At 43.1% G+C, this 72089-nt stretch overlaps 1 protein-coding gene across 21 annotated transcripts; it reads left to right on the top strand.

Moving 5' to 3' along the window:
• The first annotated feature begins 8890 nt into the window (after positions 1–8890).
• On the top strand, positions 8891–57142 carry LOC119062518 (uncharacterized). 21 transcript variants are annotated; one of them, XR_005084992.2, is made up of 6 exons: positions 8891–9686; positions 23322–23492; positions 37093–37196; positions 37283–37323; positions 38648–38739; positions 46360–46420. XR_005084992.2 is itself a non-coding variant. In XM_037163513.2 (6 exons), the coding sequence occupies exons 1-6, from the start codon at positions 9076–9078 to the stop codon at positions 40636–40638; spliced, it is 1077 nt and encodes a 358-aa protein (XP_037019408.2). In that variant the 5' UTR covers positions 8891–9075; the 3' UTR covers positions 40639–46351. The 21 variants fall into 21 exon arrangements, 11 of the variants coding, with proteins under 11 accessions (XP_037019408.2, XP_053528518.1, XP_037019410.2 ...); XR_008392870.1 differs by lacking the exons at positions 37283–37323; positions 46360–46420 and adding exons at positions 40591–41464; positions 41974–46351 and having other exon boundaries at positions 38638–38739; XR_005084991.2 differs by lacking the exon at positions 46360–46420 and adding an exon at positions 40591–40680.
• Positions 57143–72089: the final 14947 nt, after the last annotated feature.

Consider the following 72089-nt stretch of genomic DNA (forward strand, 5'->3'; position numbering starts at 1 on the left):
ACATTTTCCAGATCATTTTCCTGCATGTCAGGGGCAGATCAAGCCTCAGTAGCTTAGAGAGTTGATAGTTCTGACCTGAAGGAGCTTGAGCAGCCATTCAAAGTTTCTGTATTCTAGTCTCTATTCTTGCAGGCTCACTGGGACAATGCTCTTAACACATACTATTCATACAGGAAGGTCTTTTGTTCCTCACCTAACAAAATGCCGTGATGAAAATAATTATAATTTTTTCAAACCAGTAAACTTGAATTTTACATTTATACAATAGGTCAATACTTTTATCTTAGGACCTCTGTTCCTCCACCCATGTCCCTGAAAAGCTGAGAGTTCCTGGGTGATGTTCACACCTTGATCCTTTTGGTGGTTCTAAGGGATGTTGCCTATATTATATCTGTTATCTTTTTACTCAGTGTGAAGATGACGTCAGCTTTTCTAAGAATGAAACTTGTACCTTGAGGGCCCTCCAGGAGGCACAATAAGGGAGTGTCCAATGTATCTGTGGTACTAACCTTTCAATGTAGAACAACCATGTATATGATATCTAGCTGTTAAACTATCTGGAGTTTAATACCACAGAGTTTATTCTGGACCAGCTTTTCTCTAGGTGAGTACTGGCTTTTTTTTTTTTTTTTGGCATAAGATGACCTTGCCTATTTTCAGCTTGTTTTCAGAATATCTCTCATCTCTCTGAGCTTGTTTGCTTCTCTGAAAAGTGGGTGGTAGAAAATAAACTTTGGATAGTTTTTAGTGGGATTAACTGTATCAGCCATGGCTGGTACAAACCTGGTGATTTGTTTTGCATAATATACTGCTGGACTTGCTCTGGTGGTTCATATTTATAATTTTCCACTTTCTCATGAAAAGTTTTCTGCCTCCTCCCTCACTGGCTTGAAGTCATTCAGAGTTTGGAAAAGCACATGGGAAGGCAACATAATAAGAAGCTGAATATGCCATTTATCTGCTTGTGGTTGTTGTCCTTGGTGTGGCAAGATTAAGGATTTCTAGGGGATGCATAAATATTTTCAGCTCACTCATATATTTGGTACAATTTTGGATGGAGTGTATTTATTCAACAGCATATATATGATACCTCATGCTACTTGCAGGTACTTTCTGTGACACAGCATAACTTAGGGGCAAAAGTGCACACAATTTCAGAGTTTCAGGTTTAGGAAAAAATTTAGAGTCAAACTATACATCAATTGGTTCTCTTCTCCATGTCATAGATAGACCTTTAGAGCCTTCTGTGTACCTCAAGACATTTCCCCAACAATGTCCATATGATGGATCATTGGAACATTAAACAATTTGAATGATCTTTAACTTTAGAAAAAGGGTCTGATGTTTCTACAGAGCATGGGTTGGAAAGAAAAGCATGAGGCTGAGTGAGGATGTCCTAGCAGAAATCTGGATTCTGTCTAAGCCTATCTTATGGTGTGACCTCTTTTTCCTTTTTACTGCATCTTTTTTTTTAAAGATTTTATTTATTTATCTTTAGAGGGGAAGGGAAGGAGAGAGGGAGAGAAATATCAATGTATGGTTGCCTCTTGTGTGTCCCCTGCTGGGAACTGGTCTGCAACCCAGGCATGTGCCCTGACTGGGAATCGAACCGTGGTTGCTTTGTTCCCAGGCCCGCGCTCAATCCACTGAGCTACACCAGCCAGGGTTTTACTGCATCATTTGGGTTTGTCCTTGTGCCCTTCACCCGCACCTTCTTCATTACTGACCTGTGCTAATCAGAGTTCACAAAGACAGGCTCTTTGAAGTTCAGCTCCACAAAGACAGTTTTATAAAATCTAGTGAGAGACTCCTGAGAATGCCCCAATTTCTGCCCCCTTTTCTGCACACTCTTTTAATATTTACAATTTTAAAAGTTATGAAGGTATGGTGTGGCAGAAAGTTTCCGGGTTATATCTTGAAACTGCCATATTTAAGTGATGTCCCTGTAAAGTGCTGACCTTGCTTTTTGTGTTTCTTTTACCTAATAATGTTTTAAAGGCACTTGTTATAAAATGTCTTTCTGAGAGTCAAATGTGTTATGAAATTGTTAAATAACAATAGTTTTATTTTAAATTACTGTGTTTAAAAAATAATATAATAATCGCCGTGTTACATTAGATCAGTTTGACTTTATAGAAATAGAGAACTCCATCCAAGAGCTGCGCTTTATATACTTATTTCTAGTCAATATGGAGCACTTTTCAAAATAGATCATGTGCTTGACCAGAAACAAACCTCAATAAATTAACAAAATTTGAAATTGTACTAGGTACTTTTTTCTAACAAGTTGAGGAAAACTGGTCCCTCTATTTAAAAAAAAAAAGAACTTTCATTGCTATTACCACACACTGTATTTTCTGGGAAATCAAGAAGTGTAAACAAAATAGTTGAAGGAGAATAGCTTAAAAATTTCTCAGCTCTTTTTTATCAACTCATGCACTGATAGGCACTTGGGCTGCCTCCGAATCTTGACCATTGCAAATAATGTTGTGATAAACATAGGGGTACATATATTTTTTTGCAATCTAGTGTTTCAGATGTCTTCAGATACATTTTCAGAAGTAGAAATGCTGGATCATGAGGCAGTTTAAATTTTATTTTTGAAGAAACTACATAGTGTTTTCTATGGTTGCAGTAATTCACATTTTCAACAGAAAATGCACAAGGATGTTTAAAGAATTGATTAATCCTTGACCATAAAATAGAAGAAAATGTATCTTTTGTAACTGCATGGAAGGGTTTAGAGTATATTATATTAAGTGAAATAAGCCAAAGAAAAATACTATATGGGCTCACTTATATGTATAACATAATGAACAAAATAAACAAAATACAAAGAAAGTCATAGATATTGAAAACAGACTGACAGATGTCAAAAAAGTTGGGTTTGGAAAGTTGTCACAAACAATAAAAAAAATAAGCAGGAAAAAACCTCATAGACAAAGACAAATATATGGTCGCCAAAGAAGGGAAGTGGGGAGATGCCAGCCATGGAGGTATTGGTAGAAGTGCTTGGCTTCCTCACACAACTAAAAGAAGTATAACAACCAATTTAAAGAAAAACAACCAGACGTGCCAAAAAATGAAACTGCATAAAAGGCTGACAACCAAGGACTTAAAGAAACATTCATCCAGTTTGGTAGGAGGGACAGAAATGGGCAGCAAGGCAGAGCGGATGGCTGGCAAAGTAGAGGGCTGCACTGGCAAGGCAAGGGTTGGCTGACCAGAAGGTCTCACATTCATGCTTGGATAAGCTGGGAAGAACAACAGGAGAGCAAGATAGAATGCCAAACCCAGGGTTTCAGTATGGGAAACTAAAGACTCAAACCCCCTGGCTGTAAAAATCTGTGGAGATTGTGGCAGCAACAGAAACTTCCAGTCTCATAGGAGAGTCCCTTGGAGAGGCCGATGGAGTCCTAGAAGGTACACAAATCCACCCACCTGGGAATCAGCACCTGAAAGGGTACAGTCCACTTGTGGGAAGAAGGAGAAGTCACAGAAAGTGGGGCATGAGCCAAGCAAGCAGCATTGTTCCCTCTCTGACCCCTCCCCTGCAGATAGCACCACAATGCAGCAAAGAAGCGTTCCCCACCCTGGTGAATACCTAAGGCTCTGCCTTTTACAACATAACCAGTATCCTGAGACAAAGAAATATGGCCCAAATGAAAGAACAGATCAAAACTCCAGGAAAAGAACTAAGCAATGAGGAGATACCAAACCTATCAGATGCAGAGTTCAAAACACTGGTAATCAGGATGCTCACAGAAATGACTGGGCTTGCTCGGTCTCATAATGAAGGAAGAAATGAAGGCCACATGAAATGAAATAAAGGAAAATATACATGGAACCAACAGTGAAGGGAAGGAAACCTGGACTGAAATCAATGATTTGGAACAAAAGAAAGAAATAAACATCCAACTGGGACAGCCTGAGAAATAAGAATTAAAAAAATGAGGAGATGCTTAGGAACCTCTGGGACAACTTTAAACAATCCAACATCTGAATCATATGGGTGCCAGAGAAGAAGAGGAAGAGCAAGAAATTGAAGACTTATTTGAAAAAATAATGAAGGAAAACTTCCCCAATCTGGCAAAGGAAATAGACTTCTAGGAAGTCCAGGAAGCCCAGAGTCCCAAAGAAATTGGACCCAAGAAGGAACACACCAAGACACATCATAATTAAGTTACCCAGGATTGAAGATAAGGAGAAAATATTTTCAAAAATACTTTATTTATTTATTTATTTATTTATTTTTAAATTTTATTTATCTTTAGAGGGGAAGGGAAGGAGAGAGGGAGAGAAACATCAATGTATGGTTGCCTTTTGTGCGTCCCCTGCTGGGAACTGGCCTGCAGGGAACCAGCCTGCAACCCCTGTCTGTGCCCTGACTGGGATTCGAACCGCGATTGTCTGGTTCGCAGGCCCGCGCTCAATCCACTGAGCTACACCAGCCAGGGCTATTTATTTATTTTTAAAGAGAGGGAGAGAAATATCAATGTATGGTTGTCTCTCATGCACCCCCCACTAAGGACCCAGCCTGTAACCCAGGTTTGTGCCTTGAGTGGGAATCAAACCAGCAACACTTTGGTCAAGCCCATGCTCAATCTACTGAGCTACAACAGCCAGGACTAAGGAGAGACTCTTTAAAGCAGCAAGAAGAAAGGAGACAGTTACTTACATAGAAGTTCAAGCTATCAGCTGATTACTCAAAAGAAACCTTACAGGCAAGCAGGGTCTGGCAAGAAATATTCAAAGTCATAAAAGGGTAAAGAGCTACATTTAGAATGGAAGGACAGATAAAGCACTTCTCAGATAAAGTCAAGTTAAAGGAGTTCATCATCACCAAGCCCTTATTATGTGAAATGATAAAGGGGCTTATTTAAGAAAAAGAAGATCAAAACTATGAACAGCAAAATGACAACAAACTCAAAACTATCAACGACTGAATGTAAAGAGAAAAATGAAAACAAAAACTAAGCCAATGACTAGAACAAGAACAGAATCACAAAAATGGAGATCACATGTAGGATTATCAGTGGGGAGGAGGAAAGGGAGAATGGGGAAGAAGGTACAAGGAATAAGAAGCATAATAGGTAGGTACAACATAGGGGAAGATTAAGAATGGTATAGGACATGGAGAAGCCAAAGAATTTATATGTATGACCCATGGACATGAACTCAGGTGGGACGTGGAAAGCTGGAGAGTGGGGGTGTGCAGAGAGGAGGGGGATAAAGGGGAAAAAGTGAGACAATTGTACTAACAAAATCAATAAAATATACTTAAAAAAGAAGGGGAGGGTGTGTGTTGATATATAAAAGGCAAAGAAGTAATAAAAGCATAATAATGTAGACAGTATGTAATAATATTGTACATTTGAAACCTACATACATTTATTTCCCAGTGTCACTCCTATAAATTCATTACTAAATAAATAAATAAATAACTCCTCCACATGTTCTGGAATTCAAAAACAAAAGCCAGAGGTAAAATAGCTACCCCTGTCTAGGGTAAGTGGAGGCAGCCTGGCTTCCTCACCCAGGTGTCTGGGTACCTAAGGAAAGCAGTGTCCCCATAGCCTTGGAAGGGCCTGATAACCAGTGTTCTCAAAGCCTCGAGACTGGGTCTGACAAACTGTTCCCATAACACGAAGTGGGCTCGCATGGACAGAATTATGTTGTTATGTAATGTTCTGGCATCTTGCTGGCCTTGTTCCCTTCTAGTATTTAAACAGGTAGAGACTCCCTGCTGGGGGTGGATGATGATGAGAGACATGCAAAGGGATAGGTGCCATGATGGGTGCCACGTTGGGAAGCAGGAGCCACAACATGAGACATGCAGACAGACATGCAGCTTGCCGCATGTGTGGCTCACCCGCCCATGAATAAAGGCATGCCAGACATCCCAATGGCTCCGTGAAAATTTTTCTGTCTGCACAAATACCATGAACCTGCCTGGCCTTGAAGGGTGGCAACACACCCAGAAAATACTTTGTGTTTCCAAACAAAACTCTTTAACACTTGAGACATATTTTCTTCATTAGTGAAGTGAAGTCAGATCTCCCACAATTCTGCCGCCTTTGGGAAGGGGAGGCATTTCCCTTCCATCCCAAACTGGGATTTAAGGCTAATAATCAGTTCTGAACAGCCACAGCTGCCCCTAAGTGAGAGCAGCAGCCCCACCCACCCTCTTAAAAATCCTTCTCTATGAAAATGCATGGAGGTCTTCCAGTCCCCTGGGTGTTTATCTCCTCTTTTGTAAAATAGAGGAGATAAACATATTTATTTCTCTGGTGTGTGATAAGGGTGTCTGCCTATCTGTCATTGAACATAAAAGTCTGTGTTATACGGGCACTGTCCTCTGTTTGGGGGTGTGCTTCTCAACAAACTAGGACTCAGTTCCTTGGTCCAGTATAGACACTGCCCAGAACCCATCACTCCACTTCCTCCCTTGGGTTAAACTCTTCGTTTCAGATCTTTGGTTATATCCTGTGTTTGAGGTCACCTTAGGTTAAAAAGCTGTTTAGTGTTTATTTACATCATGCTTTCCTGTGTTTGTATTATAAAGTAATCTCATCGTTATATTAAGGTATTTTCTCTGGAGGATCTTCCTTTGAACCCCAAATCTGAACAGTACTTTATTTGCATGGTGAACTACTGTCATTGTTATCTGTGTTCCACATATGTGAGGAGCCATGTCAACTAGATCAAGAGAGCTCCTTTTCTATTTCAGGTTCAAATATAGAGGGCAAATTCTAATTCTAGGGATTTTTTATTTGTACTTCTTAAATCTCTATGAGTATAGCTTCCACCATGTGTGATAGGCTTTTAGGTAACTTAAGTAAACCTATAGAGTAAAGGAATGCATTTCATCAAATTTCTGAATTAGAAAGAGAATCTGAGCCACCCTAGTTACTGGTACATTTTTATTTAGATAACAAAAATCAGCAGACAGGGGAGAAGTTTGGGGAAATGTCTGTTATCAAAGTAAGTATTCAAAGTAGGGAAGAAGTATCTTTAATAATGTGCCATGAAATAAATAGAGGGGATGTCATTAAGACATCAATTATAAGGGAAGAACTGGGAAAGGGAGGTAATGAGGAGTATGGCTGGCTACTTTCATTCTAACTTAACAATGTTAAATCCTCTTGTAGTTCACTCTTCAATATTTGCTCTAAAATTTGTTGCCAGTTAAAAAAGACCATGTGCAAACTATATAGAGAACACTTCGGAGATAAAGCCTTAGAGATATTTGTAATACTCCTGAGATATGGCTTTCTTTGTCTGCCAGTAGGGAGGGGAATACATAAAGCTATAACATTTTATTTCTTTTTATGTTATTTTTTTTCTTTCTGGATCTGGTTTCAGAGCTGAAGTGCTCAGTACTCATAGCAGAGCAGGAATGGAAGGTTGTATTCTTGGCACAACTCCCTGATCCTAATGTCACTTTGTTTCTGTATCAAACTACACAACTAACAAAATTCCTTGAGGAAAATAACTATAGTTTTCCCTCATTCACTAAACTCAAATTTCATATTTAAAGCTTAGAATACTTTTAGATTGTGCATTCTATCCCTTCACATATATATTTGAAATGCTAGTTCTTAGATAAGATCAAGATATTGCTTCACTTGATGTTTTAATGGTGAATTGCTTACAATATCTCCCTGCTTGTTTACTTAGTATGAAGATGGCACCAGATGGTCCTTAAAGAAGGCTCTCATTTTGAGGGCTTTCCAGACATCATAATAATAAATTGCCCTACAATATTTGTGGTACTTATCTTCCCATGTGGCATTCAACAGTATCCAGCACATCCAGGCCTACCTTTGTGCCAGGTGAACATTGGCCACCTTCTTGACAAAATGTAGTCACATTTTCACATTGTGTCTTGAGAATATTGCCTCATCTCTATGAAAATAGAGTGTTAGTAAATAAACCTTGCTCAGAACTGTGAAAATAATTGTATCATTTATGACAGGTGCTTACCTGGTACCTGGTTCTGCAGAATATACTGCTGGACTGCTGTGGTTATTTAGGTTTAAGAGTTTCCACTTCCCACATGAAAAACCCTTTTCTCACCAGCCTATTGCCATTCTGAGTTTCAAAAAGCACACGGAATGAACCTGTTATGAAGTTTAAGGTCATCTCTCTTTATCCTGGTTATCGTCTATTCTGTGAGCAGGTTAGAGATCTCTGGAAGCAGCAGAGAAGCTCCAGAACAATTCAGATATTTGGGATGAATTTTAAAAAGATCCTTCATGCAACTATGTACAGACACCTTCTAAATGCAGAAACTTTCTGAGACATTTAGCATAACTCAGTGAAAGAAGTAGACACAATCCTAAGCTTTACCATTACTCAGAGAGTCAAGTCACATTAGACATCATTTGAAATTTCCCATGTCACAGATGTATTCAGTCTTCTATGCACCTGGAGAAAGGTCCCTAAAGTTAACTGGAATAACTGATGGCAGGACTATGTAAAAAATTTAGTTGCCTTTGAGTCTCAAAAAAGAGTATTATTATTTTTTTTACAGAGCATAGGTGGTAAGGTGACTTTGAGGTTGTGTGTTAGGAGGGCCTGGCATCACCCTGGATTCAGTTCAATCATGTCCTAACCCTAACCCTAGGGAAGGGTGTGGGGGGGTACCAAACGATTCACGGGCCATCTGATCGAACCCCTGCCCCCCAAATAGCCCCATACCAGCTGAGCTGAAGGAGGGCACACCAGAGCTTGAGGATCGGGGAGCACGTTCGCACCCGCCCGCTGCCCGCCCAGCAGGCGCTTCCGCCTCGGGACTTGCCAACTATTGCGCAAAGGCGCCCTGGAAGACCCAGTCTCCTCACCAGGGACCACCCCCGGCCCCGCCCCGTGCACCCGTTGGCCGGCTCAGCGGCGGTCCCCCACTAACTACGGGGGCTCGGGAGAAGAAAATGGCGGAGAGAAACCGAGTCGCGGGCGGCGACCACAGCCCAGGCGGGCACGTGTCCCGGCAGGGAAGACCCTGGGCCGCCATCCGGGCGGGGTCCAGTGGCCTCTGGACTTTGAAAAATTCCGCAGAGGCGCCGTGGAAGAATGGACCGACGCCAGGAGCCAGCGTGGAAGGCGTCCCTGGCATCCGGGCAGACCACCCCACACGGCCTGCCTCGGTCAACACCTCCGAAAGGGCCGCGAGCCACCCACCTCAGGCGTTTCCCCTCCACGGACCCTGTCGGTCATTTCGTGCGTCGGTTAGTCACGGCCACAGGACCTGGGGTGGGGGTGCGGGGTGGCGGCGCCGGCGTGTGCTGGTCGACCCGTGAGGGCGTCCGCGCCCGCGCCCGCTTAACAGCCCTGCAAGTACAATCTTTGGCCAAGAGGCCGGGCGCTGAAGCTCCGCCGCCACCGGCAGGATGGCGCCGGCGCCAACGGCCTGCTGGAAGTCCACCGCCTTTGAAGCAGCCAAATCGTCTCCCTCCGCCTCCAGAAGGGACAGAAGATACAAGGGCGGCCGCCAGGTGGCGCCCGACAACCGGCGCTACTGTGAGCGGAAAGAGCCGTTGGGGCCGGCCCCCTGCCGCCCTTCCGGGGGACGGATCTCGTCCGGGCGCTGCACGTCAGTTTCGGAGCTCACGGCCGCCGCGGCAGCAGACGAGGGGCTCGGAAAGAAGACTTTCGGCTTTTGGGACGCGGCAGCCAGGCGAACGGTAGGCGACCGCATCCCCGCGGAGTCGCCGGCGGGCGGGCGGGCGAGGGCGACCCGGCCGGACCCAGCTTCCCCCGCCCTTTGGGTGTGCCGACTCCCGGATAGGCCCAGAGAAAATCGCGGCGGCGTCCAACCTCCTGGAGGCCTCTAGGCGCGAGATAATGACGGACAAATGGTTTTCTTTTTTTATCTTTTCTCTCGTTTCACATTCATCACCTCTGTCGCGGGTGACGTCAGTTCACACAAGCACTTGGGGCTGAAAATCAAAGGAAATCAGGGAGACACTTTCGATGGTAGTCCTTTAAGAAAAAGAAGGAGGAAGAGGAGAGAGGAAGGGAGAAACCCACACGGCTTTTCTCTAAGCGTACCCCTCCACAAAACACCTGCATACCGCAACGAGCACTCCCTGCCCAAAGTATAAAGTCTCTGTTCGTCCCCGTTTACCCTCCCCCCTTCTTTCCCTTCTCTTTTCTTTCCTTTTGGGTCCCCCCTCCCAAATCTGTCACTACCAGTACTGGGAGTGGATGTACCCAAAACTGACAGTCTGGCAGCCGCACAGGCAATGAACAGTAACGGTGACCACAGTGAAGTTTCAGAGTAGAAACTGAGTAGACCACAACAAAGCCCAAGAGGAGAAGAGGGTGGGTGTGAGGAATATCGGTTCCCGCGTCGATAGTGGGTTCTGGATTCCAGCTCACATAACCTTAATAACGACATGGGAGAGGGGGAGTATGTGTGTTGGAAACAATGTAAAACAGGATGATGAACTGTTGGGGCATGCACACAAGCACTCATGCTTACACACAATCGACAAACCAACACCTCCATAGCTGGAAAAGCAATGGCAGTGGAGAGTGTACAAGGGGACTGAGTGGTAATAGGAAAAAAATACAAGAAATATTTTTCCCGTTCAAAATTATTTTATTGCTCAGTAAAATTTTATTGTTTAGTTGTGTCTTCTTGGAGTGGAGTCTTGTGAGTCTTTATATATTTTGGAGATCAAAGCTTTGTCCGAGATGTCACTGGCAAATATGTTTTCCCATATAGTTGGTTCTCTTTTCATTTTAATGCTGTTTTCTTTAGTCATGCAGAAGCTTTTTAATTTAATAAAGTCCCATTTGTTTATTCTTTCCTTTATGCCCCTTGCTTTAGGACACATATCAGTGAAGATGTTGCTGTGTGGCATGTCTGAGATTGTCCTGCTGATGTTTTCCTCTAGGACGTTTATGGTGTCACTACTTATATTTAAGTCTTTTATCCACCTTGAATTTATTTTTGTGTAGAGTGTAAGTTGGTGATTGGGTTTCATTTTTTTTGCATGTAGCTGTTCAGATCTCCCACCTGTTCTTGAAGAGGCTATTTTTACCCCATTTTATGCTTCTTCCTTCTTTGTCAAATATTAGTTGACCATAGAAACTTGGGTTTATTTCTGCGCACTCAATTCTGTTCTATTGGTCTATGTCTGTTCTCATGCCAGTACCAGGCTGTTTTGATTACAGTGGACTTGTAATACACTTTGACATCAAGTATTGTGATTCCTCCTACTTTGTTCTTCTTTCCCAAAATTGCTTCAGCTATTCGAGGTTGTTTAGTTTACATATACTCATGGTCATTTATACTTCCATATAAAATTCTGAAATGTTCGTTCTAGATCTGTGAAATATGTCATGGGTACTTTAATAGGGATTGCGTTGAATCTATAAATCACTTTGGGTAGTATGGACATTTTGGTGATGTTAATTCTTCCAATCCATAAGTCTGGTACATGCTTCCATTTGTTTGTGTCTTCCTTAATTTTTTCTTCAGTGTTGTATAGTGTTCTGAGTACAGGTCTTTTACCTCCTTGGTTAGCTTTATTCCTAGGTACTTTATTTTTCTTATTGCTATATCACATGGGATTTTTTTCCTGACTTCTGTTTCTGATATTTCATTGTTGGTGTACAAAAATTCCTTTGATTTCTGAGTATTGAGTTTGTATCCCACTGTTTTGCCAAATGTGCTTATTATGTTGGGTAGTTTTCTGGTGGAGTCTATAGGATTTTCTATGTACACTATCATGTCATCTGCAAACAATGACAGTTTTACTTTCTCTTTTCCAATTTAGGTGCCTTTTATTTCATTTTCTTGTCTGATTGCTGTGGCTAGGAATTCAAATACTGTGTTGAATCGGAGTGCTAAAAGTGGGCATCCTTGTCTTTTTTCTGATCTTAGCTGGAAAGCTCTAAGTTTTTGTCAATTGAGTATGATGTTAGTTGTAGGTCTGTCATATACAGCCTTAATTATGTTGAGGATTGCTCCCTGTATTCCCATTTTGCTGAGTGTTTTTATCATAAGTGAGTGCTGTATGTTATCAAATGCTTTTTCTGCATCTATTGGTATGATCATGTGATTTTTGTCTTTGTTTTTGTTTATGTGATATATGACATTTATTGATTTGCGAATATTGTACCATCCTTGCATCCCTGGAATGAATCTCACTTGGTCATGGTGTATGATTTTTTTTAACATATTGCTGGACACAGTTTGCCAACACATTGTGAGGATTTTAGCATCTATGTCCATCAGTGATATTGACCTGAAGTTTTCTTTCTTTGTTGTGTCTTTATCTGGTTTTGGGATTAGGATGATGCTGGTTTCATAAAAAGAGTTAGGGAGTCTTCCATCTTGTTGAATTTTTTGGAATAATCTGATAAGGTTGGGGTTAGCTCTTAAATGCTCTTTAAAATATCTTGTACAGGGCTGTCTTGTACAGGGCTTTTGTGTGTCAGAGCTTTTTGATTACTGCTTCAATTTCATCAGCTGTTATTGGTCTGTTCAGGCTTTCTGTTTCTTCTTCATTCAGTTTTAGAGGATTATATTTTTGTAGTAATTTGTCTTGGTTTTTTTAATTTCTTGGCATACAGTTTTTCATAGCAATTTCTTACAGTCCTTTGTATTTCTGTGGTATTAGTTGTAATCTTTCCTCTTCCATTTCTGATTGTGTTTATATGTGTCCTCTCTCTTTTTTTTCTGATGAGTCTGCTTAAAACTTGTCAATTTTGTTTATCTTTTCAAAGAACGAGCTCCTGGATTTATTGATCCTTAGAATTGTGCTTTTAGTCTGTATGTTGTTTAATTCTGCTCTGGTCTTGGTTATCTCCTTCCTTCTACTTGGTCTGGGCTGTCTTTGTTGTTGTTCCTGGAGTTCTTGCTGGTGTAGGGTTAGGTTGTCTATCTGAAATGTTTCTATTTTGGGTAGGTCTGTATTGCTATGAACTTCCCTCTTAGGACTGCCTTCACTGTGTCCCATAAGTTTTGGATTGTTCTGAGTTTATTTTCTTTTGTTTCCAGAAAGTTTTTGATTTCTTTCCTAATTACATTCTTGACTCATTCATTGTTTACTAGCATGCTATTTAATCTCCATGAGTTTGAATTTTTTTGTTTTTTTTCCTTGAGGTTGATTCTGGTTTCAGTCCCTTGTGGTCAGAGAAAGTTCTTGATATGAAATGAATTTTCTTGAATTTGTTGAGGCTTGTTTTGTCCTATTATGTGGTCTACCTTTGAAAATGTTCTATGTGAATTTGAAAAGAATGTGTCTTTTCCTTCTTGGGATGAAAGGCTCTCTAGAGAGAGCTCTAAAGACGCTCTAGAGAGAGAGAGAGAGAGAGAGAATCAATTAAATCCATTTAATCTAGGACATTGTTCAATGCTGCAATATCTTTATTGATATTTTGTTTGGGAGATCTATACCTTTTTGACAGTGGCGTGTTCAAATCCCCTACTATAATTGTGTTTCTGTCAGTATCTTTCTTTAAGTCCTCCAACAATTTCTTTCTTTATGTGGGTGCTCCTATGTTGGGTGCATATATATGTACAATGTTTATGTCTTCATGATGGATTGTTCCCATGAGTATTATGAAGTGACTTTGTGGTTCTCTCTTTATGGTCCTTTTTTTGAAGTCTATTTTGTCTGCTATGAATATTGCTACCCTGGCTTTTTTTTCCTGTACATTCTTAGAATATTTGTTTCCAGCCCTTCCCTTTCAGTCTGTGTAGGTCTTTTGTTCTGAGGTGGATCTCTTGTAAGCAGCATATGTGTGGATCATGTTTTCTTATCCATTCAGCTATTCTATGTCTTTTGATTGGGGCATTTAAACCATTTACATTTAATGTTATTATTGATAGGTACTTATTCATTGCCATTTTTTCATGCCCCTGTTCCCCCCTTTTTCACTGTTTTCCTTCCCGTTCTTAAAGCAAACCCTTTAGCATCTCTTGCAGAGCTGGTTTAGTGGATGTATATTCTTTGAGGCTTCTTTTGTCCTACATGCTCCTTATTTGGCCTTCCATTTTATTTGATAGCCTTGCTGGAAAAAGTAGTCTTGGTGGCAGTCCTTTAGTTCTCATTACTTGAAATGTTTATTGCCACTTCCTTCTGTCTTGGAGTGTTTCTATTGAGAAGTCCACTGCTAGTCTTATCGGGGCTCCCATGTGTGTTACTTCCTGTTTTTCCCTGGCTGCCTTTTAGATTCTCTCTTTGTCTTGGAATTTTTCCATTTTTTCATGATGTGTCTTGAAGTGGGCCTTTGAGTTCTTCTAGATTGGGACTCTGTGTTTCCTGGATTTGTTGACTTTTTCTCTCATCAAATTAGGGTAGTTTTTCATCATTACTTTTTCAAACAGGTTTTCTATACTTTGCTCTTCTCCTTCTTGTATCCCTATTATATGGTTATTATTACATTTCATGTTGTCCTGCATTTCCCTTAATCCCTCTTCATTCTTTCTGACCCTCTTTTTCTTTTCTTGCTCATTCTGTTTTTTCTACCTTGTCACTTTTCTACCTGATTCTCTGTTTCATCTAGCCTGCTTTTGATTCCTTCTTCTGTGTTCTTCAGTTCAGAAATTGTATTCTTCATTTTCTGTTGGCTCTTGTTGATAGTTTATATTTCCTTTTTCATGTTGATATAGTTTGCAGTGAGTTCACTATAGTTTCCCTGTAGATTTTGGTAATTCTCTGTGAGCTCATTGAGATATTTCTTTGAACACAATATCTGATAGTGGAGCTGCCTCTATTTCATTTAGCATTCTTTATGAGGCTTCCTATTTTCCTTTCATCTGGGGATTATTTCTTTGTCTTCCCATTGTTTGTAAGACTTTTTGTTAGTCTCTGCTTTTTGAATTGATCTGTTCTGACTCCTGTGTTCATGGTGTAAGCTTCTATGGTAGATTACCTGTGAGATTCGACTGTGCAAGTGTCCTTGATCTCTTGAGCTCACTGGTCTTGGGCCATCGTTTATGTTGGCTTTCTGTATGTCTTTGTTTTTTAACTGTTGTTGGGTCTTTCTTTGGTGGGTCCTTTCCTCCAGCTGGTTAACTGAGGGTCACTCCATTCACCACATCTTATATTCTTTTGTGCAGGTGTGGAAAGACTGTGTGGAAGCTGATTCTTCCATGTTGCAATGTTTTGAGGATTCTTTTTTGCTTATGTTCAGTTGTATGTTCTGAGTAATTTCTCCCTCATTTAGTTGTATTTCCAGATAGGTCCTGGGTTGAGTTAGTGTGGCTTTTACTCCCTCTTTTACATTCTTCTGTTGTTATCTGTTGGTGGTTCCTTTGTTGGTAGGTTTACTCTTCCAGCAGGTACCCTGGTATTCACAGCTTCCACCTACTCTTTTTTTGTTGTTGTTGTTATCATCATTTGAACGGGGAAGGCAAAATTGTTTAAGATAGCGAGAGTGTATTCTATGGTATTTAAAGTACCAACCTGTAGAAGAGATAGAAGAAGCTTTGGATATGTATAATGTTAACCATGATAGTTCACACAACTAGCCACTTTTTAGAAAGGGTGGAAAGAAGGTAAGACTCTTGTTGGGGGGGAAGGATTGTGAGTTGGATCTAGAAAGAAGTGAGCTTGCGGGAGGTCAGATTATGAGGTAAGTGAGTAAAGGATAGAAAATAGGTATAGTATGTGAGAGAACAGAGTTAACCACAACAGCAATAAAGTTTAGGAAACAGTGAAGTGAGCTAAGATCTGGGCAAGGTGCTGTGTAGTATTTACAATTGTATGGAACAGCACATATTTACAATAATAATGGAGCAACAATCATGTCACAGAATCTATGTGATCTGGATAACAAGAATAGGAAGTGTAGGACCTAGAGTAGTATGCTAATGGAACACTATGAAGTGGAAGACAGTAAATTAACAATATGCTATGAAAGAGAAGAAGGAAAACCAACCAAACAATGCAATTTAACAAGCCAAGCAAAGAAGACTAAAGAGAAAGAAGAGAAATACAAAAATACTAATAAAAGATGTAAGAATAATGAAAAAATAATAATACAAATATACGGTAACTTGCAAGTTCTCTGAAGTAGCAAAGTGAAATTCGTCTCACTGTCTCAGCTGATGGGATGACCCCTACTTTGTTCCAACTCTGCTCTTTTCACAGCTCCAGGTTTTATTGTCTCACTAGTGGGAATTAAAAGAAAAAGAAGGAAGAAAGAAGAGATATGAAGTGAAAGAAAGGAAGAAATGAAGGGGGAATTAAAAAAGAGCAAAGGAAAGAAAGGAATAAGGAGTTAAAAGAAAAAAAATTATTTTATTTATTTTTTATTTTTTTATTGATTATGCTGTTACAGTTGTTCTATTTCCCCCTTCATTCCCCTCCACCCTACCCCCCCATCCCCATCATTACCATCCCTTTAGTTTATGACCATGTGTCTCAAGTCCTTTAGATTCTATATTTCCCATACTATTCTTGCTCCCCCATCTATTTTCTATCTACTGTCTATGCTACTTATTTTCTGTACCTTCTCCCCCCATCTCCTCTTCCCACTCCCCTGTTGCTAACCCTCCTTGAGATCTTCATTTCTATGTTTCCACTCCTGATCTAGCTGTCCTTTTAGTTTGCTTTTGTTTTAGGTGTGGTTGTTAATAACTGTGAGTTTGCTGTCCTTTCACTGTTCATGTTTCTTTAACTTCTTTTTCTTAGATAAGTCCCTTTAACATTTCATATAATAAGGGCTTGGTGATGATGAACTTCTTGAATTTGATCTTATCTGAGAAGCACCTTATCTGTCCTTCCATTCTAAATGAAAGTTTTGCTGAATAGAGCAATCTTGGTTGTAGGTCTTTGGTTTTCATGACTTGGAATACCTCTTTCCAGCCCCTTCTTGCCTGTAAGGTCTCTTTTGAGAAATCCACTGACAGTCTGATGGGGACTCCTTTGTAGGTGACTGTCCCCTTAGCTCTTGATGCTTCTAGGATTCTCTCCTTCATTTTAATTTTGGCTAATGTAATGATGATGTGCCTTGGTGTGTTCCTTCTTGGGTGCAACTTCTTTGGGACTCTCTGAGCTTCCTGGATTTCCTGGAAGTCTATTTCCTTTGCCAGCTTGGGGAAATTCTCCTTTATTATTTGTTCAAATAAGTTCTCCACTGGTGGCTGTGCCTTTCCCCCTTCTGGTACCCCTATAATTCGGATGTTGGAGCGTTTAAAGATGTCCTCGAGGTTCCTAAGCCTCTCCTCATTTCTTTGAATTCTTGCTTCCTGACTCTTTTCTGTTTGGCCATTATTTGCTTTCTTCTGGTCCACTCCATTGATTTGAGTCCCAGTTTTCTTTTCATTGCTATTGGTGTCCTGTGCAATTCCATTAATTTCAATTAGTTTTGCCTTCATATGTTTGTCTAATTTGTGGCTATAATCAACCAGTTCTGTGAGGATCCTGATGACTAGTGTTTTAAACTGTGCGTCTGTGAGTTTTGCTATTTCTTCATTGCTTAGATCTATGGGCTCTGGAGCTTTGAGATCTTGCGACATTTTTGGTCTCTTCTGGCCCTTTAAGTGTGAGAAGTGGTGCCTTAGACTCCCAGGTCGCTGGGTTGTGATGCTGTATGTGGGGGCGTGGTCAGAGCGGGGAAATGGCGGCGCCCTCTACTGCCGCTTGCAGCGGGGACCCGCCGGCCAGGTCCAACCGCCCACTCCCTCGCCTGTCCGCTCCCGCACAAATGGGCGACCACAGTCAACACGCAGCACCGCTTCCCCGCTGTCTCCTCCGCGGTCGCTCGCCTGGTGGCTTGCTCAGTCGCTCACTAGGTCCAACCCTGCGCCTGGATTCTGGGCCTCAGTCCGTCTGACCGAGTCCTCCTGTGCAACCCCTCACCAGCCGCTGGTTTCGCCCCTTACCGGTCAGGCTGAAGAATTTGTTGTTAATGGACTTCCGAAAAGTTCAATTTTCCGTATTCTGGCTGTGTTTTCTGTTGCTAATATTTAGTTGTCTCTAAACTTGGTTGTGTGAGAAGGCACCGCACATCCACCTATGCCTCCATCTTGGCGGAAGTCCCCAAGAAAAAAAATATTTTAAAAATGCCTCCTGCCGGCTTCAAAGAGGCCAAACCAGTTCTTTTGGTCTTCCTGCCTTCAGCAGGCTGAAGAGGAATTGGTTTCACTTCTCTCCATTCCTGAGCTATACTCGCCCAGCCTCCAGTCCAGTTCCTCAGTTTGCTGCCGGACCTCCATTGCTCTTCTGCACCCAGCCTAGGTTTTCAGTCCATCGGTTGCTTTCTCTTTGAGGTGTACCAGTCAGGGGCAATTCATACACCACCTTCTTGCTCTTTACTGTCCTAGATGCTAGGGACTCACAGGCTAGTTCAGGCTAGTTCATTCCCCCCACTGTGTTAACTCTTTCTGAGGATTGTTGATTTCCTGAGCCCTGCAGGTCTCCTCTGCATGGGCATCTCCACCTTCCTCTTAGAGAGCTAGACAGCCTTGCAGGGCCCGGTGCACAGGGGCCAGGTGGGAGGTGCTTCTGTATGGCGGGGTCAGGTGCACTCCATCCAGGGGCTACAGATGTGAGCACTCAGCCTCCGATGCTAGGATGTGATGGGCAGCCACTGAGCTATAGGTTCGGGTGAGGACCATCACCAGGGCTTTGGGTGTGAGCATGTGGCTGGGCAGGGGTAGGGGTGCAGGAGGCAGGGGCGGCTGCTGTGTGGGGGTGACTTTGCCCACAAGTCCGCACAACCACCACAGATGAAAGTAACACTACCAAGACATTATCTGCTTGGGGAGGAGAGGTAGCCAATCTCTCAGAGGAAAAATGCCAGGAACCCCTTCCTCAACAGATTTTATTGGGTTGTAATACAGAGGAATACAGGTGGCAAGGATCAAACAGTAGATAACATATTAAAGAAATCTGAGGGCTTAGTCTGAGTCAGTGTCTGTCAGGAAAGGGGGTTTTGCAGAAACTTTGGGAGACATACTCATTTCCTGCTCGGACCCTTAACATATGAATGAAAGCACTCTTAGCAAAGCAGGTTTCACGGGGCTTTTAGGAATTCTTATGCCTGATTACCCTGGGTCCTGCTCTAGCTGGCAAGAAGCTGCACTATCTCCCCCATCACAGGTTTTCAGGCTTAAGTGGATTAGAGCCAGGAAGTGCTTCTCCCGGAGGACATGGGGACTCAGGGTATGTCAGAATACCCAAGGGGGTGAGGGTCCATCACTCCCTCTGTTGCAGCACCCCCCTCCCCCCCGCACCGAGTCCTTCCATGATGGTCTCCCAAATGATCATGTCTGGCTTAGGTTGCCCCTCCTCTGAGGAGTTGTACCTGTCTCTGACCATGCATTGGGGGCAGGGGAGGAAGCAGAGGCAGTGTTTGCTACCAGAGACCAGCTTTGTCTTCTTTGTGAGACACTCCTTTGAAGTGGCTTGCATTCTGGAGGTTGCTCACTCATCCTTAGCCACTGGAGGTGGTTACAACTCCTGAAACCAGGCAAAGGGGTTCCCAACACTGCTGCAGGGGAATTTCCCAAACAGCTGCTGAGTGTCTCTTTTTTCCTCTTTTTCTTTTGAAAAATCCCTCCATTCCAGCCTGCCACTCCAAACAGGTGCCTGCTTCTTGTACCACCCAACTCTCCACCCAGACCAGGGACTGTCCGAATCAGGGTACACCACTGGCCAAATCTTCCCAGCCAGCATCTATAGTCTCAGTGGGTGCACACACCCCTGTGTGTTTGCTACTTCATTCTTATCCCCCTCCTGCCCCACTGAGACTTCAAGCATCCAAGTCCCTCTTGGTGCTGCTCAAACCTTGTTTGGCAGAAGAGGGAGCCATTGACCTGGCTCTCTACCAAGAATCCTACACCAGACCCAGTAGGCACCAGGCCTGGGCCTGCAGCCATTCTGGTCCCTGTGCTGGTCCCAGAGACCTCATTTTCTTCAAGCACTCTCCTTACCTTCTGACAATTTTTGGTCTCCAATCTTCATATATGCTGGGATACCATTGGCTGTTCACTCTGTCCCTCAGAACATTGGCTAGGTGTTTCACCTGTGTGCAGAAGGAAGTGGGCTCCACTTCCACTCATCTCACTGCCATCCTAGAAATATTTTATTAAATCTCTCTCTCCCTTCCCCCCTCCTCCTCTTCCTCTCTCTCTCTCTGAATCAATCAATCAATCAATCAAATAACAAAGATAGCAACATAAGTGACTTGCTTAAAACAACAGAACAGTAAAATTCCACTGTTCCTGGGTCCCACCAAGCCTGGGGTGAAAAACTCCCCTCTGCTTTCTTGGACACCCCACTTTCTGTCACAGACTAGAACAGAGCATCTGTCCTTCTGGATGACGGCATCGTCACTGCTGATATGGGGGCAAAGCTGTGAGAAGGCACTAGGCCCACAGCTTCCTGGGATCCTCACAACACTCTGCTCTACCACTGTGTTCTGATCCCCAACCCCACCCAAAAGGAAAACAAAGGAAAAAGACATACAAAGGATGGGACTAATAGGGTAAAAGAGATCTTATATTTAGGGCCATGCACAATTGATGCAGAATGCAGATAATTCTTTATGTTGGACATTTGAAAATCTTATATGGGTTTTTGGTTTTGTTTTTGGGAGTTCCATACAATGATTCCAATGATGTTTGATTTTATTTCATGTATTTTATTTTAAAACCTGTATGAATTCATTGACCAATGTCACCCCAATAAATTCAATGTTAAACCAAAGGAGAAAAGATAAGGAAATAAGATAATCAGCCCTGGATGGTATGGCTCAGTGGATTGAGTACCTACCTGGGAAACAAGGGTCATAGGTTCCATTCTCAGTCAGGGAACAAGCCTGAGTTGTGAGCCAGGTCCCTAATGGGTAGCATGTGAGAGGCAACCACACACTGATATTTCTCCCCCTTTCTCCCACCCTTCTCCTCTGACCAACAATAGATAAATAAAATCTTAAAAAAAAAAAGAAAATCAGATAAACATATTCACCTGTTGTTTTCCTCAGGAAGTTTGCCTCCTTTAGGGTTTACACTCCTAGGCCCAGAAGTGTTTTTTAGGACACAGAACAACTCATGCCTCAGTGGGAAGCTTGGGCTACACATTGACGACTCCAAGAAATTCTTTCATGTCTGTGTCACCCAGCCAGTTTTGTGTTCCAGCCACTGCCCAAAAAGGATTTTCCAAGTCCCCCTTTCAGCTAGTCTATAGCCCCTTATTGGCGACACAGCTATGTACATATCAGTAGGCAGAATTTACCTGGAGACATTGTGGAGATGACCAAACATGTAAGCCCACATGAGGCACAATGTCTGATTCTAAGTAGAGCAGGACACCATGCAAGATTGTATGGCACCGATGATAATAACTTGAATTGAGAGAGAGAGATTTAAATAAAACTGGAGGAAAATTAAGAGAGCTCAAAGAAGTAGTAAACAAAAGGAAAGACTTATACGACTTGTATAAGTCGTATAAGTCTTTGTATCACAGAATCTGTATTTTGTTTTAGGGGGAACTAGTTGGTAACTAGGTAACTACTTAGTGTCAAAACAAAGATGTGTGTATCAGGAGGTGGGATCCACTGGAAGTCATGGTGCAGACTGCCCAGCTTGCAGACTTATGTGAGGCACATGGTATAAGTATAGCAGGAGCTATGGAAGGTGATATGGCATGTTTGCTAACACATTAATTTCCTGAATTTTTCCCTTAAAGGTGAAGACGTAAAAATGTGGCCTGAGTGGTGTGAATTTTCAAACACCACATTGCTGAAACCCAGACCTGTAATAGGTCGCATTTCAAACTACATCTCACTCTTTTCTTGTAACTTTGCAATGTCTGAGGTTTGTTATCAAACCTTTGCACACCAGCTTATAGGCGTTGTAAACTTTATATTGCATACACATGATGATGTCTCTGGAAATTAGTTTCTGGTACCAGCCTCACTATGGATATAGGGCTTCTAGTGAGACCTGGAGAGACACGGTGGCTTTTCCAGGACACTAAACTCATCAAAAAACAACAATCTAAACTGAGGTCTCCTTTATGAAAGCTTGAAAAACAGGTTACTTTTTTTTTCTTTTTTCTTTTTTTTTTTCCATAAAGCGGGCAGGGAGCCCCTGGTGAATGAACAACTTTGTACATTTATATAGGTGCTGTGGGTGAGAATCAACAGCCATGTGCAATTTTTAGGTAGGTCTGATTTTATAAAAGGCCCAGGTAATAGAACATTTATGGGGTTACCTTTCTTGATGACATAACAGTAGAGCAGTTGGAACTCTGGTTACCAGACATCAACGGTTCTGAGTGAGGTCCTTATCTAGCTCACACAACTGGAGACAGTGTAGAGAACAAGATGTGCTCCATGGTCTCTACACTTTCATAGGCTGTGCACTTTGAAGAGCCTGTCACAGGCCTGTTTTGCTCACTGTATGCTGTGGATGGCTCCAGCCTCCTGTCTAACAAAAGTGTGTAGCTGCAAGGAACTTAGGGCAGCAGCCCTGTGCAAGACCATGGAGGTAAGGTCACAAGTGTGATCTCACATTGGCACCATTTCAGCCCTTTTCTATTCTGTGGTGTGTTGGGGTGGATGGAGTGGCAAGAGGAAAGGGGAGCACTCCTGGACAGCAATAGGTTGATAACTATTAAAAGACTGCTGGGTCTGTCCAGTATGTATCCCCGTCATTTACAGGTTCTTTTGGATTGGCTTTCAGGGTTCTTAGGAGATAACCCCAGCAGTGGAATTGCCAGGTCAAAAGGCAGTTCCACCTTTACTTTTCTGAGGAAATTTCAAACTGTTTTCCACAGTGGCTGCACCAGTCTGCATTCCCACCAACAGTGCTCTAGGGTTTCCTTTTCTCTACATCTCATAGGGACCACTCTGTGTGGTTTTGGAGATTGTATCCCCATGAGAACAAACTGTGAAAGGGGCTGGTAAGTCTCCCTGGAAAACCAGGTTATAACACAGGGGGCAGGCATGACTCGATTTTAACACCGAGGGTCCTGTGAGAATCAGGCCTGAAATGTACATTTTTGTCCTTTGAAGCTGGCTCTGCTCAGTGATAAACCCTGTCTATGTAACCAAGATGTTTGAGTTCAGGCATGAGGAGTGACACTCCCTGCTTCATGGCATAGGCTTTTACAGCTATCTGGCATCAGCATGTCTCACAGACCCAAACCTGAAAAGATTTCTGTGTTTCTTCAATTGTTTTCTATAGATATTGTTAGTTTTTTATGACTGTAGCCTTGCTGGACATTGACTGATAAGCTATGCACATGTGCTGCGTGCCCTGCACTTCCCAATCCTAATAAAAGATGTATTGGGGAAGGGCTTGGGGCATTCCCCACTTGAAGGAATTACCACCCCTTTTCTTGCAAGAGCAACAAGATTGTGCCTGAGACCATTCTTTATTCTGATCTGCGGTGGCCTGGGGAACCTTGCTGGCCAAAGTTCCCCTTATCTGGCACTGGAACTGGGACAGAGGCTACAAGCCAATGCCATGGAGCACACATCTACCTAAGACAGGATTCAGCACCTTCATCCCACAGGTAAAGGGATGGTGGTGCTGGAGCTTTCTGCTTATACTGTGGGTGTGTGTAAGATAAGGGAAAAGGGATTTCTTCCAAGGCTGCATTCTTTGTGGCCATTTTGAATTCAGTTTCACCTTCTCTCCCCTGCACCCTTTTTAGTGAGTAGGAGTCTTGCTCTCAAGCATTTGCCATACCCCACGGGCACAGATCCAGCAGTTAAAAGCCACTGGGGCACTCACCACTGGACGACACCCATAAAAGGATAAGCTAGATACGTGGACCAGGACAGAACACATGGTTTCCCACATGCCACAAGCAAAGGTCCACGCAATGAGAGGCACACTGTAAAAGCACTCACAAGCCCATCCCCTTGGCATAACCCCCACCCCCACCTAGGTTTAGGCTTGGATAGAAAGAATAAAGACTTTCCCTTTAATCAGTTTCAAAAGCAGCAACTAGTCACAGGGTTATTTATGAGTTTCTCAGCTTCTTGCTGAGCACTGGAGACAAGAGGCATTCCTCCCTCCTGCTTGAATTCTCAGACATTCCTACATGAGTGGGGGATGCGTGGAGGTTTATAGGGTCATTTCCTGAGATGTGCAGGGGCCTCATAGGGAACTCCAATCACGGTAATTAAATTTTGGCTCATCCTGGGAAGTGCACATAAGGATTGTGCACTCCAAGCCCCTTTGGCTGGTTTTAGATCACCCGGAGAGAAACCGAGGAATTGAAGATAGGCAGAGATGACCAGGGGGTGACACCCTTGGAAGCCCTCCTCACAAGCAGCACATTGTAACCCACCCCATTTATTTCTCCCCCACCAATTAGAAGAGGCTTAGAGAACTAATCAGGCAGAGAGAGGGTGAGGAAGTATGAAACCGAAAGTAATGCTGTCCCTCCAGCTGCCAACATGAGTTCAGGACTTTGTAAGAAGCAGGACATGTATTCTCTGATGCTTCAGCAGCTACTTCATGCTGTGGAATGTCAGGTTAGAAAACAGAATTTAACTAATTTGTTGAAACAACAAAGAGCTACAGTCTGTGGTTTCCAGGTAAAGGCTCTCCAGATTTAAACGTGTGAGAAAATAGGAGGACAGACATTGAAGTGGTATCAGGAGAACAGGACACCAATAGAATATCAGAATTTAATGACCTGGTGCCTAGTAACAATGGCTCTCATCTCTATTCATACTAGCAAACCTCATGATCAGGAAAACTTAGAGGAAAAGGAAGGGACTTGTTACACAGTGGTGGGCATAGCTGCTAAACCTAATAATAAAAGTCCACTTCCACTGCAAACCGAGGAAAAAGCTACTTCAGAAACAGCAGGGGGCCTGCCTTTGGGAGGTCAACACTGCTCTGTCTGTGGTCTGGGCTGCTCTTGGATGACTCACAGGAGGAGCCACTCCCTCCCCAGAGAGCTACTTGCTCTGGGCACCTCCAGAATTTACCTTCCCCCTCCTCCTCCATTAGATCCACCCTGTCCCCTAGGCAGATGACTACCTCCACTAAGCAACAATGTCACTGAGAAGCTGTGAAAGCGGGAGATTGGAAAGCAGTTTCTTTTTTTAAAATATATTTTTATTAATTATGCCATTACAGTTCTGTTTCTCCCCATCATTCCCCTCCATCCTGCACACCCCTCCCCCACCATTCCCCCCTTTAGTTTATGACCACATGTCTCAAGTTCTTTAGATTCTATAGTTCCCATACTATTCTTGCCATCCCCCCTATCCATTTTCTACTTATTGTCTATGCTACTTATTCTCTATACCTTCTCCTCACTTTTCCTCCTCCCACTCCCCTGTTGCTAACCCTCCATGTGATCTTCATTTCTGTGGTTCTGCTCCTGAGTTAGCTGTCCTCTTAGTTTGCTTTTGTTTTAGGTGTGGTTGTTAATAACTGTGAGTTTGCTGTCCTTTCACTGTTCATCTTTTTAATCTTTTCTTAGATAAGTCCCTTTAACATTTCATATAATAAGGGCTTGGTGATGATGAACTCCTTAAATTTGATGTTACCTGAGAAGCACTTTATCTGTCCTTCCATTCTAAATGAAAGGAACAGCCACCAGTGGAAAACTTATTTGAACAAATAATAAAGGAGAATTTCCTCAATCTGGAAAGCATTTTCTGCCTTCCCCATTGTCACTAATCAGCAAAGGACTCCAGAGCATGAGCCTTTGCCTTTTGAGGTATACAGAAATTTTAAAAAACAGCATTAAAGGCTTTAGTCACCCTACAGTATGGGGTTCCTGTCAGCCATAAATGAAGGATATGGGATGGCACCCTGTGATTGGCTTGCCTTAGCTGGAATGCTCCTAATGCCTGCCCAGTTTTCCATGTGGCATTGACAATTATGGATCACTACTGCCCACTAAGCAGTGGAAAATAACCACAATTAAATTCCAGTCCAGATTAATATGCTTCTTTGGACTGACGAATTTGAAACTGCTGAAAAACAGGTGGAAATGAATCCTCAGGTATTCATCCAGTGCTCCCAGGCACTCTCCATGCCCTAAAAATGGTCCGGGAAGCCAAAGCCCCGGGGCAAGGTGCCTTTGTTAATATTTGGCAGCGAGGTTTATTTAGACTTTATCAAATAGATGACAAGAAGTCATTCAATACAAATTGAGAATGAGGAGGCAGCCAAGACCCTTTTATTACAATTAGTTTATGAACATGCAAATAATGATTGTAAGGTTGTATGTACTCAACCCTCTCAAACTAACCACCAAGAATATTAGTAAATTTGTCAAGGTTTGCCAGAACATGGGCATGGAGCAGCATGGAGCCACATTGCTAGCGGCAGCCATAAAAGGTGAAAGTAAGTGCTTTGATTGTGGCAGACCTGGGCACACCTGCCAGGAGTACTGGAACAGAAAACATTATAGTCTAAAAAACCCATCCAGTAAACACTGAACAAGTGAATGTAGATCCCAATATGATAGAAATGCAAGCTGCTCCCACCTCAGAGAAAAGAGCAGAGGGTATGCATTCGGATTCCACGAACCCCAACAGGTATTATTCCCACAGGGACAATCAACTGCTCTGGGCTCAGGAATATGCTGAGTCTTCAATCTCCTCACCAACACAAGGATTGGACTAGGTCACGACCCAAGAGCTCATCTTAGAACAGGATAAAATCCTCATAGGTCCTACAGAGGTATGGTTGCCATTGCCTGAGGGCACTGTTGGATTGGTTTTAGGAAGGTCTAGCATTTCCACTAAAGGGATTTTATTCCAGCCTGGAATAATTGATTCTGATTATCAGGGAGAAATCAAAATGATCAGAGCCTGTGGATACCATGTCATTCCTGCTCAAACTCATATACCCCAACTTCTTCCCTATATAGTACCAAATACTCAAAATATTAAAAGCGGGGAAGGAGGCTTTGGTAGTACTAATAATCTGGTTTTTGAACCACCTCCATTAAATTGAATAAACCTCTTTTAGAAATCAAAATCAAAGACAGAACTTTCCATGGCCTACTAGATATGGGTGCAGATATTCCTATGATGTTTAGCCAATATTGGCCTCCAGATTGGCCACTAACAGAGGCTGACATATCCATAACTGTTATAGGATGCAATTCTCAACCCCACACAAGTGCCTGGTCCCTCAGGTGCTAAGGCCCTGATAGACAGGAAGGGCGAATTCAGCCCTATGTTTTTCTAGCCCCACTTAATATTTGGGGAATGAAAATCACCCTCCCCCCTTTTCACTAATGGCCACTGTTCAGAAATCTCCTCTACCCCTCACATGGCTTTCAGATATGCCTGTGTGTGTTGATAAGTGGCCAAAGAAAGGGGAGAGGTTAGAAAAAATCTATGATTCAATAAAACAACAATTAGAGTCAGGACATACTAAGCCATCTAGCAGCCCATGGAATACTCCAATTTTTGTAGTGCCCCTCAAAATGGAGGCTTATACATAATCTTAGAAAAGTTAATGAGATACTGAAACCATTGGGAGCTTATCAACCTGGAGTCCCAAATCTAGCTAGCCTCCCTAAGGATTAGCCATTTCTACTCATCGACTTAAAAGATTTTTTTTTTCCAATTCCTTTAACTGAAAAGGACAGAGTGAGATTTGTATTCTGTCCCAGTTATCTAACAACTGTTGGCCATTACAGAGATTCCAATGGGAAGTTCTGTGTCAAGGAATGTAAAACATCCCAACTGTCTGCCAACTATCTGTATTTTGTCCATCAAACTTTATGGTTTGTCCAGGAAAAGTTCCCCTATTCTATAATATATCATTATATGGATGATATCCTGCTTGCTGCCCTGTGTTCTGAGATGCTAAGACTTAGGCTTTAAATTCAGCTCTTCCTAATTATCATTAAAATGCCCATACTACCCAAAGAGATCTATAGATTCAATGCAATTCCTATTAAAGTACCAATGGCATATTCACAGATATAGAACAAATACTTTAAAAATTTATATGGAACCATTAATGACCCCAAATAGTTTTATCAATATTGAGAAAAAGAAGAACAAAGCAGGAGGGATCACAAATACCTGACATCAAACTATATTACAGGGCCACTGTCATAAAAACAGTCTGGTACTAGCATAAGAACAGACACAGACCAATGGAACAGAATAGAGAGCCCAGAAATAAACCAAAGTCTCTATGGTCAATTAATATTTGACAAAGTGGGAAGAAACATAAAATGGAGTAAAAATAGCCTCTTCAACAAATGGTGTTGGGAGATCTGGACAGCTACCTGCACAAAAATGAAACTCGAGCAACTTACACCATACACAAAAATAAATTCAAGGTGGATAAAAGACTCAAATATAAGTTGTGAGTCTTAGAGGAAAGCATCAGTAGGAGTAGGAAAATCTCAAATGTTCCACACCGCAATATCTTCACTGATATGTTCCCTAAAGCAAGGGACATAACAGAAAGAATAAACAAATGGGTCCTCATCAAATTAAAAAGCTTCTGCATGGCCAAAGAAAACAGCATTAAAATGAAAAGAGAACCAACTGTATGGGAAAACATATTTGCCAATGATATCTTGGACAGATGTTTGGTATTCAGAATATAAAAAGAACTCACAGGACTCCACTCTAGGAAGACAAACAACCCAATTTAAAAATGAGCAAAAAACTTGAATGGATACTTCTTTAAGGAGGACATACAGAGGGCCCAGAGACATATGAAAAGATGCTTAGCATTACTAGCCATCAGTGAGATGAAAATTAAAACCACAGTGACATACCACTTCACACCAGTGATAATGGCCATCATAAACAAATCAACAAACAACAAGTGTTGGAGAGGAGGTAGAGAAAAGGGAACCCTAGTGCACTGTTTGTGGGAATGCAGACTGGTGCTGTCATTGTGGAAAACAGTATGAAATTTCCTCAGAAAACTAAAAATGGAAATGCCTTTTGACCCAGCCATTCCACTGCTGGGATTATACCCTAAGAACCCTGTGACACCAACCCAAAAAATCTATGCACTCCAATGTTCATAGCAGCACAATTTACAATAGCCAAGTGCTGGAAGCAACCTAAGCGCCCACCAGTGAATGAGTGGATCAAAAAACTATGGTTCACTAAGTAAAATAAGCCAGGTGGTGAAAGACAAATATCATATGATCTCACCTTTAACAGGAACCTAATCAAATTAACAAACAAGCAAAATATAACCAAACACACTGAAATTGAGAACAGGCTGTCAGTCAGTGTCCAGAGGGCAGATGGGAGGGAATTTCAGGGGAAAAGGGGAAACTCAGGGCTTGCAGGAACAAGTACAAAGGACACATGGTCAAAAACAAGGGGGATGTGGAAATGGGAAGGAGGTAAAGAGGGGTAGGGGGTGGGCTGGGTTGAAGGTAAAAGGCAGAAAACTACTTGAACAACAATTTAAATTAAATTAAAAGAACAACTATGGTATACTTATACAATGGAATACTATGCAGCAGATAAAGAAGGAGCTCCTAATCCTTTACGACAGCATGGATGGAAGTGGAGAGCATTATGCTAAGTGAAATAAGCTAGGCGGTGAGGGACAGATACCATATGATCTCACCTTTAACTGGAACATAATAAGCAAAAGAGAAAAGCAAGCAAAATATAACCAGAGACATTGAAATTAAGAATAATCTGACAGTAACCAGAGGGGAGGTAGGAGGGGATAAGAGGGGGAAGGGTTTTTAGTAACAAGTATAAAGGACACATGGACAAAGCCAAGATCCAGGGGTGGAAGCAAGGGAGGGAGTTGGGTTTGGCTGGGGTGCAGGGGAGTGGTGAGGGGAAAATGCAGACAACTAATTGAACAACTATAAAATAATTTAAAACATAAAGATAATAAATTGAGCTTGTCCTACTCCAAGTCTTGGGTGGAAGGCATCTTCCACCCAAGGCATCTTGTTAAGTCCGAGGGTCTTGAAGGCTTACAGGCTTGTCACCTCAGGGTGACCACCAGGAGGAGACAGTGTCACCTCTGCCATACTGTTCCCAAATATCTCCTAAGCAGTAGGATATGTGAGCCTGTGCACAGAAGAACCAGGTTGAAAACATCACTGTCCTCCCAGACACACTGAGAGCACAGTTGTCTCTAGACTTCACACTCACCAGGTCCATTCTCTCTCCCTTGTTCCAATGTTAGATCTGTATGCACAGCTCTACCTACCAAGGGCTCTCACTGGTCTGTTAACATGCCTATGTATCTGTTCCACTCTCTTTATGTCTCTCTCAGTGTCTGCAGCCTTGGCCCTGCCTGGGCACAGTCACTCTCATGAAAGAAGCTTTGAGACTATGTCCTTGTCATCTCTGCTTAGCATCCCCATCCCATCTTAGGATGTTCCTCCCACATCTGTCTGACCTTTACATGACACAGTTTCTCAAGGGATAGTCTAGTTGGCTCTGCTGCATACTGTAGGGAGATCCACAGTGTAAAGTCCCATCAAGTGAATCAGTCCTTGATGGGAGTCAGGGATTCAGGCTGTGGAATGTTGGTCTGGTCACACTGACACAGGAATCAGTTCTCAGTAATATTAAGCATTCCTACCACCATTGCTCTACCAGTTTCCATGAGCATTCTATTCATATAACGGTTTCTTAGTCCATGGACAATGGAGGGGGACTATATTCTTTCAAGAATATAAATAAAACACCAAAACAGGCCCCATTTCAAAAAGTTGATAAATAGAACTTTGTTAAAATGGAAAACTTCTCCCACTGAAGACACTATTATGGAAATTAGAAGCCTACAGAGGAAGAATATATTTGTAAATCACATATCTGAGAGGATAAAGTGTTTATTGTACATCAAGAAGGTTACACGTTGTGTTTGGGGAGCCCACCAGACTGACCACATTGACCATCCCCAGAAATGGCCCAGAGAGGGATGGACTGACATGTCCTATCAGAGCAGAAGTTCCCTTTCATGTAAGCAAATCTGTGCTAGGAATTCTCACTTCTGACCTTCAGAACTTCAACTTCAATGACAACACTGGACTGAGAAAACCAGCCAGTTAAACTGCTTTCATTATCATTTCAAGATATGAAAATTCTCCATGGTACACATGCATAATTACTATTGTTATTTCTAACTGTTTCTCCATGTAAAAAAAGTACTTTTTTCCTATGTAATTAACTTAGGGACTCTGCAATATGCTGTGGGCATGCATAAGGGTAGAGTTGGCACAGGGAGCTGTAGACACAATCAGATTCTTTCAAAAATGAATGCATAAGTATTTCTTGCCTGTGGTTGGGATGAAGTTACTCAGATAAAAATTTCATAAAGAAAATAAGATATTGAAACTCACTTTATTTTAAAAATATTTACACTAAGGTAAACACATTTGCATATAAATTTACATTGATAAATATTTGGTGATTGTTGGGTTTCAGAAACTACCTGAACAAATGGTAATCCCTTCTCAACCTGTTTGAAATATTCGTGAGAATTCCAAAGTATCACCTACTCATCTAATGTAACATTTCTCATGCTCAGAAAGATGACATTGTCATTTGATATAATTCCAATGTGTCTCATAAAACAGGCGACCCCCTCTCTAAGATGCACGTGGTGAGATCAAGAGAGGTGTCCCCACAGAGGTCCCAGAATGAACAGGTTGTCAGACCTACATCCTTCCCCACTTATATGAGAAAGGTGTCCCCACATGTAAATTTCATTCCCAGATCAAGAAAAAATCCTCTCCTGGACTGTGTGGATCCCCAGCTCTCTCCTCACAGGGAACTGAGGTGGTAGGGGTTAGGGTTAGCTGTGCTCTAGGAAATGAAACTCCTGGGTCTCCTCTGCCTGGTGACAGACCCCCCAGGGTGAGTGTCTCAGGTATCAGACACTGGTCTGTGGGATGGGGGTGAGTGTACTAACTGACAGGGCCTGATGCTCCTCACACCCAGGTGTGCTATCCCAGGGCAGTTGCAGGATTAGGTCCAGAACTTGTGAAGCCCTTGCAGACCCTCTCCCTTACCTGAATTATCTCTGTGTTTAATTGTCTATAATGTGCACTGGGCCCAAATGCTCAAGGGAAAAAGCTGCAATGGGCTAGTACTATATGGAATGGTGGAGTTAAAGACTACATCTGCATGCTGAAACCCCATCTCAGCATCAGCAGGGTCACCTGTGAAAGCCAAGTTTATTTAACACTGAGTAGTCTCAAAGTGGAGGACACAGCCATTTTTTTACTGTGGGAGAGGCACAGTGAAGGGAAGATAGTGTGAGTTCAGACACAAACCTCCCTGGATGAGACAGGAGGGTTGCAATGCAAGGGTTGCTCAGGTCCCAGGGATTGAGTATGCACAGGTAATATTGAGGTTAAGTTTTACTTTCATCTCCAACCAGGAGCTTCCTCTCCATCCGACATTCCACATGTAGATACCTAAGGAAGCAATCGCTATGATGAATCTAAAGTGGATGCTTCTCCTCTATCTAAATGCACCGGGCAGATGCATATTGTCTCTCACTTGGAACTCTTCCCTTAAATACCTTTGTTGTGACTGTTGGTGTTTGTTTTAGTTTGATTGGACCACAAGGTGCCCAAAGATATGGCTGAAAGTTATTCCTGGGTTTGCCGATAGTGTGTGTAAGGGTAAATTATACCTTTGTATTGGTATCTCAGAAAAACAGATTGTTTTTCCCAATACAGGTGGACACCCTCCCTTACACTGTGGGGCTGATTGAAACAAAGAGTGAAGGGGGGAATATTAAGCCCCTCTTACCTGTGTGTTGGGTTCTGCAGCTGGGACAGGGGTCTTTTCCTGTCCTGGAAACCCTGGTCCTCAGCTGTCATTCCAGGGTGAGTTATGACAGCAGGTATCCTGGGTCTGCTGTGCAACCCCCTCCTTGTGGGACACTGGAAGTCCCACTTTCTATAGCATGAGCACCAATTTCATATAAATGTAAATATCCTTTTTTTGGTCTCTTTCTCTGGAGGACCATGACCTATGCTATCATAAAGCAGAGGGCATTCAAGCTTAACCGAGATTGCCCATCAGAGACCACACATGTGTTTCTTTGAAACAGTACTGGGCACTCAGTGAACAAAGGGAGGATCCCATTAATGTCATGTTACAATTTGCAAAGCTGTTGCATAATATTCCATGTGTCCTTGATCTGTTGGGCTCATTGAAAATATCTGAGCCTCATGAAGATTCAGATTACTGAGGGTGGAATAAAGCATTACTGTGTGACATCAGAGTTCATGGAGACTTCAGCAGATTAAGTTGAGGACAAGCCGCAGCACACCAGTCTTCAGTCATTGACACTGACTTGGAAATGATTTTTCTCCATCTTCACCTTGGACAATAACTGACTGCAGTTTACCTTTTATGTGGGGAAGTTCCAGACATACATTTACTGCAAAAACAACAACAACAAAAAGATTTATTTGACTCATCAGATTACTGTGTACATTTGCTAAGGAGAATATTTGCCCCAGTGGGATAATACATGAAATTGACAATATTGACATAGAAGATAAATATGCAGTGCCTACAATGAAATGTTAATATACATAACTGATGCATGCTTGATAAATCCAGCACAGATCCCTGGTCTTGTGAAAATGGGAACTTTCTCAGTGTTCTCCTAGGTAGGAGCCACCTGTGACATTCCTCAGACAATGAAAACAAAAACGGATGCTTTCCTCTGTCCCTGGAAGGAAGTGAGAACTCAGTCTCTGACAGGCTGCTAGATTTGAGGACACAGAGTTCCCATGTGGAAAGCACAGCTCCTCCATGACTGACCCTAGAGAAGACCACCTTTGAAAGGGAGTATGGATAACAAATAGTTATGTCTGCATTGTCACTTGTGACTCTTTGTTCAGTGCAGGAATGTCCATGAGGGTTGAACCTGAGACCCAGGTGCAAGAAGAGATGGTGGCTCCTGCACCTACTAACAGGTGCAGCTGTGGGTCATTGAGCAGAGAGTCTGTCTCCACCTGAGATGCTGGGATTTGAGGTCTATAAGGCAGGTGGTAGAAGGAAAGATAATTAGCAGAATGGAGCACCCAGAAAGGTAAAAAAGCCAGGCTGTCCCTCACAATGCTGACTAGCACTCAGTCACGTAGGAGATCACACTGAAGCTTTAAATCCACATGGAGGCCCCACTCAGGTGGTTAAAACAGGGGAGAAGTGAGACCTGGAGTTAATTACAATGGAAATTAAATAATCACTGTGTTGGACATCCGGCCAAGGTGGAGGCATAGGTGGAAATACTGTACCTCCTTGTGCCACCAAAATTAAGGACAACAAACATTTAGAAACAAAAACACAACCAAAACAGACAGAAAATTGAACTATACCAAAGTCCGACAACAGCAAACAATTCATGCATATGATAAGAGGGGCACAGTCAGTGGCCAGAGGAGAGGGGTCCCGGCAGGAAAAGGCGGTAGTTAATGGACCAGGCGAGCACCAGATGAAAACCCAGTAAGACTCACGAGGCAGCTGGCTGACCTTGGACACACATTCACATGCAGATAACCCAGACAGGTTTAAAAACGGTCAGTGAGACAGACCATGTAACCCAGGGCCCCAGTGATGGGAAATAAAGCCTAAAAGCACTGATTGGAAAAACTTTCAGGGGCTGAGGTGCCGGGAGAGGCTCCCAGTCTCACAGGAGAGTTCTCTGGGGAGACCCACAGGGTTCTAGAACAAACACAAGCCCACCCACCTGAGAACCAGCACCAGAAGGACCCAATCTGCTTGTGGGAAGCAGCAGAGGGGACCAAAATCCGAGAGAGTGGAACAAACTCCATTGCTCCCCTTCTGACCCTGCCCCCAGTCACAACCCAGGGACTGGATAGACCCACTCTGGTGAACACATAAGCCTCCGCCCCTCATAAATAACAGGCGCAAACAGACCAAAACATTATGGCACAAGCAGAAGAACAGCTCAAAGCCCCAGAGCCAATACTTCTAAGTGACAAACAGATAGGCAACTTGTCAGATGCACAGTTCAAAACATTGGTGATCAGGATGCTCATAGAACTGGTTGATTTCAGTTGCAAATTACATGAAAAAATGAAGGTTACACTAAGTGAAATGAAGGGAAATGCACAGGGAACCAATAGTGATGGAAATAAAACGGACTAAAATCAATGGAGTGGACCAGAAGGAAGAAAGAAATGACCAAATAGAAAAGAATGAACAAATAAGAATTCAAAAAAAAAAAAAAAGAGGGAGGCTTAGGAACCTCCAGGACATCTTTAAACATTCCAACATCCGAATTATAGGGGTATCAGAAGGGGAAGAAGAGCAACAAGTGGAAAACTTATTTGAATAAATAATAAAGAAGAACTTCCCCAATCTGGCAAAGGAAATAGACTTCCAGGAAATCCAGGGAGCTCAGAGAGTCCCAAAGAAAATGCACCCAAGAAGGAACACACCAAGGCACATCATCATTACATTAGCCAAGATTAAAATGAAGGAGAGAATCCTAGAAGCAGCAAGAGATAAGGGGACAGTCACCTACAAAGGAGTTCCCATCAGAGTGTCAGCTGATTTCTCAAAAGAGACCTTACAGGCAAGAAGGGGCTGGAAAGAGGTATTCCAAGTCATGAAATCCAAAGACCTACATCCAAGATTGCTCTACCCAGCAAAGCTTTCATTTAGAATGGAAGGGCAGATAAAGTGCTTCTCAGATAAGGTAAAATTCAAGGAGTTCATCATCGCCAAGCCCTTATTACATGAAATGTTAAAGAGACTTATCTAAGAAAAAGAAGATAAAAAATATGAACAGTGAAAGGACAGCAAACTCACAGTTATTAACAACCACACCTAAAACAAAAGCAAACTAAAAGGACAGCTAGATCAGGAGCAGAGACACAGAAATGGAGATCACATAGAGGGTTAGCAACAGGGGAGTGGGAGGAGGAGAAGGGGGGAGAAGGTACAGAAAATAAGTAGCATAGACAGTGGGGAGAAAATAGGAGGAGGGCAAGTGTGGAAAATGTAGAAGCTAAAGAACTTGGGACACATGGACATGAATTAAAGGGAGGGAATGTAGGGGGAGGGGTGTGCAGGGTGAAGGGGAATGAAGGAGGGAAAGTGGGACAACTGTAATGACATCAATAAAATATTTTAAAAAAATCTGTGTGTGTGTGTGTGTGTGTGTGTGAGAGAGAGAGAGAGAGATTTATTGATCAGTAGATGTGCACTGGAATTGGTACCACATACAGGGATCCTCAGATAGAACCTGCAAGCAGAGGACCCTGAGCATATTAGAGGCCCCCAAAGTCCCCTGAGCTTCTGGACTCAGAGCTGTTGGCTGTGTCAGTGCATCTGGCAGCTGCAGGGAAGAGTCTCTCTGGTGATTCATAGAACACTGGTTATGGGACTTTCTACAGAGTCACTGGAGTTTAGTACAGGCAGTTCTCTGTGTCCAGAGGTGTCAAAGCATATGGTGTTCCCAAGGGAGCACCTTGAAGTCAGCTTCCAGCCATGAGAGGGCCATGCCCTGTGGGCCCAGACAGGACCCTCCCCTGCAGGGTACTCAGCAGGGAGCACAGAACCCATGAGCTCAGGGCTGCTTCCCTAGGAGAATGTGCAGAGGGAGCTGGGGAAGTATTTTCCTTGAGGGTTGGCATCTTCCCCTTTTCAAAAAACATATAAAATTAAAGTGGACTGGAGGTGACTCTGAATAGTTTATCCATCAGATCATTTACCAAACTCGATAAGACGTGAGAACCACAGTCAATGGGGGTATCTCTATGGCTTCCTTATATCTGAATTTTAAAAGCTGAGGACAGGGATGGTTTTATTAACTGCCTAGGGCTAGAATTTTAGAGACATACAGACCCAGCAGTAAAGCATGCAGGTATCAAAGCCAGTTTAGTCCAGGTGGTCTCTGAGTCACTCAAAGGTGGTTTCACAAAGAACATGTCCCGTGGGGGCTTGTTCCTCAGTGGGAGGAGCTATATCTGCACAGAGGTCAGGGATCTAGCAGGGGATATGTATCCAATAACATTGATTTGGACTTAAGCCCTCAATCTCCCAGTGAGCATGGTCTCTGTGTCTTCTACCTTTTCTCAAGTGGAATCAAATATCATCTATAAAGTTTCCTGCCTCATGACTATGCAAATGAGAAGAGGTATACTAGGTTTAATATGGGTCTGTCTGTGCCCTTAGAGCATCACCTACAACCTCACCCTCTGCTACAGAAGTCCTGACTGCACAGCCCTTTACCATGGACTGGAGCTGGAGAGCCCTCTTCCTGGTGGCAATGGCTACAGGTAAAGGGAACCCCATCCCAGGGTTGAGGAAGGGACCAGGGAAAGGAAAGGGGCTATTTTCACCCACTCATGCATCCTCTCCACAGGTGTATACACCCAGGTGCAGCTGGTGCATTCTGGGGCTAAGGTGAGGCGTCAGTGAAGGTCTCCTGCTAGGTTCTGGATACACCTTCACCAGCTACTGGATGCACTGGGTATGACAGGCCCCAGGACAAGAGCTTAAGTGGATGGGGTTGATTTACCCTAACAGTGGTAACACAGGTTACACACAGAAGTTCCAGGGAAGAGTCACCACAACTGCAGACAAGTCCTTGAGCACAGCCCTACATGGAGCTGAGCAGCCTCAGAGCCCAGGTCATGGCTGTGTATTGCTGTGCAAGAGACACAGGAGGGGAAGTCAGTGCGAGACCATACTCAAACCTCTGGGAGAGATTGGGGCTGGACTGAAGGGGGCACTCAGGTCCCACTGACCACAGAGAACAGATGCGTGGGCAGCTGTGGTTCTGGATAGGAATGAAGGGGCTTCTTCTTGGGAGCAGGGATTTCCTCTCAGAGCTCTCAGCTACATCCAGGGATACTTCTTCCTTCTTTGCGGCTCTGATTTCCCACATTCTCAGTTCAGACAGCAAAGGAAGAAGTGATACTGTCTGTCTGCAGATGAGATTCCACCCTGTACCTGGGACCTTTTCTATACCTGGGACCATGATCCTGTGTGTCCTTGTCCTTGGCAATGAATCACCCTGAGTGCTCTCGTTTTCCCTGTGGTTGGAAATGTTTCTCAAATCAGGGGTCCAGCCCTATCCAGGCCCCTGTCTGCTGTGCTCAGTCTCTCTGTCCCCCATTATGCACTCAATGTCCTCACACTTCTGCTTCCTTCTGATAGTCACACCTCATCCTACAAGGGTCTCAATCATCCCCCAGGACATCACCTCTCGTGTCTCTGTCTTACCTGACCCACTTTGCCCTCCTGCCCCTCATTTACCTGGTAGACGTAGAAACACACTGTCAGGTGTGTTTCTCTTTCAAAAATCACAGTATTGTTCCTCTGATTTACTTTCCTTTTGAAAAGGACACACAATTGTATTTATGTCCCAACTGAAGAATTCAGGATAATCTCCCAATTTGAACATCTTTAACTCAGCCATCCTTAACTTAATCACGTCTGCAGAGTCCTGTCATACAAGGGAACACTCACCAGTCCTAGCAGCAGGGATCTGGATGTTCTTGGGAATCAGGGTTCAGCCATTCTGGTTCCCTGAGGATCTGGGTCTCAGCTGCACCTCAGGAATCTGGGAACAGGCTTCCTTCCTGAGCTGCTTGAAGCATGGGAGAGTGTGAGTGTGTTCATGTGTGTGCACACATGTTATCTTATTGGGACGTGTTTGAGACTGTATTGTGTGTACTCCCTGCACATATGTATGATTTAAATCTCTGTTCTGAGTCTTCCATAGCTCACAGAACAAGGATCTTGAACATATCAGTGAGAACCAGGCCACAGGGAGAGTACAACCCACTGGAAAGCCTGTGTTTCCCTCTGTGTCAGGTGGGTGTGACCCCAAGGACAAGGGTGTGTCATGGACACAATATGCTTGAGAATCTTCTCCTTGACAGAGACTGATGTTTGAGGGTCTCAGATCATACATGTAAAGAGGCTGAAAGATGAGGTGTCCCTTAGTCAAAATCCTACTTGTTCTTAAGTGTCCTGTCCCAGGTGAGCTACACTAGTCAAGCTCAGCACTGGTGAAGCCCAGAGAGGAGCGGCAAGGGTGGGGTGCATGGGAGCTCATGATAGTGCACACCCCAACATTCCTTACAGAACAGAATCTTGACCGAGGGACATCTCCTGGATCCAGCTCTTCCTGCAGCTGAGCCCTGTGCCCAACTTGTGTGGAGTAGCTGACAGCATTCCAAAGGGTCATGTGCAGACATGAACAGATGAAAAAGAGGAAGGAGACAAACCTTATGAAATTTACTTATGATGACCGACAGATGAACTTACCTCTTGAATTCCTAATTAGACATACATCACAATCCACAGAGCACAGACCGTAATGGTGAAAATAAGGCTGAACTGCTGTGTCTGAACAGTTTCATAGAAAGTCAGATCCACCAGCTACAGGAAGAGGATGTTCTTTTAATTATTTATTCAGTCCGTAATCCATGGATGAATAAAAATGGTGCTCTTCATATCAGTTATAATTTTATTTTTTAGTTTCTATTAGTGATGGGCATTGAAGTTTCCCATAACAAAATATGTATAATTTTAATATGCTTACTCAACAGTCTATCTACATCTTCACCTAGGAAGATCTAGTCATAACTGAGTTTGTGCAGTGTCCTCAATGCTTGAACCTGGTTGTACCACAGTCCAGAAAATAAAAAACAAAAATGAGGCAATGAGTCAGCTGGACATTGAGCACCAAACCCCAAACCGCGCTGGAGGAACATGACTTAGGACCACTGTCTGCTTCTCTACAAAGTTCACACTTCTGTCTCCCAGTGATCTATACAGATGCTCCACCTACTCCAACACTGGGTCCTTGTGTTCTAGGGTCACACTTTCCTCTAAGTTCATGCTCTGATCACTGGAGTGGGAAAGGGTCAGATGGAACTCCCTGTATCCTGAATACAAGCCTTCTCTGGCCATAAGGGTTGAATTCTCTTGGTGAGTTCAATATTGGTGGTTCTTTAAGGAATCTCTCATTTTAAATCCATTTCCACTTATGACAATTTACTCTCCTAGATTGTGTAATCACCTCCTGATGCAGTTGTGTCCCTGGGGAGGGCACAGCACCAAATGTAGGAAGTAATTATTTTATTTTTCATATTACTATTTTTTGTCTTCACCACAGAGGAATTATTCATTTCTTTTAGAGAGGAAGGGAGGGGGAGGCACAGAGAGAGAGAGAGAGATTCCTGTACATGCCCAGACAGGGGATTAGATACAGCTGGGATAGAAGCTCCAACCTTCAGTTGCAGTATGATGAAACAACTGAGCCAAACTGTGCAAGAGTTGGGAGTAATTGTTAACGGAGAATTGCCCTTGGAGAAATTACAATGGGAACATGTTCCTCATGTCAGCATCCAAACCCAGAGCTTCCTATATAGTAATGGGACATACTAATAAGGCCCCTCTGCTCATGAAAAGCAACCCAGCCCGACCCTGCAGCTCTGGGACAAGAGCCCAGGTCAGAATTCCCAGGTGTTCCCATTCCCTGCTCAGGACAGAACAAAGGCCTCCCACCATGGAGTTTGGGCTCAGCTAGGTTTTCCTTGCTGCAATATTAACAGGTAATTTATGGAGAACAAGAGACACTGAGTATGTGAGTGGACATGACTGAGGGAAACAATGAATGTATGACAGTTTCCTGACCTGAGGTCTTTGTGTTTGCAGATGTCCAGTGTGAGGTTCAGCTGGTGGAGTCTGGGGGAGGCTTGGTGAAGCCTAGGGGGGTCTCTGAGACTCTCCTGTGCAGCCTCTGGATTCACCTTCAGTAGCAACTGGATGAACTAGGTCCTCCAGGCTCCATGGAAGGGGCTGGAGTGGGTCTCATACATTAGTTATAGTGGTGGTAGCACAAACTGCCAACTCTGTGAAGGGCTGATTCACCATCTCCAGAAACAATGGCAAGAATGAGCTCTACCTGCAAATGAACAACCTGAGAGCTGAGGACACAGCCGTTTATCATTGTGCGAAAAACACAGTGCGGGGAAGTCAGTGTGAGCCCAGACATAAACCTCCCTGGAGACAAGAGGGCTGGGCTGCAGGGGACACTCAGGACACCCAGGGGGCACTCAGGTCAGACTGAGCACAGGGAGCAGCTGCAGCAGCAATTTAAGGGCTGGTTTCCTGGCAGGTGTGGGGTTGACTTCCCTATGTAGAAGTTTCTCTCTGGGAGCCTCCCTCCCTTCATGCTTCTGTGCTGACCTCTCCAGCATCTGAGTTACAGAGGCTTGTCATCAGAGGAAAATGTTCTCACATGCCCCAAGTAAGAGTGTCACATACATTTCCTTACTCCTATTCTAATGAATCAACAATGAATCACCAAACCTTCTGAACTACATCAGCTGAATCCAACCAGAGGCTTTGCAGAACCCAAGAGTGCAGCAACTCCACATATCTCAGAGTTCAAGCTGGCCAGAGGACACATGCATGCTGTACAGTGGGCACCAGAGGCATGTGAACCCAACACCAAGGAGAAAAACTTTCTGGTGATGATCGTTGACTCCATGTCCATGACACCAACAACAGTTGACATCGTGAGGAGGTAGTGGGTCCCCCACTATTATTACTTGGTATAGATGTCTAGGGAGTCACACACAGAGGGACTATAAAAAAGTTTGTCACTTCATTGAGGAGTCTGTTGAGAACAGGTGTGGACTTTTCATTAACTTAGAAATGATTGATTGGATCATGTCAAGCAAGGGGTGGCTCAGGTTTTATTAATCCCTGACAAAGTCAGGAAGGGTCCTATTCACAGGATAGGTTTTTGTGGTTTCAATCTCCTACCTGCAGCAAACTACAGAGACTCCCCACTTTCTCTACCATGTGTCTGCAGGAGGAGCAAGAAGGGTGAATCTTAACATGTCAGCATCATATCTCAAACAATAGAGACTGACTGCTTTTCCACCGAATACCTAGGAAACATGAGTGAGAACACAGCTACTGACCATTATGGGTGGAAAACAAATTTAGCTCATAGAAAATGAGAATAATGGTTATATATAAACAATAATGGGAACAATAATAAATTATATGGATGTGTTCAATTTCTAGGGTTGAATCTGTCTACCTTGCAGAGGTTCAGCTTGTTCTAAAGGATTTGGTTCATCTCTCTGCTTCCAAAGATAAGAAGCTTTTACAGGATAATGCACATCCTCAGTTTGGGGAGGTCTGCTGGAGAAGCTTTGCAACTGGGTGGAATCATGATTTGATTCATTTGTTGTTGTCATGGTTGCTTGTGTTGCTCACATACTCTTATATTAAAACCTGTGGTCCATGTGATGGTGTTAGGAAGTGGGGCCTTGAGACAAATATCAGTCCTGGGGTAGAGCTCTCTTGAACAGTTTTAGGGCCTTTATAACAGAGGACTGATGAAGCTTCCTTAATACATCCACCCTGTGAAGTTACAGTAAATAACCATTACGAAGGTGTTCTTACCAGTCATCAAAAGTGCCAGCCTCTGTTCCTGGATTTTTCACATCTAGATCTGTGAGAAATAAATTTCTGTTGTTGGTACTTTGTTACAGCATCCAGAATGGATTAATATTGTAGTGTAACATGACCACAAGGACTGATGCCCTGGGGTCTCACTGCCATTTTATTGTGAAAAGTAGAGCATGCGTATCATTCCAGCCATGTGCAAGGGTAATTTCCCTCAGTTGTTTTCTTCCATAGGCAAAATTTTCTGGCTGAGGGTCATGGGAGGCTCCTAAACAGATGCAGCAGGAGGGCAGCATTAGAAGTGGGTGTAATCCATGAACAATTTTATTATTTATCACATCAGCATAGGACAAAATCCAGGTCCCAGTGGAGGTAAGATCCACCAATGCATGGTCCTCTTAGTCACCGCTTCACAGGGCCATGGCTGATGTGCTCAAAGGCATCACATTAACCTCACTCAGATGGAGCTTTGGCAGAAGGTTTCAGTGTTCACTTAGGTTTTATCAGTTTAACTATCTCAGCTTTCAATCTCCCCAGAAACTGTGTCTAATAAATGACGTGTGGCATTTGGATCAAAGCAGCATCTTACAGGATAATGACTGGTGTGCTGTGTGCTCATCTGGCATTTGAGGTGACAGTCAGTAAGCCACTGGGGGAGAAGAGGGTAGAGGCTGAGCACAGTGGGTGTCCACAGCAGTTAAAATGCTCTACATGGATTTGTCCCTTCTTCCTACTCTCTTTCTCCACAGTAATGGACTCTCGGTGCACAGACATAGAAATTAGCAATAACAACAAGAATAACTCTGCAGCATGTAGACTCACCAGCCTCATAAAACTCCCACTGTCACAACAAGAATGCTTGTCCCTCTGAGTCGAGTAGGGATCCTCACCTATGGATTTCTCTTCCCTGTCCCTAAGGAAAGGAGCACATGGAAATGGGGTGCTTCATGTGCTGATAAACCCAGACCGGCCACTGTTCCTGTCTCTCTGGGAGGGCAGCCACCCCCCAGGTCTCTGCAGTCTGCAGTCACTGCAGCAACCCAGAGGAAGCATCATGAAGTTTTCCCAAGCTGGGCACTTGATTGATGCTTTTACAGCTTAACTTTATGAAGAAAGTGGGGCTTAAGTGTGTGTCCCCCCCCTAAAAAGAGTCTGTTTTCTGCAGGTTTGTGATGTGAGGTGCAACTGATGGGATAAGGGGGTTGCTGAGAAAGCCTGGAAGTCTCTATAAGCCTCTCCTGTAAATGTAATGGATTCACTTTCAGTTACTAATATATAACCTGGATCCACCAGCTTCTAGGAAACAGACTGGAGTGGGTTAGGTTTTATTAGAAACAAAGCTACCAGTCACACAAGAGAATACATTGCATCTGCAAAAGGCAGATTCATCATTTCAGGAGCTGATTCCAGATGCACTGCCTATGTGCAAATGAACAGACAGAGCTGAGTACATGGCCTTGCATTACTACTGTAAGGGAGACATTGTGAGGGGAACTCATTGTGAGCCCAGACAAAACCTCTCTGCAGGCGGGGCTGTGACCATCAAGGGGAGCTGAGAGTCTCTGAACACAGGGACAACCACTGGATCAGTTGCAGAAGGAGGTTTTGACTGGTTTCCTGTTTGGTTTCTTCTCCCTGTAACAGTCCCACAGGCAGCCTCTCTGGATTCCTATTCTGTGCTCACCTCTGAATTCTCTGATTTAGAAGTATCTGTTGTAAAGAGAGACAACCCTCTCTCATGCACAAAAGACAGTTTTTCACACACACTTGTGTCCAATTCCAATGAATAACCAAACTTTTTGGCTCTCATCAGCTTTATCTAACCAGAGACTCTGTGGACCCAACAATGTGGCACAACACCACACAGCTCACTGTCCAAGCTGGCCAGCAGCAGGACACAGGCATGCTGGGTAGGGGTAACTAGAGTCATATGGCCCCAATGTCAGGGAACAAAGATGTCTGGTCTTGACAGTCTTTGAGTTGACATCATGCTCACAGCATCAGACATAGGTGACACCACACAGAGCAGAGGGACGCACACAGCTTGGTGTGAATGTTTAGGCTGTTAAGAAACACACATGAAAGTGACATGGAATGTGTATCACACACGTATTTGACATCCCTGGGAAGAATAGGAAGAGACCTTCAGCAAGGTAAACATGATTTGATAGAGTCAGGAAAGGAGATGGGCTCAGGGATTTTATTTTCTCAAGGTTGTAGAGCAGGGAAATCAGCTTACAAGGGTTCATGCATTTTCAGTTCTCCCAGTGATGTGTAAAGAGGAGATCCAGACTCTATAATCAGATTTCTTGTGTGGGGCAGAAGGAGAAGAGGCAGAAATGAGACTTCATTTGGCATTAGTCAAACAAAATAGTATAAAGTCTGCTATCCGTTTTACTTAAGAAACAAAAAATGAGCAAAATCTGGGATAAAGTTAATTATGTGTGAAAAGCACCCATGCCTACAGAAAATGAAAAGAGGATAATTATAGGAAAGCAATTGATGTTAATGATTATGGTGATGGTGATGGTGATGATGATGATGATCCTGTGGCCAGTGGTTTCCTCTCTTTCCTGCATTTGTTGAGAAATTTTATAAATGGAGTCCCAAGGATTACACAGCTTGCGTGAGTCATGATATCACCAGATGAGTAATGATCTAGAGCTAACTCCTCATTCCCTGGCCCTGTGACATTGTAACCACACATAACTGTGACACTATAAAATGTGAATGTGGGTAACATGGAATTCCCTTTCTATTCGTTTAAAATGACTTGTTCCTTGTTTTTCTTGTTCTCTAAACTGCAGAAGCTTTACTATTTCTATTTCTAACAAACACCTTTTTTCTAAGGTGATATAATCTATCTCTATCATGTGTTGTTCTTCCTTCTGGATCTATGCTAAAAAGACTTTAAACACATATATCCAGTAAACTCATGAAAATAAGGCTTATTTCTATATGTGATTCAAACTATGTCCAGAATCATCCCTTTACACAGTTCAAAAGAGTCTTCTCTAGACCCTATGCCTGCTGTAACCAATGAACATGAACAATGGAAGCTATTTTCTCAAGAGTTCTTTGTAAAAAAAAAAAGGTCTATTAAAATATGAATATGCTAGACTTTGTTAAAATTAAATAAATTTGTCCCAACTAACATCCCTTAAGCCAATAAATAGCCAGATGTGAACATTAAGAACATGTTTTCAAATCGCATATCTGATGGAAGAAAGTATTTATTTTACATTAAGAACATTAATTATTGTGTGGAAGAGCCCAGCTCCCTCTGAACACAGCAACCGTACCCAGAAACAGGGCCAATAAAGGCTGGGTGGATGGTTTCCTGTAAGGGCAATGGTTCTCTTTCATGCGAGCAAATCTATGCTAGGAATTCCCCTCATTTCCCTTCTTCTGAACTCCAACATCGCTAACAACACTAGACTGAGAAAACAGGTCAGTTAAGGCACTGCCATAATCATTTCAACAAATGTAGAATTCTGAACAGAACACAAATAACCAGTTTTTACATTTCCAGACTTTTATTCAATTAAATTTGTGATTATTTCTCATGTGACTACTTTGGCATATCTGCAATGTGTCCTGGACCTTTGGGAGGGAAGAGTTTGCACAGGAAACTTAGATATAATCACAAAACTTCCAACATTAAGAATTCAGGGTGTCCTACCTGCTTGTGTTGGGAGGGCATTACTCAAATCAGAGATACCATCAACTAAGAAACAAGCTATTGAGAATGACTGTCCCTTATTTCTGATATTTCTGTGAAGGTGATATTACTTGTGTAAAATTATAATAGTAATGTTTAGTAGTTATGGATACACTAGAATTTTGATATTCAGAAACTGTACACAAAATTTACCTTTTTAAATCTGATTAAAAGATGCATGAAAACTTAAAAATGTCACCCACTCTCCTAGTCCACCACTTCTTCTTATGCTCAGAAAGATGAGAATGCCTGTTAATATCATTCCATTGTGTCTGAAGAACCAGGCGATCCTCTATCTCTGGGACACATGCTGAGTAAGTTCAAAAGAAGATATGCCCCACAGAGGTTCCAGAATGACCAAGATGCCTGACCTCAGTTCCTCTCCACTTACACGGGAAAGGCTGCCCCACATGTGAGTTTCAATTTCAGCTCCATGGTAAATCCTTCCCTGGGTTGTGGAAATTCACAGCTCTTGATTCACATGAGTCTGAGGCTCACAAAAGCCTGAGTCTCTAGGGAAGGCAGAACTGTGGTCAATGGTCTAGAAAAAGATAAGACTGCTGGATCTCCTGAGCCAGGTGACAGCCCCCCAGGTTGAGTGTCTCAGATGTCAGACACAGCTTTATGGGGTATTGTGATTGCACATGACTGACAGAGAAGGATGCCCTTGTTCCCAGGTGTCCTATCCATGGTAGAGCTGAAGGAGTCAGGCCCAGGACTGGTGAATCCATTGCAGATCCTCTCCCTCACCTGCACAGTTTCAGGGGGCTCAGTCACCAGACTTAGCTACAGGATTTCGATCAACCAGTCCCCAGGGAAGAGGCTGGACTTGGTGGGGTAGTGGACAGGGAGCACAAGGTACAACTCAGTTTTTCAGGGGCAAATCTCCATCAGTGATGATATGTCCATGAGCCAGTTAGCCCTTCAGCTGAGCTTCCTGACCACCAAGGACATGGCCCTGTTTTATGGGGCAAGTGACACAGTGGATGGAAGTCAGCGGGAACCCTGCATTTCTGTGATAGTCTGGGATTGCCTCTTCATCTGACATCTGCTTCTGCATCTTCTCCAGAATTGGGGTTGGAACACTGACAGGACAGACAACTCAGCAGCAAATGGCAGCTCCAAGGACTTCCAGGCCATCAGTTCTCAGATCAGTGGTCAATCCTGACAGAGAAAAAAAATGTCTAGTTGTGTTGGTAATTATCACAGCAGCCTAGAAAAAGCACCTGTGGCTGCAGACACTGTGCAAACTTGGAGGGACTCCCACCTAAAGTAGCTTCAGATGTTGTGTGTGATAATGCCCACCTACCAAGTGATCAGATGGAGCACAGTTGTAACACGATTGAGGTCTTGCGAGAGCCAGTCAAGCATCTGTTTTGGGGATGAATTGGATTCTGAGAGACAGGACAGGAGCCTGGCTCAGGGTTTGTTGTCCTCACAGGGTGAAGACTGGTGAAGTTTCTCATGTTGGGCGGGAATTTTGGTGGATGGACTGTCCCACCAGGGACAAAGGAGCTATGACCAAGGCTTTATTATCAGCATGTCAAGATGAGGAATGACATAGATGAAGAGGATGAGGCCTGAATGCTCCCAGACATCCTGAAAAAAACTGTGTTTGGACATCAAAAACCACTTAGCAGTTGCAATAATAAGGGAACGGGAGCTCGTCATGCATTGTGTGAAGAGCAATCCAGGGTTATGAGCAAGTAGATAAGAACAGACAAGGGATTCGACAGGGATCTTGTTGAGACACCTTTAGTAGAAGTTTCCACTGTCTGAGATTTTTGTCTTTGCTTTAGAAGTCATGGGCCAACTGCCTCTTTCAGAGGATTGCAGCTTCTGGAGTGTCTGAGAGCCCTGACTTAGACCTCCTTCACTGGAGCCATTCTCAAAGGTATGGACTTCATACTTGCTCCGTGAGCTATGAGGTGTGGATCCAGGGGCACCTGTGGAGTTTTACTGTGGCATTTGTTAACACATTCAATAAGGTCTCACCTGTGAGGTTCATAAGCCATTTCCCCTGATTCCTCATTCAGTAGACTAATCCCAGTTTAGTGATTTTGTAAAAGATACAATCACTTTGCACTTCAGTTTTCCTCCTTCTGAAACCTTAACCCATCATGAGCTCCCAGTCCCCTTCCCAGGGCATCAGCCTCCTGATCTCCTTCCAGCCAGGTATCAGGTGAACTCAGGGACAGCAGATTCCTAGGTTACTGTATATGAAAAGGAAGCAGGTCAAGTCATTTGCAAACTTCTCAGAACACCTGTTGGCTCATAATCAGTGCCTGTGTCTCTCTGGAAGAAGGTGACTCCAGGGGCTCAGCATCCCATGTAGTCTAGGAAACTGGGAGGCTTCCTGAGACCTCTTCTGTGGGAAGGAGATGCCCTTCCCTGGGGGAAGTGAGACTAAAGGAAAAACTCAGTATGTCTAACAGATGTCTCGGCTGCAGGTGCTAACCTGAATGGCTCATTCCCTGAGACAGAGGTTGCACCTGCACTGCAACCCACAGGACCAGAAACCTCAGGCAGGTCAAGGAAAAGAGTATTATTTACTATGTAATTGTTTCTACATAAAAATATACATATTTTTAATGAAATTATGATTATCCAATTTGGCAACCATGAGTCTACATAATGTGTCTCATTGTGCTTGTGAGAATATTTGTATATTGTTGTAGATCACTGTGTGTGGTTTCAGAGACTGTAGCCCCATGAGAGCAGGACTTGAGAGAGGCCAGTAAGTCTCTCTAGAAAGCTGGGAAATGCAGGTAGCAGGCACAACCCAACACTAACACCAAGGGTTCCCGTGGAAAATCAGGTCTGAAATGTACATTGAATCCTTTGAAGCTTGCTCTGCCTTGCAATAGCCCTGTTGATATAAACCAGATATTTAAGTTCAAAGCATAAGGAGTGAACTCCCTGATTCATGAAATACACCTTTACAGCCATTTGATGTTAGCATGTCTCACAGGCCCTGACCTGAGATGATCTCTGTGTTTCTTCAATTGTTATGTATAGATAATGTAATTTTTTATGGCAATAGCCTTTTGGACATTGGTTGATAAGCTATGCATGTGTACTGTATCCTCCTGCACTTCCTGACCCTAATAATAGCCAAGTAGGAGAAGGGCTCAGGGTTTTTGCACTAGAGGGAATTTCCACTCCCTTTCCCTTCAGAACAACAGATTGTGTCCCAGACAAGTTATTCTCATCTGCAGCACCTGGGAGAGCTCCACTGGCCAGGATCTCCCACAGTGTATAATGTTAATCAATTTTACTAACGAATCGAATGACCCATGAGGTTAAAATAGTGTGAACAACTCAGCCAATCCAGATTTTATTTTAAACATAGAAAGAGAGCTGTCCATTGACATGGTTCAAAGGTGTCTCAATACCCATGCTGTCTCCTGCTTGAGAACTTCACCATCAAGTCCAAGAGAAGAAATGTGCTCATGACCCAGGAGAACATGGGACAGTGACCTCATTCCCTCCCAACTTTTAAGATCAGAGAGCCCCACATGAAAATTTCTCTTCAGATCCAGGTTAAATCCTCCCCTGGGCTGTGGAGCTCACAGCTCTCCCCTCACATGGGACAGACATCTCTGGGAATGGTGGAGATGAGTTACAGAAGAATATGAGACTGCTGGGTCTCCTTCTGTGCTTGGTGACAACCCCCCAGGGCTAGTGTCTCAATGTCAGACATAAATCTATAGGATGGTTGTGATTGCACATGACTGACAGGGACTGGTGCTCCTTGTCCCCAGGTGTCCATTTGTTGGGAACTGCTCTGCCTGGTTTCAAGAGTTGTAACTACCTCCCATGGCTAAGGTTGAGTGAGCAACCTCCAGAATGCAAGCCACAAAGAGACAAAGCTTGTCTCTGGTAGCAAACATTGCTTTTGCTTCATCCCCCTGCCCCCAATGCATGGTTGGATAGTCAGAGATGGGTACAACTCCTCAGAGGAGGGGCAACCTAACCCAGACATGATCACTTGGGAGACCATCATGGAAGGACTCGGGGGGCTGCAACAAAGAGGAAGTGATGGACCCTCACCCCCTTGGGTATTCTGACATAGCCCGAGTCCCCATGTCCTCTGGGAAAAGCGCTTCCTGCTCTAATCCACTTAAGCCTGAAAACCTGTGATGGGGGAGGTGGTGCAGCTTCTTGCCAGCTAGAGCGGGACCCAGGGTAGTCAGGCATAAGAAAAAATTCCTAAAAGTCCCATGAAACCTGCTTTGCTAGGAGTGCTTTCATTCATATGTTAAGGGTCCGAGCAGGAAATGAGTATGTCTCCCAACGTTTCTGCAAAACCCCCTTTCCTGACAGACACTGACTCAGACTAAGCCCTCAGATTTCTTTGATATGTTATCTACTGTTTGATCCTTGCCACCTGTATTCCTCTGTATTACAACCCATTAAAAGTTATTGAGGAAGGGGCTCCAGACCTTTTTCCTCTGAGAGATTGGCCACTTCTCCTCCACAAGCAGATAATGTCTTGGTAGTGTTACTTTCATCCGTGGTGGATGAGGAGTCTTTCGGGCAAAGTCGCCCCCACATCCACTCTCAGGTGCAGTTGCAGGAATCAGGCCCAGGACTGGTGAATCCCTCTTGGACCATCTTCCTCAGCTGCACTATCTCTGGTTACTAGATCACCACTGGTCACTGCTGTAACTGGATCCATCAGGCCCCAGGGAATGGACTGAAGTGGATAGGGTACATATGTAATGATGGAAGCACTTCCTACAGCCCATCCGGATCTTGAGAGATCTGCACCTCCATCTCCAGAGACACATCCAAGAACTAGTGCTCCATGCAGCTGAGCTCCACAACCATTGAGGACACAGCTGTGTATTACTGTGTAAGAGACAGAGTGAGAAGAAAGTGTCAGCCCAGACACAAACCTCTTGTCAGGAGACAGGAGGAGTGGCTATATGGTGGACCCAGGACACCAGGGAGTATTCAAGACAAGAGTAGGGACAGTGGAAAACTACACTTACACTGCTCCACAGATGCTGACACTGGTCCACAGACTTTGATACACCAGGATCACTTTTTCTGCCTATGCTGTTCCTGCATCAGCACCTGCTTCTGCTCCTGGGGAGACACCCATCCATGTTCCCCATGGTACTAATCTTAGGGCTTCTTGCTCTGTGCTTTGAGAATGGGGACCTGTAGCTATACGTCAGAGAGACACCCCACAGTTCATATCAGTGTTGGCTACACTGACTGGAAAAGGGTACCTTGGTCTGACCTTCTCCAAGACAAGCCAGTACATTCTTACCATAGTCTCTGAAATTTGCAGGTGCTGGGAGAAAACAAATCCACAAGGGTCGACACTCTCTGGTCTTCATGTCAACCATGCTTGCTTTTGTTTTGTCATCAAAGTTGGTCACTCATTCGGTTCCAGTCAGTATGTTGATCCTGCCCATGTGCTAGGAACAGGGGACAGGGGAGACCTGGGTTCATTACTACAAATACCACCAGTGTGTGTGTGTGTGTGTGTGTGTGTGTGTGTGTGTGTGTGTGTGTGTGTTTGTGTATGATTTATTGAGCAGTAGAAATGCATGTGACAGTAGGGCCACATGCAGGGATACTCAGAGGGGACCTGCAAGCAGAAGAACCTGAAAACCTCAGAGTCCCCCAAAGCTCCTGAGAGCTTCAGGACTCACCAAGGTCAGCTAAGCCAGTGCATCTGGCAGTTGCAGCCATTGGGCTCCCTGGTGCCTACACAGTGCACTGGGCAGAGAATTCCTGCAGAGTCATGGATCCAGTCGGGTCATTCTCTTTACCCTAAGATGTCTAAACACATATTGTCCCTGAGAGAGTGTCCTAAGTCAAGACTTAGCCTTTAATTCTGCACTAGAGCCACTAACAGGTCCATGTCCTATGAGTCAAGTCAAAAGCCTCTCCTGCAGGGCTTGGGCTGGGCAGCAGGGGGTTCAAAGGACCCACAACCTCAGCCTTTGGTTTCAGATGCAAGAGTGAGGGAGTTGGGGAGGGATTTTCTCTGAGGGTCTGGGTCTTCCTCTTTTCATAAAAAGCATCTCAAATAAGGATTGGACATGAGATGACTGTAAACACGCTATTTCATCAGAGAATTTAACACACTAAGACAAGAGAATCACAGTCAGTGAGTGTATTCCTGGGGCTTCTTTATATCTGAATGTTAAGGAGCCAGAGACAGGGATGTTTTTTACAATTTATTCAGTCCTGCACTTTGAAGACATGCTGATCCAAGGAATAAAACCTACAGGTATTAAAGCCCAGACCTGGTCCAGGTGGTCTCTGAGTCACTCAAAGGTAGGTTTTCAGTGAGGAGCATATCCTGTGGGGGCTTATACCTCAATGGGAGGAGCTATGTCTGCACAGAACTCACAGACCTGGCAGGGGACTTATACCAGGTAACACTGATTAGGACTAGTACCATGAGTCTCCTTTGAGCATGATCTGTCCTCTACCCTCTGCCAGGTGGAGTCATATAATCAGTTATCATATGATCTGCCTGATGACTATGCAAACGAGAATAGGTAGACAATGTTAACTGTGGGTCTGTCTGTGCCCTGAGAGCATCACCCACAGCCACACCCTCCCCTGTGAAACAGTCCCTAACTATGGACTTGACCTTCAGAGCCCTCTTCCTGGTCAACAGTGACTACAGATTGGGAGCCCCAAAGGAAATGAGTTGAGAAGGAGACCAGGGACAGTCAAAGTGGATTTCCACCCACCACATCCTGCTCCCCGCAGGTGTACACTCCCAGGTGCATCTGGTGCAGTCTGGGGCTGGGTTGAAAAAGCTGGGGCCTCAGTGAGGGTCTCTGGCAATGCTTCTGGATACACGTTCATGAGCTATGCTATGTTCTGGGTATGACAGTCCCAGGGGCAGTTCTGCAATACTTGGGCTAGATCAACACAAACCCATGTATGCCCACTGTTTCTCAGAACTACTTTTCTTCTCCATGAACACTTCTGTTGGCAATGCCTATCTGCAGATTAGTACCTGGATGTGCAAGGATACAACCGCATATTACAGTGCAAGAGTGTCAGTGTGATGACCCTGAGAAGTGGAACAGCTGCACTGTGCTGAGAAGATGATAGGGCAATTATCCTCATGACTTCCTCACATGCAGTCATGGATCAGAAACAGAACTGATGCAGCCACAGGCACATCAGGAATTCAGGGGAAGTTTCAAGGAACCAAATGCACTGCAAGGAAGAGTCAAGAAAGATGCTCCTTAAAGGACCTTTGATATTTACTGTGCATGGGGACACATTGGGATCTTCCATGTCCTCTGAATGAGAAATGTTCATGGAGGCCTCATCTGGGTATCTTGGTCAGGGTCAGGTTTAATGATTTTGACCGTATTGACTCCCCAGCATGTTCTAAGACACCCCCATTTCTGAACAATGGAAGTGTGCTTGGTGAAAAGTACATGAATGCCAAGCAGGAATTTCTATGCCCTTGTCTCTGGAAAATCATCACAGGGATGACATTCAAGGAGTGAAGTTGAGGGTTGACAGGTGTTCCAGGTTCCACCACAATCTACAATATCATGGTGTTCTAATATTCTTCAATCACGTAGAGTTCCTAAGGAGTCTCCTTACCTGAGACCACAGCCTCGTGAGTGTCCCTGCCCCTGGGCAGTACTAGTCATCATACAGCAGGAAACAGGGTGGGGACATGCTCGACAATGGGAGGCCCACATCCAACCTGTTCCATGTTCCTATGGCAATAGAATTAATTCTCACATAGCTAGGGATGCCATTTCTACACATTTATTCATGTACAAACTGCAGGATGGATCATGGAATTCTTTCACTGGACTGAGGTTAAGGTGGTAGAAAGATCACCTTTTTTTCCAGAGGCTCAGGCAGTGATCTCTTCTGAAAACATGGGTTTCCCCAGTTTATGTTTAATTCCTCAATCTCAAGGAGGATACTATTAAAAATGGACTATTTGGAGATGTTTAGGTCATGACAGTGCTCAAAAAAAGCAGTTATTGCTTTTCTCAATAAGCTCAGAGAACTTGCTGATGCTTCCACAACATGATGACCTGAAAAGAAGCTGTCTGATGTGAACCAGGAAGGGAGCCCTCACCATAATGCACAATAGTGATGAAACCAAAGGCAACTCTTACTACCCACAATTCCAACAGCCAATGCTCGAGAGTCAGAGGTTGATGTAAAGGAGAATGGTTTGGTTCAGGTGCTGGCCTGCAAGAGGATGAGAGACTCTCATATCAAAGCCCATTAACATCTCAGTGCACTGAGGTTTTTTTTATAAGGGAGAGTGACAAAAAGAACAGAGAGTTCAAGGGGAGTGGCTGTGGACGTTCAGGCAGTGTCCTTTCTGGTCCCGATACAGATCGTTGTCACAATTCTGGAACTGGTTGGTGCCAACTAAATTTTTGCCGTTGGGCCACTTGTGTCACCTGAAACTGTGGTCAAGGTGGTTTGTTCTGCAAGCAGGACTAGAACTGGTAGCACATGCAGTATGCTAACAAAGATACTGTCAGTATGAGATACTGTTTAAACTTAGTACTTCTAACTCCATTTCATAGTAAGTCTCAGCAGTATAAAGTTTTATTTCATGTTTCAATTTTCCTGTGCCATTTTCTTCCTCCATATCAATGGGTCTATTGGTGTCCTGTGAATCTTCTGGGGGAATTAAAAACATGAGCCTGTTGGAAAGCAAAATCTTGTGAGTTAAAAGCAGGTTTATTTTTTTAGAGGTCCTTGCCTAGCAGATTCTATCTCCCTGGCATGGGAAAAGCAAGTCATAAAGCACTTCAAAACAATAAACATAGGCATTATGGAGCAAAGAATATTCAATCTAATTAAAAATCCCTTCTCTAAGGATGTGAGTCCCTGCAGTATTCATGAAAATAGACTCATAAACCAATCTCATGTTCCTTCAAAGAGACAGGTGTGGTAGCCAAATGTTTGTTGATTCCAGGGGGCCTGTCACCTAATTTAGGTGATGCTTGTTTCCATCTGAGCTGAAGTGCCAATGTAAGAATAACAAGAGGAATGATGGTCTTGCAAACTTCTCCTTGTTCTGGTAGTATGCAGTCTAAGCAATTTAATTATCTAAGACAACTGTAGCTAGAGAGTCCAGAGGTTTCTGAATATTAGGAAGTGAGATGCCCATTTTATTGGATACAGTGGTTTAAGTCTTGGAGAGATTCTAAAGTACATACTGATGTGCAGCTGCTCCCGAGCAGGGTAATACAGTACATCTAAAGAAATATTCATCATCTTGTATTTCTCCAGGGAGATCTCAGGCCATTTGTGTGCATGTTGATTGATCATTTTGTGGTCTCATCTGCCCACACAGTTTTAGTTACTTGCTTATAGATCTCAGTCAGGAGCTGGTCCCCTCTCCCTTCCCTGAAGTTGCACCTGGAGTTTGGTTACATACTACAGTGGGACCTGGGAGAAAGCTGTTTCCTTTTAAAATAAAAAACTTCTTAGGTCAGCAATTTACAGATCAAGACCAGTTCCAGCAAAAGGATGGGGCATTCATCTTAATAGAGAAAGCAGTGTGATAACTTTAATCTCTGAGTTGACATTTTAATAGCCTGAGATATGCTTCTTGCTGTATTTGTCTTGTTACCCCAATGACCAAGACTGAGTTTTTTGGTCAATTTGGTGTTTTATACAGAGTTCATGGGTCCCAGGTCTATGTTTGGCTCCTGTGGAGAAATAATGATGGTTTTAGAGGTGTCTACAGGAGCCTGTTGGCCCTCACATCCATTATTCTAATCAACATGCCAGTTCACCATCTGCCTATGTGCCACTTTTTCCTCACTTGTCTTCACATGGCTGCTTCCAGGCACCTGAGTTTTCTGTCTTGGGGATCATTGGTACCTGGCCTCTCATTCTTGCTCTGATTTTGTCTAACTGCCTACACTATTTCCCACTCAAGAATTTTGCCTCTGAGTCCTTTTAGGGGAAAATGGTGCCAGACTATTCCTGCAACTGCTTCCTGCTGTGGAGGACTATCATTGTCCTTCAGAACCAAGAGATCCTTGCTTTCAGTAAGAGGGGAGATGAAGCCTGAACACAGACAAGGATGGAGATGGTGCCTGGAGGTGGTTCTCCTTGAGTCAGAATAGGGCTAGTAACCTGAAGGAGTCAAATTGCTTTACTAATCTCATTATTACTGAAGCCAGAAAAAGTTAGGATCCAATTCTATTTGTAAGTTTTAAAAATGAAAACAACTTAGTGAACTAGAGTTTAATTTCCATAACTGTGTAGTAGAGTATACTGAAAATTAATTTCTCTACGTAGAATCATACTTCACTTTTATCAAAAATCCAAATTAAGACTAATTCATTTATAGCATTAAGTTCAGTTTTGATCTGGCCTGGTTATTTGCAAAACATAACAAGAATACCAACTGATCATGTAGGGTCTATTTAATGTGCTTTGCTGATATCTTATAAGAAATTGCCAGAATGAGATTTAGTTACACCATGAAGCAAAGGAGTCAAACCCCCTGGTTGCTATTAGGTTTTACCTGCAATACCTGTAACTTTGAGTGAGTTCCTTAAGTTCTTGAGGTTTTCCAAAATGTCCTGAGCTCTCTCCTGCCATCTCCCAGGAAAGCAACCCTCACTCCTTGCCTGGAAAGACTGCCATGAACCTTCTGAATAAGGAAGGTGCCAGGCCCTTTCTCCAAGTTACTTTTATTAGCTTCAGGGTATTTCTACATGCCTTAAAGCTTTTGCTGACATCCAGAGTCTAGCCATGTCTCTCAGACATGACATTCCAGCAAAATTCTTGGCTAATAAAACCACATTTGGAAAAATGGCTTTATGTGTCCTGTTATGAGTAAATCAGGTTCCTGCTTGATTTATTAAAACAAATGTATTGCAATGGAAATAATAACAATCATTCATTAAGTTTGTCCAAATTCCAGAGGGGTCAAACAAGAACAAAATATATAAATGCCTTAATATTGCTTCTTAAAGTATAATTTACCAAACTGCTTTAAGAAAAATGCAAGGCTTCCTATATCTAAAAAAAAAATGATTACAAATTAACAATAGTTTAAACAAAGTTACAAAGCTAAAATAATCTTCAGTTCATTCTGTTCCATAATAAAATTTGTTTATGCTGATTATTTTTCAGTATTTCTATAAATCCAGTTATTCCATAGAGTTCCAATAATCTTTATCCTGTTAAAAATATGATGTGAAAATTTATTCTCAGAAATACAGAATATAGACTAAGTCAGAGTCCTTTCCGTGATTTTCTCTGAAGATGTAACATATTTGGAAATGCATCAGGATGAGACAATGTCTGTCCCTATATGACAGAAAAGAAAACTTAAAATGACCTGGATATAGATCTGATTATAATGTGATTGACAAAGAAATTTGCTTTTCTTAAACTACATTTTAAGATATTTTAAAATGACAAATGAAAGTATATCAGAACTTTATAACCTCTCGGAGATTTTCATATTCTCTAAACATTCATTTTAATTATATAAAATACATGTGTTAGAACATAGTTATTATTCCCTTATTTGATGAAACTTCCCATGCACTAGAAGCATATCAAATAGGCCTCATTTATTCGAAAATTTTTATTTATGAGAAGAAAGTACAAATCAATGTGGAATTCCAGAAACCCACTGGAATGACCTAAAGTCTATTTTAGGTCAAGAAATTTTTTTTAAATTAAACCATGTGAAGTTTCTCATACTTGATCAAAATATGATATATCATCATGAGAAAACAATAAATCATTGGTTATTTATTTACACAAAGTAGCAATAAAGGTATGAAACATAAATACAGGCTAGCACAACTCTATGTCTTACAATAAATAATATGTGTTTTTTTCTGCCCTGGCTGGTGTGCCTCAGTGGCTTGAGTACCAGATTATGAGCAAAGGGTTGATGGTTTGATTTCCAGTCCGGGCACATGCCTGCGTTGCAGGCCAGGCGGCCAGTAGGGGGCACTCGAGGGGCAACCACATAGTGATGTTTCTCTCCCTACCTTTTTCCCTCCCTTCCCATCTCTTTAAAATAAATAATCCTAAAACATCAATTTCAAAGAACCTATGCACCACAATGTTCATAGCAGCATAATTTACAATAGCCAAGAGTTGGAAGCAACCTAGGTGCCCGTCAGTAAACGAATGGATCAAAAAACTGTGGTACATATACACAATGGAATTCTATGCAGCAGAGAGAAAGAAGGAGCTACTACCTTTTGCAACAACATGGATGGAACTGGAAAGCATTATGCTGAGTGAAATAGGCCAGGCATTGAAGGACAAATACCATATGATCTCACCTTTGACAGGAAGCTAAAGAATAAAACAAACAAGCAAACAGAATAAAAACAAAGACGCTGAAATAGAGAACAAGTGGGCAGTGACCAGAGGGGAGAGGGAAGGGAACTTAAGGGGAAAAAGGGGGAGGGATTTTGAGGAACAAGTATGAAAGACACAGAGATGAGGACTGGGGGGGGGGAAAGGGAGGGAGGGGGAGACATGGTGGGGGGGGTGGGATGGGAGAAATAGATAAAAAAAATGTACTTGAAAAGTAACTAAATAAAATTTAATATTAATAAAAATAATCCTAAAACATCAATTTCAAAGAACCTATGCACCACAATGTTCATAGCAGCACAATTTACAATAGCCAAGAGTTGGAAGCAACCTAGGTGCCCGTCAGTAAACGAATGGATCAAAAAACTGTGGTACATATACACAATGGAATTCTATGCAGCAGAGAGAAAGAAGGAGCTACTACCCTTTGCAACAACATGGATGGAACTGGAAAGCATTATGCTGAGTGAAATAGGCCAGGCATTGAAGGACAAATACCATATGATCTCACCTTTGACAGGAAGCTAAAGAATAAAACAAACAAGCAAACAGAATAAAAACAAAGACACTGAAACAGAGAACAAGTGGGCAGTGACCAGAGGGGAGAGGGAAGGGAACTTAAGGGGAAAAAGGGGGAGGGATTTTGAGGAACAAGTATGAAATACACAGGGATGAGGACTGGGGGTGGGGAATGGGAGGGAGGGGGGAGACCGGGCGGGGGGTGGGTGGGTTGGGAGAAATAGATTAAAAAAATGTACTTGAAAAGTAACTAAATAAAATTTAATTTAAAAAAATAAAATAAATAAAATCTATTTTAAAAAGGATATGCATTTTAAGTAACCAAGTACCTGATTAGCATAACACATAACTCCTTCCCCCCCCCCTTGGAAACTTCTTTTTTTAAATTTAATTTAATTTAATTTTTTAAATTAATTTTATTTAGTTATTTTTCAAGTACAGTTTTTTGTCTATTTTTCCCATCCCAGCCTCCCCCGCCCCTTGCTCCCCACCTCCCTCCCATTTCCACCCCCCTTAGTTCTCGTCCCTGTGTCCTTCCTATTTGTTCCTCCAAATCCCTCCCCCTTTTCCCCCTTAACTTCCCTTCCTTCTCCCCTCTGGTCACTATCCCCTTGTTCTCTATTTCAGTGTCTTTTTTTTCTGCTTGCTTGTTTGTTTTGTTGTTTAGTTTCCTGTTAAAGGTGAGATCATATGGTATTTGTCTTTCAGCACCTGGCCTATTTCACTCAGCATAATGCTTTCCAGTTCCATCCATGTTGTTGCAAAGGGTAGTAGCTCCTTCTTTCTCCCTGCTGCATAGAATTTCATTGTGTATAACACATAACTCCTTTCAAGAAGTATAAAATCTTCTGATTCTAAGCAAAAACAGAATTTTCCCCATTTAACAGCATGAAAAAGAACCAAAGGTATACTTTTTTTAGCTACTATTGATATTTAAATTTATTTGCCTAATTGAATTCATGATTCAGATGAAGTATATAATTTCCACTCAAGATATCATTTACAAGCCTTTAATTTTCACAAACTCTCTGTGTTGTGCAGTCTTTCTCCAATGGCCACAGTCCCTGTTATTTAGCATTTTAAAATTCATTCAAAAACAACTAACTTTAGAACAAATTATTTTCTTCTATTTCTTCAAGTGTTTTCATATATTATACCTTGTATTACCCAATCATACAATTCCTTTTTAACTAAATTGGAATACTTAATTCTTAGAAACTGTGAATTTTATTGACAATTTATATGATTAGAATCATTTATGTTGAAACATTTATGATCACTACATTATTTTTAGAAATGGGTTTTTCCCCATTGGCCAAAACATTCATATTTTCAACACACATATTTCAAATGAAGGACAAGATATATTCGTTAACAGGTCCAGATCCACTCTCCTGCTTCTCTGCAGTAAGAAGCCCATGTAGTGTAGGTTTGGTTGTCTGGTGACACTGCTTTGTTAAACAACATCTATGCAAAGCACACAGGACACAGTGAGAGCTGTGAACGGGAAACGAAGTTATTATGTAACAGGCACCACGTCATTTTGGGAAAGTGAAGATTTCTGCATCTGGGTGATGATGATGGTTACCCAATGGTGTCAATGTATTTAAGGACACCGTGTGTCCATTTAAAATTGACTAGCACCGTGAATGTTAGTGAATGCATGTTTTACCACAGACATCACACCAGCGCTAATGAGAGGTGTGCATGTGTTTTCCATGAGAGGTGATGCCTCCTGACCCTGCAGGGCTCGAATAGAGTTAGGACTGTAGGCAGGGGAGGGTACAGAAGGCCATTCTAAGGAGCTCACTTTGGAACAAGAACCTCAGAAGGGGGTGTGACTGGCACAGGGGAGTCACTAGAAAAATGAAATCTTGGAAGAGGAGAGTCTGGTCCAGGATTCTGGGACACCAGGTCCCTGAGCTGAGAGCATGTGTAGGGTAAATGGAGGCAGTCTGGATTATTCACCCAGATGTCTGAAAACCTAAGGGAAGCAGTTTCTCCTAAACTTGAGAATGGGCCTGATAAGTAATGTTCTCATAACCCTGAGAACAATAAATGGTTTCCATGGCCTCGAGTGGGCTTGCATGCAGAGAATGAAGCTCTGTTGTGTAATCTGTTGGCTTCCAGTTGCCTTTGTCTAAATTTTAGTATATAGGGAAGATGGGACTTCCCACTGGGAACACAGAGAGAGGGAAGGAGACACACAGGTGATATTCAGGGACATGCAGGGAGACACACAGCTGGTAGAGCGCATGGATTGCCAACCCTTCAGTAAATGCTCATATGATATCTGAATGGCTCCAGGAATGTTCTTCTGAGTGTCCAAATCCCATGAACCTATTTTACATTGAAGGGTTGCAACACAGCATGTGTTAGATGTATGTGTGGGGACAAAGAGAGTGGGTGAGCCATGTCCTGAGAGGGTGCAGAACATTTTGAGGACACGGCTCTTCAAGGGAGATATGGAGTATATGGTGTGACATTAGCTCCCAGCACTCTCTGACTCCAGGTTCACAAGGACAAAGGTGGAGATGTACATTCGTCCACTATGCTCATCAGGACCATGCTGCACAATATGGACCTTCCCTTCTCAGGAAACACTTTGTCCCCATGAATTGTCATTGCTCAATGCCCCTGTGTCAGGTACCCAACACTTCCCTCTGCTCTCACCTGATATGGTGGTGAGAAAATGACAAGACCTTTAACTGGTTCCTCTTATCTGAGGTCACAGTCTCTAAAGCTCCTTGAAAACTGGGACAAAGAGATGCCCAAGTGTCACCTGGAATGTGTCTCTTGGCAGCATTACAGGAACAGGTGAAGGAGAGGAGGACATGTCCAGTCTGAGGGAACCCAGGGCTAGGTCAAGTCACAAATCACTGGACTGGCCATGGCCATGGGGGAAGGCTCAGTATCCTCCCTCACATTGGTGGAGGGGACAGGAATGGGTTACAGAGCACAGTTTTCCCCTGGAGCAACGGTGAGCTCTCACTGAAGGAGTTGTTCTCACTGATTCTCTCCCGAGGGATCCACCTTGCTGTCTTCATGCTGGTCACTATTGGTCAGTGCCAAGGGCTCCTCACAGCTGTCCCCCAGCACCTGAAAGGCATCGGTGCCATCGTCAGCACAGATCTCACCTTGGTTCCATGTAGCTGCACCAACCCTCACTCTCAGCTCTCTTGTCAACAAAGGAGCAATCTCCTGAGACATTTGTTACATACAGAAATCTCAAGTCTTGTTCATGGATGTCCTCAGTCTGTCAGATGTGCCCCAGTCCTCGCTGTGTACTGTTAAATGATGGCACAGCAGTGGGAATTTTCTGTGTCTGGAGAGTGAGCGAGACTCTGGGAAACAAATCTGGTTTCAAGCATTCACCAGGCAGTTAAATCCCATCGTGCATTTCCTCTGTTTTTTTTTTTTAAATTTAATGAAAGATACACCTAGTCTGTACTTTGTTTTCACTCCATCTGTCACCTTGGTCCATCATGAGCTCCCAGTTCCCTTCCCAGGACATCAACCTCCAGATACTTGTTCCAGGGCCTGAGATGAATGGGGGAAGGAAGGTTACAAACTGACTCCCTATGACTAGGAATCAGGTCAGATAATCCACACACATCTCAGAAGTCCTGCTGACCCTGAGTCAGTGTCTGTGTCTCTGGGAGAAGGTGACTCCTGGGTCTCAGAGCCTCATGTGATCTAGGAAACCTGGACACCTCCTGGGTGGCTCACCTGAGGTATAGGGCTGCATTGCCCTGGGGAAAGTGAACCTAAAGGAAGGACCCAGCATGTGTAGTACCTGTGACAGCAGCAGGGCCAGGGCTAGACTCTGGGCAGCAGATACTTACCAGAGTGGCTGGTTCCCTGCAGGTGGATTGAGACAGAGGCTGCACCTGCACCACCACCTGCAGGCCCTGGGCACCTCAGCCTGGTGAAGGGAAAGACTGTTCTTTCCTTTGTAAAATTACAACATCAGATATTATTTTACATGAAAGTTTGATTATACAATGTGGAAATGATGAGTCTACTTCATGTGTTTCCTTGGACTGGGAAGATGCTTAGGCATAATGTTAATCTCTTTTAATATCCACAAGATTAAAATAGTGTGACCCTCTCATCTTGATCAGCTTTAATTTTTAAACATAGAGAAATTGGGTGTCCCTTATCCTGAGTCCTAGGTGCCTCATAACCTAACTGCTCTCTCATACCTGACCCACACCACTAAATCCAACAGAGGAAATGTGGTCAGGACCCAGAAATGGATGGGACAATGACCTCAGTCCATCCTCACTTATGAGAACAGAGCCCCCCACATGCAAATTTATCTCCCAGCTCCAGAGTGTATCCTTCCCTGTGCTGTGGGGGCTCACAGCTGTCTCCTCACACAGGGCTAAGGTCTCTGGGGAAGGCAGACCTCTGCTCTAGAAGAAGTTGAGACTCTTGGGTCTCCTCATGTGCCTGGTAAGAGCCCCCCTGGGTGTCTCAGATGTCCAACATGGTTTTATGGGATGGTGGTGATTGAAAGTTACTGACAGAAACTGATGCCACTTGTCCACAGGTGTCCTGTAAAATGTGCAGCTGCAGGAGCCAGGTCCAGGACTGGTGAAGCCCTCACAGACCTGCACTGTCTCTGGATTCTCTTTAATGAGCAGTGGTGTGCACTGGACCCTCCAGGCTTCAGGGAAGGGGCTGAAGTGGGTTGATGTTATATGGGGTGGTGGAAGCACAGACTACAGCTTAAGACTGAAATACCAACTCAGCATCACCAGGGACACCTCCAAGAGCCAAGTTTATTTAACAGTGAGCAGTCTCACAGCCAAAGACGTGGCTGTGTATTAGTGTGCAAGAGACACAGTGAGGGGAAGTAACTGTGAGCCCAGACACAAACCTCCCTGTGGGAGGCAGTTAGCCGCTGGCCTTCAGGGGCTACTTAGGACACCAGGGGTGCCCTCCTCTCACAAATCACAGAAAACAGTCCCAGGGGCATGTGTGGACCTGGTGGGGAAGGAAGGAGTTTCTCTTTGGGAGCAGGGATATCCTCTCAGAGCTCACAGCTGCATCCAGGGACTCTGCCTTCTTTGTGAATCTGATTTCTCAGATTTTCACTGCAGGCAATAAACAAGGAAGTAAAGATGTTTGCAAATGAAACATCACCAGGGACTACTGACTTCTTCTTCAGCAAGTTTCTATTTGTTTCCTTTCTTAACAAAGTGCATCACAGTTTATTAAGAAGTTATACTTAAAACGTGACTGAGGAGTGTTTCATCCGGAAGAACAAATTCTATGTTCATAGTAAAACATGAGCTCATATCTATAGCACCTTTGTCTGTGTTTCAAGAAGATACGAACATCCCAAAAGTTTTTTCTAATTTTGAAATAAGCAAACCAAGAAACATTCACGAGTGGGATCTACTCAGAAATAAAATAATGATTAGGTAATATAGGAATTATGCCTGGTCAGGTAAGACCAGGGTCCAACTCTAGTCTTTTCACAGCTCCAGGTATTATTGCCTCACTTGTGAGAATTAAAAAAGAAAAAGAAGGAAGAGGGGGTTTTTCAAGATGGCAGTGGACTAGGACGGAGCAGATACCAGTTCCTAGTACAAAAGAGACAGAAACCTATCCGATCGGAGGAGGTGAGGCCAGCAAGCCAGCAGTTGCCAAGCATATATGAAAATAAGAGACCAGAAACCTCATCGGTCATGGAGGAACCAGATGGTAGAGAGACAGCAGCAGTACAGTAGTCTCTGGGACTGAGCAGGCAGAAACAGCCGGTGCAGGGTAGGGGAACCAGCACCCTGTGGCGAGAGCCCAACGGCTCCTGGGACAGCCTTCAGCGCCCAGACGGCTCCCTCCCTGGGATTTTTCTGCTGGGCAGGCCGAGTGGCCCAGGCAAAGAGGTGTGGAAGAAATTTCAGCCTGTGAGCAATTTGGGGAACTAGTCTTTCCACACACAGTGTGTCTGGGCAAGTGCCTGAGGGTGCCTAGGCCAACTTTCAGCGCCCGGAAAGCTCCCTCCCTAGGATTTTTGGGCTGGGGGCCTGCCAAGTGGCCCAACCAGAGGGGAGCAGAGGTGATTTCAGTCTGTGCATAGCTCGGAGGTTCAGCGCCTGGTGGGAACTGTGTCTGGGAGAGTGCCTAAAGGTGCCTGGGACAGCAGTCAGCGCCCGGACAGCTCCCTCCCTGGGATTTTTCTGCCGGGCAGGCCGAGTGGCCCAGGCAAAGAGGTGTGGAAGAAATTTCAGCCTGTGCGCAATTTGGGGAACTAGTCGCTCCATGCGCAGTGTGTCTGGGCAAGTGCCTGAGGGCGCCTAGGCCAACGTTCAGCGCCCAGAAAGCTCCCTCCCTAGGATTTTTGGGCCCGGACCGGCCTAGAGACCCAACCAGAGGGGAGCAGAGGAGATTTCAGCCTGCACACAGTTCTGGGTCCAGCACCCAGCGTGGTGCTGCTACATCCCTAGGTTGTTTTTTTTTTTTTTTTTTTTTTGCCAGACTTTGGCCAGGGGACCCAGACAAACACAGGAGCAGAAGGGATACACACCACTCAGCGTGCCATGACGTGCACATAGAGTTTCTAGGTCGGCTCCCAGTCCTTAGATCAGCTCCCGGCTTCCAGTCTCCCCCCCTCAGACTATCTGGAAGCCCTGGGAACTGAGGGGTCCTGGGAAAAGAGCTGAGACCCTCAACCCCCTCCCTTTCTGGCCAAGCAAGGTGGGGGGCCAGGAGAGACTTGTTTGATAGAGGTTACAGAGAGGGTGCGGAGGACAAAGGGCCCAACCAAAGACTCTGTGGTTGCCAGCCCAGGAGAACTCAGAGGTGCAGCCTGGGGCTCTGAATCCAGTAGACACGGCAGCCTGGTCTGCTTCACACCCAGCTTGGCAGCAAACCGAGGAGTGGGCAGAGGGTCTGGGGCTTCCCAACTGAACAGGGGCAGGCCTGTGCTCAATCCTGAGGGAACCAGGCAACTAGGCCGGTGCAGGTGCCTGCAAACACAGCAAACCAGTCTATGGCAGTAACCCCTGGGAGGGGAGCGCTGTGAGAAAGTCCTAGTTCCCCATTGTAGGGAGCTGGGGGAGAGGCGCCAAGTGTCTGGATCCTGAGAGGGGCTGGCTGAAAAAATCACAACAATTGACCCTCAGCCAAATTCAACCAGAAAAACCGGTTCAGCTAGTTTGAAGCCAAGTGACATTTCCTTTTCTGAGGTTGTTTTTGAGAGATTATTTTTGTTTGTGCGTTTTTTGTTTTTTGGTTTTTGATTTTTTTTTACTTTATTTTATTTTTATTCTTTTTTTTTACCTTTCTTCTCCATTCCTTTTCTTTATCTTTTTGCTTTTTTAAAGTATTCTGTTATTTCTTTTAAACTTTATTACTGTTTCATCTTTCCATACTTTTGTCCTCTTTTCCCAGATTTTCTGTTTTATTTTTTTCTTTTCTTTCTAAATTTATTGCTCTTTCTTCCATTCCCCTACCATTTTTTCTTTCTTCCTTTTATTTCTTTCCTTATCATTTCTTTCTTTTACCCACAAGAGTCACAATCAACTTGAAAGTATGAAAAGACCAGAGCTGGACCCATAGAAGAGGCCTCCCAATAGTAGAGTCAGAGAGACAAATTGCACACTGTTGTAGGAGAGAAGCCACAAGTTGATGCATATTTGAGTAGGTGGAAGCAGAGAACAACAGAATAACCAAAAGAGGCTGCACCATTGAAATTCACAGGCATTCCACCACAAAAGTTCATACCATAAACCCAGGGTGTCAAAACAGATTAATCTAAGAAGCTGAGGCTAACAAGAAGAGTCTCACAAACAATGGGAAGACAAAGAAACAATCCCGAAATGAAAGGAAAGGAGGAATCCTCAGAAAGAATGTTAGATGAAATAGAGGCAAGTCAACTATCAGATACTGAATTCAAAGCACTGGTGATCAGGAAGTTCAAAGAGCTCACAATCAGCTACCAGAAACTACAGGGAAGCTACAATGATCTCACTGTGAACTATATCAACATGAAAAAGGAAATGGAAATTATTAGCAAGGGCCAAGAGGAAATGAAGAATACAATTTCTGAATTAAAAAACACAGTGGAAAGCATTAAAAATAGGGTGGATGAAACAGAAGATCGGATTAGTGAATTGGAGGACAAAGTAGAAAGCATCTCACAGAAAGAACAGGAAAGGGAAAAGAGGCTCAGAAAGAATGAAGAGAGATTAAGAGAAATGCAAGACAATATGAAACGTAATAATATCCGAATAATAGGAATACCAGAAGGAGAAGAAGAAGAACAAGGGATAGAAAACATATTTGAAAGAGTAATGAGAGAAAATTTCCCTAATTTGACAAAAGAAAAAGTCACACAAATCCAGGAATCACACAGAGTCCCATTCAAGAGGAACCCAAAGAGGCCCACTTCAAGACACATCATCATTAAAATGGCAAAATTGCAAGACAAAGAGAGAATCTTAAAGGCAGCAAGGGAGAAAAGAGAAGTAACATACAAGGGCATCCCAATAAGGTTAGCCAATGACTTCTCAATGGAAACACTCCAAGCAAGAAGAGATTGGCAAGAAATATTCCAAGTAATGAGAAACAGAGGCCTACAACCAAGGCTACTTTACCCAGCAAGGCTCTCAATCAACATAGAAGGCCAAATAAAGAGCTTCCAAGACAAAAGAAGTCTAAAAGAATTTGCTGCCACCAAGCCAGCTCTACAAGAAATACTAAAAGGTCGGCTTTAAGGAAAAGAAGGAAAAGAGACAGACAGAGAGGAACACAGGTACAAAAATGGCAATGAATAAGTACCTATCAATAATAACCTTAAATGTAAATGGATTAAATGCTCCAATCAAAAGACACAGAATAGCTCAATGGATAAGAAAGTATGATCCACACATATGCTGCCTACAAGAGACCCACCTCAGGACAAAAGACCATCACAGACTAAAAGTGAAAGACTGGAAACAAATTTTCCAAGCAAATGGACAAGAAAAAAAAGTTGGGGTAGCAATTCTCATATCAGACAAAATAGACTTCAAAAAAAGAGCCATAAAGAGTGACCCAGAAGGTCACTTCATAATACTCAAGGGAAGAATCCACCAAGAAGACATTAACATCATAAATATATATGCACCCAACATAGGAGCACCAAAATATATAAGGAAAATCTTAGAGGAATTCAAGAAAGATATAGACAGCAACACAATTATAGTAGGGGATTTTAACACCCAACTATCAAAAATGGACAGATCTTCCAAACAAAATATCAACAAAGACATTGCGGCATTAAACAACACCCTTGGTGAAATGGACCTAACTGATATATACAGAGCTCTTCACCCCAAAGAAGCTAAATACACATTCTTTTCAAATGCACATGGCACATTCTCAAAGATAGACCACATGATAGGGCACAAAACAAGCCTCAACAAATTCAAGAATATTGAAATCATACCAAGCATTTTCTCTGACCATAAGGGACAGAAACTGGAAACCAACCCCAAAGGAAAAACCCCAAAACACCCAAAATCATGGAGACTGAACGGTATGCTATTAAACAATGAATGGGTCAAGAATGAAATTAGGGAAGAAATCAAAAAGTTTCTGGAAACAAATGAAAATGATCTCACAACAACCCAAAACTTATGGGATACAGCCAAGGCAGTCCTGAGAGGGAAGTTTATAGCCATACAGGCCTACCTAAAGAAAACAGAAACATTTCAAACAAATGACCTTACTCTACGCCTGCAAGAACTTGAGGAACAACAACAAAAACTGCCCAAAGCAAGTAGAAGGAAGGAAATAACTAAGATCAGAGCAGAACTAAATGACATAGAGACTAAAAGTACAATTCTAAAGATCAATGAATCCAGGAGTTAGTTCTTTGAAAAAATAAACAAAATAGACAAGCCTTTAAGTAGGCTCATCAAGAAAAGAAGGGTACGGACACAAATAAACACAATCAGAAATGAAAGAGGAGAGATTACAACTGATACCACAGAAATAGAAAGGATTGTAAGAAATTACTATGAAGAACGATATGCCAAGAAATTTGAGAACCTAGGGGAAATGGACACATTTCTAGAAAAATATAATCTCCCAAAACTCAATGAAAAAGAAGTAGAACACCTGAATAAACCAATAACAGCAAAAGAAATTGAAGCAATAATCAAAAAACTCCCATCACACAGAAGCCCCTGACCAGATGGATCACAGGAGAATTCTACAAAGCATTTAAGGAAGAGCTAACGCCCATTCTTCACAGACTATTCCAAAAAAATCCAAAATGATGGAAAACTCCCAAACTCCTTTTATGAAGCCAGCATCATCCTAATTCCACAACCAGATAGAGATACAACAAAGAAAGAAAACTTCAGGCCAATATCGCTGATGAACATAGATGCTAAAATCCTCAACAAAATATTGGCAAATCGCATCCAACAATATATCCAAAAGATTATACACCATGACCAAGTGGGATTCATCCCAGGGATGCAAGGATGGTTCAACATTCGCAAATCAGTAAATGTAATTCATCACATAAACAAAAGCAAAGACAAAAACCACATGATCATATCAATAGATGCAGAAAAAGCTTTCGATAATGTACAACACCCATTTATGATAAAAACACTCAGCAAAGTGGGAATAGAGGGAACATTCCTCAATATAATAAAGGCCATTTATGAGAGACCTACAGCCAATATCATACTCAATGGGCAAAAACTAAAAGCTTTTCCACTAAGATCAGGAACAAGACAAGGTTGTCCACTTTCACCACTTGTATTCAATATAGTATTAGAAGTTTTGGCCACAGCGATCAGGCAGGAACAGGAAATAAAAGGCATCCAAATAGGAAAGGAGGAAACAAAACTGTCACTGTTTGCAGATGACATGATAGTGTACATGGAAAATCCTATAGACTCTACCCAAAAACTGCTCCAACTAATTAATGAATTTGGCAAAACAGCAGGATACAAAGTCAATATCCAGAAATCAAAGGCATTTTTATATACAAACAATGAATCAGCAGAAGCAGAAATCAAGGATAAAATCCCATTCGATATAGCAAAAAGAAAAATAAAATATCTGGGAATAAACCTAACCAAAGAAGTAAAAGACCTGTATGCAGAAAACTACACAGCACTGAAGAAAGAAATCAGGGAAGACACAAACAAATGGAAACATATACCGTGTTCATGGATTGGAAGAATTAACATCATCAAAATGTCCATACTACCCAAAGCAATATACAGATTCAATTTAATACCTATTAAAGTACCAATGGTGTATTTCACAGACATAAAACAAACACTTCAAAAATTTATATGGAATCATAAACGAGCCCGAATAGCAGCTGCTCTTTTGAGAAAGAAGAACAAAGTAGGAGGGATCACAATACCTGATATCAAACTGTATTACAAAGCCACTGTAATCAAAACAGCCTGGTACTGGCATAAAAACAGGCACATAGACCAATGGAACAGAACAGAGAGCCCAGAAATCAACCCAACTCTCTACAGTCAATTAATATTCGACAAAGGGGGCAGTAACATCAAATGGAGTAAAGATAGCCTCTTCAGCAAATGGTGTTGGGAGAACTGGACAGCTACGTGCAAAAAAATGAAACTTGAGCACCAACTTACACCATACACCAAAATAAATTCAAGGTGGATAAAAGACTTAAATATAAGCCATGACACCATTAAAGTCCTAGAGGAGAACATCGGCAAGAAATCTCAGATATTCCATGCAGCAACATTTTTACGGATATGTCTCCTAGAGCAAGGAATATAAAGGAAAGAATAAACAAATGGGATCTCATCAAAATAAAAAGCTTCTGCATGGCTAAAGAAAACAGTATTAAATTAGCAAGACAACCAACTGTATGGGAAAACATATTTGCCAATGATACCTCAGACAAAGGTTTAATCTCCAAAATATACAAAGAACTTACACGACTCCACTCTAGGAAGACATTGAACCCAATTAAAAAATGGGAAAAGGACTTGAACAGACACTTCTGTAAAGAGGACATACAGAATATCCAGAGACACATGAAGAGATGCTCAATATCGTTAGCTATCAGAGAGATGCAAATTAAAACCACAATGAGATACCACTTTATACCAGTCAGGATGGCTATAATAGACAAAGCAACAAACAACAAATGTTGGAGAGGGTGTGGGGAAAAGGGGTCCTTAGTTCACTGTTGGTGGGATTGCAGACTGGTTCAACCATTATGGAAAACAGTATGGAATTTTCTCAGAAAAGTAAAAATTGACCTGCCTTTTGACCCAGCAATTCCACTGCTAGGATTATACCCCAAGAATCCTAAAACATCAATTTCAAAGAACCTATGCACCACAATGTTCATAGCAGCACAATTTACAATAGCCAAGAGTTGGAAACAACCTAGGTGCCCATCAGTAAAGGAATGGATCAAAAAATTGTGGTATATATACACAATGGAATTCTATGCAGCAGAGAGAAAGAAGGAGCTACTACCTTTTGCAACAACATGGATGGAACTGGAAAGCATTATGCTGAGTGAAATAGGCCAGGCATTGAAGGACAAATACCATATGATCTCACCTTTGACAGGAAGCTAAAGAGTAAAACAAACAAGCAAACAGAAGAAAAACAAAGACACTGAAATAGAGAACAAGTGGGCAGCGACCAGAGGGGAGAGGGAAGGGAAGTTAAGGGGAAAAAGGGGGAGGGATTTTGAGGAACAAGTATGAGGGATGCAGAGATGAGGACTGGGAGGAGGGGGGAATGGAGGGGGAGACCGGGCGGGGGGGTTGGGTGGGATGGGAGAAATAGATTAAAAAAATGTACTTGAAAAGTAACTAAATAAAATTTAATATTAAAAAAAAGAATGAAAGAAAGAATAGATATAAAGTGAAAGGAAGGAAGAAAGGATGAAGGAATGAAAAAGGAAAGGAACGAAGGAAGGAGTTAAAAGAAAAAAATTACTTAAAAAAATCCTTCTGTTGGCTTGAAACAGGTCAAGCCAGTTCTGCTGGTCTTTCTGGCTACAGCAGGCTGAGGGAAAATTGGTTTTGCTTCTCTCCCTTCCTAAGCCACACCCTCCCAACCTGCATCCCAGTTCCTCAGTTCACTGCTGGGCCCCCAGTGCCCTTCACCTTTCAGC

Source organism: Artibeus jamaicensis, unplaced genomic scaffold (genome assembly GCF_021234435.1).
Source record: "Artibeus jamaicensis isolate MK-2021 breed Jamaican fruit bat unplaced genomic scaffold, CSHL_Jam_final contig_761, whole genome shotgun sequence".
In the NCBI taxonomy this organism is placed as follows: Eukaryota; Metazoa; Chordata; class Mammalia; order Chiroptera; family Phyllostomidae; genus Artibeus; species Artibeus jamaicensis.

Coding starts and splice junctions, on each gene's coding strand:
- LOC119062518 (XM_053672543.1), top strand. CDS start 9,076: ATGGACCGACGCCAGGAGCCAGCGTGGAAGGCGTCCCTGGCATCCGGG. Junction 37,197..37,282: donor CCTGGTGGCAATGGCTACAG/GTAAAGGGAACC, acceptor TCCTCTCCACAG/GTGTATACACCCAGGTGCAG. Junction 37,324..38,637: donor TGGTGCATTCTGGGGCTAAG/GTGAGGCGTCAG, acceptor CTCTGTTCTGAG/TCTTCCATAGCTCACAGAAC.